The 70688-nt window shown below is 45.5% G+C and overlaps 6 protein-coding genes and 1 pseudogene across 7 annotated transcripts; 4 read left to right on the forward strand and 3 right to left on the reverse strand.

Moving 5' to 3' along the window:
- Positions 1-18792: 18792 nt before the first annotated feature.
- On the forward strand, positions 18793-20792 carry LOC123051080 (7-deoxyloganetin glucosyltransferase). Its single transcript, XM_044473841.1, has 2 exons — positions 18793-19459; positions 19558-20792. The coding sequence occupies exons 1-2, from the start codon at positions 18949-18951 to the stop codon at positions 20553-20555; spliced, it is 1509 nt and encodes a 502-aa protein (XP_044329776.1). The 5' UTR covers positions 18793-18948; the 3' UTR covers positions 20556-20792.
- Positions 20793-21032: 240 nt separating this feature from the next.
- Positions 21033-23766, forward strand: LOC123051081 (glyoxylate/hydroxypyruvate reductase HPR3). The gene is made up of 2 exons (XM_044473844.1): positions 21033-22983; positions 23061-23766. Exons 1-2 carry the CDS (start codon positions 22555-22557, stop codon positions 23580-23582), a joined length of 951 nt encoding a protein of 316 aa, XP_044329779.1. The 5' UTR covers positions 21033-22554; the 3' UTR covers positions 23583-23766.
- A 1025-nt stretch (positions 23767-24791) lies between these two features.
- Positions 24792-26777, forward strand: LOC101290608 (7-deoxyloganetin glucosyltransferase). Its single transcript, XM_044473843.1, has 2 exons — positions 24792-25407; positions 25494-26777. The coding sequence occupies exons 1-2, from the start codon at positions 24891-24893 to the stop codon at positions 26429-26431; spliced, it is 1455 nt and encodes a 484-aa protein (XP_044329778.1). The 5' UTR covers positions 24792-24890; the 3' UTR covers positions 26432-26777.
- Positions 26778-27158: 381 nt separating this feature from the next.
- On the reverse strand, positions 27159-41121 carry LOC123051079 (ABC transporter B family member 25, mitochondrial). The gene is made up of 20 exons (XM_044473840.1): positions 40764-41121; positions 39786-39998; positions 38946-39132; positions 38717-38778; positions 38120-38163; positions 37744-37846; positions 37488-37595; positions 37260-37343; positions 37087-37147; positions 36357-36502; positions 35952-36068; positions 35756-35841; positions 31669-31757; positions 30815-30870; positions 30604-30684; positions 29791-29856; positions 29608-29700; positions 29436-29500; positions 27704-27839; positions 27159-27601 (listed from the first exon to the last, which is right to left on the reverse strand). Exons 1-20 carry the CDS (start codon positions 41013-41015, stop codon positions 27485-27487), a joined length of 2166 nt encoding a protein of 721 aa, XP_044329775.1. The 5' UTR covers positions 41016-41121; the 3' UTR covers positions 27159-27484.
- A 942-nt stretch (positions 41122-42063) lies between these two features.
- On the forward strand, positions 42064-47930 carry LOC123051082 (protein PAIR1-like). Of its 2 annotated transcripts, XM_044473845.1 has the most exons (12): positions 42064-42197; positions 42283-42448; positions 43299-43452; positions 43688-43822; positions 43967-44019; positions 44111-44308; positions 44726-44785; positions 44869-45251; positions 45925-46090; positions 46448-46526; positions 47511-47558; positions 47730-47930. In XM_044473845.1, the coding sequence occupies exons 1-12, from the start codon at positions 42166-42168 to the stop codon at positions 47792-47794; spliced, it is 1539 nt and encodes a 512-aa protein (XP_044329780.1). In that variant the 5' UTR covers positions 42064-42165; the 3' UTR covers positions 47795-47930. The 2 variants fall into 2 exon arrangements, with proteins under 2 accessions (XP_044329780.1, XP_044329781.1); XM_044473846.1 differs by lacking the exons at positions 47511-47558; positions 47730-47930 and adding an exon at positions 46626-47462.
- Positions 47931-47935: 5 nt separating this feature from the next.
- Positions 47936-49868, reverse strand: LOC123051083 (7-deoxyloganetin glucosyltransferase). The gene is made up of 2 exons (XM_044473847.1): positions 49276-49868; positions 47936-49195 (listed from the first exon to the last, which is right to left on the reverse strand). The coding sequence occupies exons 1-2, from the start codon at positions 49787-49789 to the stop codon at positions 48222-48224; spliced, it is 1488 nt and encodes a 495-aa protein (XP_044329782.1). The 5' UTR covers positions 49790-49868; the 3' UTR covers positions 47936-48221.
- A 1347-nt stretch (positions 49869-51215) lies between these two features.
- On the reverse strand, positions 51216-52526 carry LOC123055488 (7-deoxyloganetin glucosyltransferase-like; annotated as a pseudogene).
- Between the last annotated feature and the right edge of the window lie 18162 nt (positions 52527-70688).

Below are 70688 nucleotides of genomic sequence, written 5' to 3' on the forward strand. Positions count from 1 at the left end.
AACCATTGACATGCGACCTTTAGTCTCGATCCACTGAGGCACAACTGTCATCGGGAGTCCCTATTGAAGAACATCGTATAGTAATTAATATACTTAGCAATGAAAGTTTAGCTTTAAAAATAATGTATGCAAAAGATGCACTGAGGACAAATTAAATAGTAAAAATCTTACCATCTTTCCTAAATAGATGTGACCGTAGTTCAATACGATCATTATTGGTCGCACGTTTTGAGTACTAACATTTCTAAGTGCAGGAAGAAAATTTGTCTTGACAGTATGAAGATCCTCAAGCCATGAAACATAATGACTTATCTCCTCGCAGTTTAATTCAGCCCCGGGACAGTAGTAGGTCCTGTCTACCAAGCGATGGACATGTTTGCTTGAACGGAAATAAGCTGACAATAGAAATTAGTTGTCAACTATTTTTGAATAAACAATATCAAAGACATAAATATGGTTGAGAAACTCACATAATGGTAGAACTGGAGGCGTCTGCACATCGACCGAGATGTCTCTATTACCTTCAATATCATCTTCCGGACGAATATCAAAGGTGATAACCATATCAGGCTCAAATGCATAAGCCTTGCATAGTGCTTGCCAAGTTTTGCATTCAAAATAGGTGTATGTGTCTGCATTGTATAATTTGACGTTGAAAGTATAACCATGCTCGGTCTTCAGGTAAACTCTCTTTACCTCCATAGTTTCCATAGCACTGAAATCTATCTTATCCAAAACAAAAATTCTTGCATGACAGGGGATGCGCTAGTAGAATAGTGAAAATTTAAAATTATAAGTTGAAGCAAATGAAGCATATATAAGTCATGCTTAATTACGAAAAAAGACTTGTCGTTGTGACTTACTGTATCCACTTCGAAGGTCTCATCCAGCTTGATGTTGAAGCGCCTATCATCAACAAGGAAATTTCTGTCGCACAGGCCGCGCTGGTCTTCACAGTATTCGCACATAATGAAATCCTTTTCGTCGTCAGACGACATTTCCTATGTTCATATAGGTGAAACATTAAATACTTACTAGTTCTATTAATTCAACTAATTCAACTACTTTTATTAATTCAACTAGTTCTATTAATTCAACTAAGCATTTACTAAAAATAAACTAGTTCTATTAATTTTCTTAATAAAATATATAAAGTAGCTATATATAGTAATATTTTAATTAGATCATCAAATCTCATATACCTAAATTTTCTTACTAAAAATAAACTAGTTCTATTAATTCAACTAGTTCAACTAAGCATTTACTAAAAATGAACTAGTTATATTAATTTTCTTACTAAAAATAAACTAGTTATATTAATTCAACTACTTCAAATCTCATATACCTAATTCATGTAACATTAACATTATAACATTCATATCTACGTAATTCATCTAATTCGATCATCTAATTAACAATTTGACATGCATTAATCTAAACAACAGAAAACAGAAAATAAGTAAAAAAATGTGTGTGTGTGTGTGTGTGTCTGTGTCTGTGTGTGTATGTGTGTGTACGAGCAGGGGCGGCGGCGTACGGGCGGCCACGCGAGACGGCGATGCGACAGGGACGGCGCGAGAGACGGCGGCGATAGACGGCGCGCGACGTACGGCCGGGGCGGCGGCGCGAGACGGCGACAACGGGCGGCGAGGGCGCGCGATGGGCGACGGCGCGGCGGGGGCGGCGGCGATGTCGCGTGAAGCAGTTGAAGTAAGAAGCGGGGAGATGGAAACTGATTTTTTTCGTAAGTGCTATATATATAGGAGGGGCCTTTAGTACCGGTTGGAGCCACCAACCGGTACTAAAGGCCAATTTTGGCCAGCCAAGCGGCGGGAAGCGACCCCCTTTAGTACCGGGTGGTGGCTCCAACCGGTACTAAAGACCCAGCGTTTAGTACCGGTTGGAGACATCACCCGGTACTAAAGGGGGTGCGCTGCCAGGCAACGGGCGCAAAGTTTAGTCCCACCTCGTCGGGCGAAGGGCAGCCGCACTGGTTTATAAACCCAGCCGCGGCTGCTGCTTCGAACTCCTCTATATATCAGGCTTCTGGGCCTAACTATGGCGCGCTTCCCTGTGAGCCTGCTGGCCCTTCTGGGCCTGAATTTGCACACCCGAGGTCTGGCAGACCCACTGGGCAGCGTCCCAACTATTTTTTATATAGTTTTTTCTTTTCTGCATTATTTATTTTCTTCTATTTATTTTTGAGTAATTTTTTATATAGTTTTTTTTCTTTTCTGCTTTGTTTATTTTCTTTTATTTATTTCTGAGTAGTTTTTTTTGCTGTATTTAGTTTCTTTGTGAATATTTTTGCTTTAGGTATAAAAAATTACAAACTTTCTGTTAGTGTTTGTAGTTTTCAAATTGATGATGTCGCTTTGAATGCTGCATACTGAACGCAAAAAAGTCTGGAGTTCAAATAAGTTTGAAAAAATGAAGTGCCCGTGTAACACATGAGTTCTCGTCCGAAACTCTGATACTCCGAAAGAGATTGTCCAGTTTATACACGAAGTGCGTCAAGTTTTTGCCGTAACCCTCTCTACTCTCTTGCACATGCTATGTACGTGAAATGATGATACCATGCCAAGTTTCAACATTTTCAGAGTTCATTTTGTAGTGATTTTCAATTTCACGGTCATTTAGCTCTCTAAACAAATCGGTAAATGAATGAAAAACAGCAAATGATGTCAGAAAGGGTTGAAAATTGATGACGTCGCTTTAAATGCTGCATACTGAACGCAAAAAAGTCTGGAGTTTAAATAAGTTTAAAAAAATGAAGTGCCCGTCTAACACATGAGTTCTCGTCCGAAACCCTGATACTCCGAAAGAGATTGTCCAGTTTGTACACGAAGTGCGTCAAGTTTTTGTCGTAACCCTCTCTACTCTCTTGCACATGCTATATGGGTGAAATGACGATACCATGCCAAGTTTCAACATTTTTAGAGTTCGTTTTGTAGTGATTTTCAATTTCACGGTCATTTAGCTCTCTAAACAAATCGGTAAATGAATGCAAAACAGCAAATGATGTCAGAAAGGGTTTCAAATTGATGACGTCGCTTTAAATGCTGCATACTGAACGCATAAAAAGTCTGGAGTTCAAATAAGTTTAAAAAATGAAGTGCCAGTGTAACAGATGAGTTCTCGTCCGAAACCGGCCCTGATACTTCGAAAGAGATTGTCCAGTTTGTACACGAAGTGCATTCTGTTTTTGCCGTAACCCTCTCTACTCTATTGCACATGCTATATGGGTGAAATGATGATACCATGCCAAGTTTCAACACCTTCATAGTTCATTTTGTAATGATTTTCAATTTCACGGTCATTTAGCTCTCTAAACAAATCGGTAAATGAATGAAAAACAGCAAATGATGTCAGAAAGGGTTGAAAATTGATGACGTCGCTTTGAATGTTGCATACTAAACGCAAAAAAAGTCTGGAGTTCAAATAAGTTTAAAAAAATGAAGTGCCCGTGTAACACATGAGTTCTCGTCCGTAACTCTGATACTCCGAAAGAGATTGTCCAGTTTGTACACGAAATGCGTCAAGTTTTTGCCGTAACCCTCTGTACTCTCTTGCACATGCTATGTGGGTGAAATGATGATACCATGCCAAGTTTCAACATTTTCAGAGTTAATTTTGTAATGATTTTCAATTTCACGGTCATTTAGCTCTCTAAACAAATCGGTAAATGAATGAAAAACAGCAAATGATGTCAGAACGGGTTGAAAATTGATGACATCGCTTTAAATGCTGCATACTGAACGCAAAAAAGTCTGGAGTTTAAATAAGTTTAAAAAAATGAAGTGCCCGTGTAACACATGAGTTCTCGTCCGAAACCCTGATACTCCGAAAGAGATTGTCCAGTTTGTACACGAAGTGCGTCAAGTTTTTGTCGTAACCCTCTCTACTCTCTTGCACATGCTATATGGGTGAAATGATGATACCATGCCAAGTTTCAACATTTTCATAGTTCATTTTGTAGTGATTTTCAATTTCACGGTCATTTAGCTCTCTAAACAAATCGGTAAATGAATGAAAAACAGCTAATGATATCAGAAAGGGTTTCAAATTGATGACGTCGCTTTGAATGCTGCATACTGAACCTAAAAAAGTCTGGAGTTTAAATAAGTTTAAAAAAATGAATTGCCAGTGTAACACATGAGTTCTCGTCTGAAACCCTGATACTCCGAAAGAGATTGTCCAGTTTGTACACGAAGTGCATCGAGTTTTTGCCATAATCCTCTCTACTCTCTTGCACATGCTATGTGAGTGAAATGATGATACCATGCCAAGTTTTAACATTTTTAGAGTTCATTTTGTAGTCATTTTCAATTTCACGGTCATTTAGCTCTCTAAACAAATCGATAAATGAATGAAAAACAGCAAATGACGTCAGAAAGGGTTGAAAATTGATGACATCGCTTTGAATGCTGCATACTGAACGCAAAAAAAGTGTAGAGTTCAAATAAGTTTAAAAAAATAAAGTGCCAGTGTAAAAGATGAGTTCTCGTCCGAAACCGGCCCTGATACTTCGAAAGAGATTGTCCAGTTTGTACACGAAGTGCATCCAGTTTTTGCCGTAACCCTCTCTACTCTCTTGCACATGCTATGTGGGTGAAATGATGATACCATGCCAAGTTTCAACATTTTCAGAGTTCATTTTGTAGTGATTTTCAATTTCACGGTCATTTAGCTCTCTAAACAAATCAGTAAATGAATGAAAAACAGCAAATGATGTCAGAAAGGGTTGAAAATTGATGACGTCACTTTGAATGTTGCATACTAAACGCAAAAAAATTCGGGAGTTCAAATAAGTTTAAAAAATTGAAGTGCCCGTGTAACACATGAGTTCTCGTCCAAAACTCTGATACTCCGAAAGAGATTGTCCAGTTTGTACACGAAGTGCATCCAGTTTTTGTCGTAACCCTCTCTACTCTTTTGCACATGCTATGTGGGTGAAATGATGATACCATGCCAAGTTTCAACATTTCCAGAGTTCATTTTGTAGTGATTTTAAATTTCACGGTCATTTAGCTCTCTAAACAAATCGGTAAATGAATGAAAAACAGCAAATGATGTCAAAAAGGGTTGAAAATTGATGACGTCGCTTTGAATGCTGCATACTGAACACAAAAAAAGTCTGGAGTTCAAATAAGTTTAAAAAATGAAGTGCCCGTGTAACACATGAGTTGTCGTCCGAAATCCCGATACTCCGAAAGAGATTGTCCAGTTTGTACACGAAGTGCGTCCAGTTTGTACACAAAGTGCGTCATATTTGTTGTAATAAGTTATTAAAAATAAAAAAGAGGAATGCTCGTTAATTAGCTTCAAGCCTTTCGGAATAGTATAGACTGCACCGCACATAGCTCCGTGCAGTCTACACTATTCCGAAAGGCTTGAAGCTAAGCAACGTGCAGGTCAGCATTGCGCCTCTTCTTCATCGTCTCTGCACTCACGGCTTATAAACCGCTCCTCTCTCTTCGCGAGGTGGGACTAAAAATCAGCTTACTAAGAAACTCTAGTACCGGTTCATGCCATGAACCGGTACTAAAGGTGCTCGTGGGGCCCCAGCCTGACCACAGCCTGACACAGCATCATTAGTACCGGTGCGTGGCATGAACCGGTACTAAAGGTTGCCCACGAACCGGTACTAATGATCTCCGCCCGCCTAGCCGTTGGAACCGGCACTAATGGTCACATTAGTGTCAGTTCTGTTCCAAACCGGAACTAATGTGCTTCACATAGACCCTTTTTCTACTAGTGCATCTCCAACTCGCACCAAATTGATTTTGTCATAAATGTCACTCAAGTTCATTATGTCATGCCACCAGAAGGAGCCACACACATCAGTGGCGTCTGGCGTCTGGCATTAGGTCTGTCACAGTTAGTCTGGTAGTCCCCATTGGCAGTCTGAGGTATGTGAAGGACATAGTACCAATGCGAGTATGTGACACTGCCAGAGTTGTGCCAATCGCTCCACCATGTCATCATCGATGTTTATGGGTACTAACATGGATTTTGAAAGTTCAGTGATGTCCACTACGCAACTTTATTCTTATAAACTCGTGTTGGGCCTTCAAGCGCAGAATTTTGTAGGACAGTAGCAATTCTCCCTCAAGTGGCTAACCTAAGGTGTATCAATCCGTGTGAGGCGTGTGATGAAGATGGTCTCTCTCAAACAACCCTGCAACCAAATAATAAAATGTTTCTTGTGTCCCCAACACACGGAATGCAATGGTAAATTGTATAGGTGCACTAGTTCGGCGAAGAGATGGTGATACAAGTGTACTGATGATAGTAGATGTTGATTTTTGTAATAGGAGCAATAAAAATAGCAAGGTAGCAAGTAACAAAAGTGAGTACAAATGGTATTGCAAGTCTCAAAAATGAGGCCTAGGGTCCGTAATTTTGCTAGTGTAATCTCTCAACAATGCGAATATAATTGGATCATATAACCATCCCTCAACGTGCGATGAAGAATCACTCCAAAGTTCTTATGTATCGGAGAACATAAGGAGAAATTATTAGTAGGGTACGAAACCACCTCAAAGTTATCCTTTTCGATCGAGCTATCCAAGAGTTCGTACTAAACTAACACCAAGTTATCCCTTATGATCGATCTATCCAAGAGTTCGTACTAAAATAACACCATACGATACACATCAACCAACTCTAATGTCACCTAGATATTCCAATGTAACCGCGAGTATCCTTGAGTTGATTATATGAAATGCATCAAACAATTTCAGAATCATAATATTCAAGCCAACACAAAGAACCTCAAAGAGTGCCCCAAGATTTCTACCGGAGAAGCAAGGACGAAAACATGTATAAACCCCTATGCATAGATTACCCCAATGTCACCTTGAGAATCCACGAGTTGAGTGAAAAACATATATCAAGTGAATCAATATGATACCCCATTGTCACCATGGGCATACATAGCAAGACATACATCAAGTGCTCTCAAATCCATAAAAGTATTCAGTCCGATAATAACGAAATCTTAAAGGGAAAACTCAATTCATCACAACAAGATAGAGGGGGGAAAACAACATATGATCCAACTATATTAGCAAAGCTCGCGATACATCAAGATCATGCAAGCTAAGAAAACGAGAGAGAGATTAAACACTTATCTACTGGGACAAACCCTCAGCCTCGAGTGGACTACTCCCTCCTCATCATGGTGGCTACACGGATAATGAAGATGGCCTCCAATGATGATTTCCCCTTCGGAAGGGTGCCGGAACAAGGTCTAGATTGGTTTTTCGTGCCTACTGAGGGTTGCGGTGGCGGAACTTCTGATCTAGGGGTTATTTCTAGGGGTTTCTGTATATAAAGGATTTTTCAGCATTGGAATCACGCGAAGACGGGCCTCAAGGGGCCCACTACCCACGAGGGCGCGCCAGGGGGTGGCGCGCCCTGGTGCCTTATGGGCAGAAGGTGGCCTCCTCTAGTGGTTATTTTCTCTAGTATTTTTCTTTTCTTCCAAAAAATCGACAAAAAGTTTCGTCCAATTCCGAGAACTTTTATTACTGCACAAAAAACAACACCACGGTAATTCTGCTGAAAATAGCGTCAGTCCGGGTTAGTTCCATTTAAATCTTACCAGAACCATATAGAATTGTTGTAAATATGGAATGAGTACTTCATAAATTATAGATAAGTTGGAGATGTATCATTCAGCATGAGTCCAACGGAGTCAGCAAAGTCAATCAACAGTTGCTTCATAATTTTGAGTTGTTCTGAGCAGGCTGGCATCAGTAGGATTGTGTCGTCTGCGTATTGCACGACTAGGTAGTCCGCGATTCATCTAGCTGGGGTTGGGAGGTGGATTACGTTGTCGGTACACATCCTTGATCGCAGCTTGCAATAGGTCAGCGGCAAGTACGAAGATCAACGAGGAGAGCGGATCTCCCTGTCGTACTCCCCATCGACAGTGGAACTGACGGCCAGGCACCCTATTGAGTGATACATCTCTGTCGTATCTACTTTTCCTAATGCTTTTTCTCTTCTTTTGGACTCTAATTTGCATGATTTGAATGAAACTAACACGGACTGACGATGTTTTCAGCAGAACTACCATGGTGTTGTTTTTATGCAGAAATAAAAGTTCTCGGATTCGAACGAAACTTTGCGAGGAACTTTTATACAATAAAAGGTAATTTCTGGAGCCAAGAACCACCGGAGGGGGGCACCTGGGTGGGCACAACCCACCAGGGCGCCCCCCCCCCCCTCCAGGCGCGCCGAGGTGGGTTGTCCCCACCTGGTGGCCCCACAGGCCTCAACCCTGATACTATAAATTCACATTTTTGAAGAAAAAACAAGGAGGAAGAATTATTGCGTTTCACGAGACGGAGCTGCCGCCACCTCCCGTTCTTCATCGGGAGGCCAGATCTGGAGTCCGTTTGGGGCTCCGGAGAGGGGGATCTTCGATCTTCGTCATCACCGACCCTTCTCCATCGCCAATTCCATGATGCTCCCCACCTGGAGTGAGTAATTCCTTCGTAGGCTCGCTGGTCGGCGAGGAGTTGGATGAGATTCATCATGTAATCGAGTTACTTTTGTTAGGGCTTGATCCCTAGTATCCATTATGTTATGAGATTGATGTTGCTATGACTTTGCCATGCTTAATGCTTGTCATTTTGGGCCCAGGTGCCATGATTTCATATCTGAACCGTTTATGTTATCACCATTATATCTATGTTCTAGATGCGATCTTGCAAGTTATAGTCACCTATTACGTGTTATGGTCCATAAACCCTGGAGTGACAGAAGTCGGGATACTTTCCGGTGATGACGTAATTTGAGGAGTTCATGTATTCACTATGTGTTAATGCTTTGTGCCGGTTCTCTATTAAAAGGAGGCCTTAATATCCCTTAAGTTCCATATGGACCCCGCTGCCACAGGAGGGTAGGACAAAGATGTCATGCAAGTTCTTTCCATAAGCACGTATGACTATTCACGAAATACATGCCTACATTATATTTATGAACTGGAGCTAGTGCCGTATCACCCTAGGTTATGACTGTCATATGATGAATATCATGCAACGAATTCACCGATCCAATGCCTATGAATTTCTCTTATATTGTTCCTGCTAAGTTACTACTGCTACTGTTACTATTGCACTTGCCACAAAATCATTGTTATCACTGTTACCGCTACTATTGTCGTTGCTACTACTATCAAAACTTACTACTTTGCTACTGATCACTTTGCTGCAGATAATTAATCTCCAGGTGTGGTTGAATTGACAACTCAGTTGCTAATACTTGCAAATATTATTTGGCTCCCCTTGTGTCGAATCAATAAATTTGGGTTGAATAATCTACCCTCGAAAACTGTTGTGATCCCCTATACTTGTGGGTTTTCAAGACATTTTTCTGGCACTGTTGGAGGGGAGCATAGCTATATTTGTAGAGTCACTTGGGATTATTATCAAATTGTCACCATGAAGAATCTGAAGGATGCTAAGACTAAGATTTTTCCCTCCAAGACGAGGGGAGGTAAGGAACTTCCATCTAGCTCTGCACTTGATTCACCTTCTGTTAAAAGTAGACTTGCAACACAACCACATGCTATTAATCCTGATATGTCGCAAGTTATTGATGATGCTACTTCTGCTATGAATGATACTCATGATGATGCTAGTACCTTGCTTGATGATAATGTGCCACTAGGTGAATTTCTTGATGAACAACTTGCTAGAACTAAAGCTTTTGAGAATGCAGAAACTGATGAAATTGTTGAACCTGATGAAGAGCTTGAAACTGAAAATCTTGAAACACCTATTAGACCTAGTTCTCTTAGATATGAATTGCCAAAGGTACCGGAAGGTTATGTTATGGATGAGGAGACAACTAGAGACTTTCTTGCTTGCAATGACAGGGATGATCTTAAGAAATTATTATGCAAACTGAAAGAAAAATCTTTGAATGCTAGAATGATATGTGATCCTAAGTTTGCTACTACACCTATCTTTGTGGATGATAAGGATTGTGAGTTCTCTGTCGACCCAGAATTAATTACTTTGGTTGAGTCTGATCCTTTCCATGGTTATGAAACGGAAACTGTTGTGGCACTTCAAGGTGGAGGTGGTTCGTCGACCTCACATGCGCCTTCCTCAGAGCCGGCTATGCCCACCTCCCACGGGGCTCGCCGAGGATGTACTCCATCAACGAGGTTCGTGACCGCGCTGGCATCCTCCTGCTGCTCACGGTCGCCTTCGCCAACCCGTTTGACGCGCGCGAGCTCCTCGTCCAAGTGTTTTGGTGCGGCTGCGAGTCCATCTTCTTCACGGTGTACAACATCTTCACCAACTACGAGTGCATCTTCCCCACTGAAAACCAGATGCACTCCCTTCCCTACGACGAGGAGGAGGAGTGAAGTTGAAGACGGTGTTGAAGGGGCGCGCGGCCAAGGTGGAAGAAAGGTCAAGATGAAGATGTTCAAGAAGGGGTGCGAGCCCGAAGTGAAGTTGTTCGTCAAGCTCGTCATGTTTTGGTTTTATCGTTTTTATTTTGTTGCTTTTCTATGCCGTGCGTGCCGTGTTGTGTCGTGTCCTGTCCCTGAACTTATCTATCTATGTAGGGTACCCATCTATGTAAGGGTACGGTGTGTTGCATCTTATCTATCCAAGTTATTATATGTGTTCAAAAATGTCTGTGCCCAAACATATCATTTCTTCCTTAAACCAAGTCATGAACTAACATGCAAATTTATTCCCTTTAAATCCTAAACCAAGTGTCACTCTAACCAGAATCATGTGGCAGTGCAAACATACGTTTCCAACCCTCCAAAAGTTCACTCCAAAACAAAGGAAAACCATTCTCACGCGTGTGCAAACATTCAGTACAAACATGCGTTTTTAAACCCTAAACCAAGTCACGGTCTCACTATGTATAGCTTCCTTCCCTAGCCATGTCAAAGTCTTCCCATCTGCCCTAGCGGTTACCAGAGCAGCCCTAAATGCCACAAACCCACGCGGTCCTGGGTTCGAGTCTTAGCCGCACCAATTTTTTGTGCATTTTCCACCCTTCGTTTTTTTAGACAAATTATTTTTTTCTCAATGTAATGCCCTTCAAAAATGTTCATTAATTTTGGCACCAGGTGTAAACCTCTACCAGAGCTGAGGCACATTTTCCATGACATTTTGGTCTTTGATTTAAATCACGGTGTATTTAAATTGGAGTAATTAAATTGCTATTAAATATTTAACATCTCCAAAAAAATTCTGAACTTAATTGTTTGGCTCTGGAATAATTTAATTAGCTTCCACAAAAAGTTTCAGCATTAAATAAAATGATTTACTGCCTAAATTAAATCAGAATAGAAAACAAAAAAAACACGCAAGAGATCTCATTTGCCCACCCCCAAATGGGCCTAATTGGATGCAGTTGGCCCATTAGTCTAGCCGGCACTTGGCTCTCCGCTCTGAATTTGGCCCACAGAGGAACCTTTTTTTTACAGAAAGGCAGAACAGAGAGATGCATTTCATTGATCAAAAGTTTCTGAATTCCTCATTTCTTCTCCCTTTTTTCAACATATTTAAATGTTGGTCATTTCTTCTCTTTTTTTCAACATTTAAACAACTTTGAGCAACATTTAAACAAGGAGAATTTCTCATACAATTTCAAGCTTACAAATTCCTCCCTAATTCATGCCTTTCCATACAATTTCAACATTACACCAAGTGCGGTTACCATACCTACAAATGCTCATAAGTAATTGCAAATGGGTATTGGTATTTGTGCTTGATCTTCAAGCTTCCTAACCTTCTTCAACATCCTAAGCTCAACAGCTAGCTCTCTGTCAGTGCATGCTTTGCCCTCCATCTCTTCTTCCGGAGCTCGTGCTGCGGCCATTGCCGTTCGTGGCAGCATGCGCAACCATTCTTCATGCTCTTCTTGCAGTTCATTCATCGGTGTCTTGGCCAGAGCATCGACCCAAAGAAAGAAACATTTCAACTGCATGAACGCCAAACAGATCAACCCATTGCTCAAAGATCCCGACCACGAAAATGGTGCAATTGCCCCGATTCTTACCCCATTCTTGCTGCACACGTAGAACGGACGATTCTGGTTCTTCGGTGTGTGAGAAACGCTAAGATCAACGCCCGCCCGGCACCACAGACAGACGAAGATAGGCATCTCCACGCGCGCCGGGCTCTGCATCCGCGAGCTGGCGCGGGAGCTTGAAGAAGACATGGAGCTCGGAGCCGAAGGGGATCTCAACGCCGCCGCGCCCTCCACAGCTATCTTCCCACCGCCGCTCTCTCTGCCGCCGTGGTCACCGCCGTGCTCTCTGTTGCCCGCTCTCTCTGTCGCCGTGGTCACCGCCGCTCTCTGTCACTCGCTTATATAGCACACCCACAATGGCTCTCTGCTCAACGGCTCTTTGCTGGGTCCCACAAGCCACACGTGCAATGGTCTGATCGTCTAGCGCGTCTCTGTCGCCTGGTCCCACCTGTAAGGGCCGAGTCAAAAGGTTGACCTGACGGAGACGACAGTGTTCACGGAACGAGTAGCTGCGCATGGACTAGGGGCAAAACTGAGCACGTTTCGCATCTGAGGGCAAAACTGAGCACATGGACACCACTAAGGGCAAAAGGATAATTAACCCTTTACTAGAAGCTATCGGTTTTTTGTTTCCCTTGACTCAGTTTTAAATTGTTGGTGCTTGTGTCGCCATAAAGTTTGTGGTTCAAAAAGAAAATGGATGGCGTGGTTAGCAGGGCATCTCTCTCACACACATTCAGGAAGTGGCTATGCTTTGGGAAAGGCTCGCTGACATCACTCTCGCGGACGGGGTTCGCGATTCAATTACTTGGAAGCTCTCTGTTGATGGTGTGTACTCTGCGTCCTCGGCTTACAAGGCGCAATTTGAGGGTCTTACCATCTCGATCATGCTTACAACCGTTTGGAAGGGTTGCCCCCCCCCCCCAAGTGCAAGTTCTTCGCCTGGTTGGTCTTACAAAACAGGATTTGGACAACTGATAGACTAAGCCGCCGTGGATGGCCAAACTGCGGTCTTTGCCCTCTTTGCAAGCAAGCTCCTGAGTCCGCTGTGCACCTTCTCACCCAATGCCGCTTCACAACCCGTATCTAGACCGAGATCGCCAACTGGATTGGCCTCCTGGATTTCCCTACTTTGGCTTGGGCAAATGCCACCTTGATGAGAGGTTGGTGGACTGATACAGTGAACAATACAAGACCGCACTGGAAGGCTCTCACTTCGCTGATGATGTTGGTATCTTGGGAGATTTGGAAGGAACGGAATGCGAGAGTTTTCCGCAACACTGCCGCACCCACCATGTTAATTGTCGGGAGGATCAAGGAAGAGGCCCATCTTTGGGCTCTAGTGGGTGCGAAATACTTGAGTAATGTAATGTTGCGAGAGCAGTTGTTTTCTTCCCTGTGTTGCGGGCATAAGTGTAAACCTTCTTTCTTAATCAATGAAAATGGCAAATCTTTTGCCTTGTTCGAAAAAAAATGAATAGTAATCTTTCGATGACAAACTGGACCGTGTGTGTTCTATGATTTATCGAGGGCGCCATCATGTTCTATGTTCTGTTAGATCTTGGATTTGGGATTGGGAGTCGCTGGTAGGTTTGGAGGGGGAGAATGCATGTGTGGTACTGCAATCTATTCATGGCGCCGCTGCCTTGGTCCTGACGTCCCGTATCCGTATGGCCATCTGCGAGACTGTGACTGCGAGTTCATTGTCCGGTCTTTCACAAAATAGTAGTGGCCCACCTTCGATGCACCCACGTTGCATCCACATAAGAAAACATATTAAAGATATATGAAACTTCGTGGGAACGATCGTCAACAAATGTTATTGGTGCTTGCAAAGTTTGGTTGTCAAATAACTTTCGAGGAGCTCTGTACAAAAAAACAAAATTACAAAATCTGCACAAACAATGCACTTACCTTTTGATTAATTATAATGATTTTGTCTATATATATCCCTGAGTGTTGTCAGTAATGTAAAAGGAGATGCATCACTACAAAATACTTCCTGAAATAATTGCAAATATTTTGAATGAGGCTGCACAGAAGTTCACTCTGGGTGATACTGGACATGGCACTTGGGAAATTTTATGAGCTCGTTGCATCAATGTAGCCGGACAAAATTCAGTAGTGTAACGCGGGAGATAGAAAAATCACCAACGAGGCTTGAAAAGCTCATGAATATGAACATTGACCGGTCTGAGATATAAAGAAAAAGATAAAAAATGGATGTATCGCGAGGAGACGATGTGGCTGCAGAGATCGTGCCTGGTGGGAGATCGTATCGTAATACAAAGCTTTTCCATGCAAAGTCAGTGTGGCGAGCGAGAGAGAAAAGTAGTAAAAAACTGGTGGACTTGCATGGAGTTGAGCACGGCGGAGATGACATGGGGGTTGCGACCAAATCTTACTTTCAGAATACATTCTTTGCTGATTATACTCCTGAACCCTCTCCTATTATTGATCTAGCTAGTACAGTCACACGTTACTGATGAAATGAGTGATTCTTTATGTGTTGCTTTCGCTGATCATCAGGAGATTGCAGATGCACTTCTCTAAACTGCTCTGCTCAAAGATGGTTTTCCAGCATGCTTCTTCGAAAGAAATTGGTCCACGCTTAAATTTGCTGCAGCAGGCAATCAATCAGCCATGGTCTATAGCCAAGCCGCCGTGCCGATACAAAGCCAGACCTCAAGATCTCACACAGAAGTGGCATATGTAGAATTGGCATGGCAATGCAAATCCTAGTTAGATCAGACGACACTAGCTAGGCATGATGATTCTGGGTTTTAACCAGCTGAGCAACTTGGATCTGAGAGTTTTACAACCAGATCTTATAAAATCGAGAGGCAAGAGCATTTCAGGCAATAACATAACACGAGTAAGCCAGTCCTCAAACTGTATATATATGCGCAACTGAAAATATAACAAGCCTGCTCACCATTATGCATTCATTAACATGTAATGCAAGGTCCACCGGTAAAACGTTGAATAAGATTCCATAATGCCAAACCAGAGCGTCGTTACCTCAAAACTGGATCACTACAGCCATGATAGCTTCAAACCTAATTAATATACATACACAGTCTCTAGGAGGGGTCATACGAGGCCATACTAGAGAGACATAAGTAGAAGAACCGTCGTAGGCACCAGAACGATCAGTGCCACGTTGCACGCCTGCTCGATGTTCTTCAGCTTCTTAAGGAACTTCTCATGGTCCTCCGCGCTCCGCCTGCACATAATGGCAATTATATTAGTTAGAAGATGAAAAGGTATCACTTTTTACTTTCAAAGTATTACTCCCTCCGTGTCAAAACATAAGACGTTTTTTGACACAGCCAAAGTATCAAAAAAACGTCTTATATAAAGTTACAGAGGTAGTATATACATTTTGCATCTAGGTTTATCTAAGGCAAGTCACAATTCACACAAAGTTCATAACAGGAGCCCTACTTTGCATCTAAAAACCATCTTCATGCAGCACTGCTGCTGCCCGGAACAGAATCGATGTTCCCAGAACACATAAGGGGAAAATGGATCGCCTATAACAACCTATGATCAGCCCAACCCAATGCACATATGTACCATGAATACACAGAACAAAAATCAAATAAACATATACCAGCAGGCTGATTAGTGACCACCAGCAGAGCAGGAACCATAACAACACTGGCAGCTAATCGAGGAGAAACAGTCCTTGCAGCACTGCTGCTGCCAGGAACAGAATCGCTGTTCCCAGAAACTGCTACCATTGAAGGAGCAGACACGCATGAAAACACGGCCAAAACCACACAACTGAACACACATATAAAAACTAAACAGCATACCACGCCACTTTCTAACAGCCGAAGAAAGAGGCCTAAATACACAAACATCACAGAAAATAAATTACTGCAGATTAAACCATATGGTTAACATCTGAAAGAACACACACCAAGATTGGACACAGAAGGTAGCAACAATAATCAGTCGGATCCGACTGATTATTGTTGCTACCTTCTGTGTCCAATCTTGGTGTGTGTTCGATCCGACTGATTATCGACAGTCTCATCTGTTTAACTTCTTTTTTTTTTGAAAGTTCCAACATTTTTCTGGGAACTTTCGCAACAAAACTTAAGCTTGTAATAATTTTCTCCCGAACCTGCAATGAAAAAAAAATCTAAAGTTTGGACAATCTCATCCGTTTAACTTGCATGTGGGCAGCAATCAGTCACATGTGCTCATTTACCCTTGTACGGTTTCTCTAACGTGTTTGGAAAAAATCAGTCCACACGAGCAGAAAATCTTGTGCCACTGTGTACAATATGGTGTTTTCTGTGAGTTCTCGCAACGATATACTCCCTCAGCAACAAAACGTAGGACTTTTTTTTTATGCCCCATGCAAAACCAAAAAAACGTCTTACAGTCTGGTACAGAGGTTGTATTTTTTGAACAATGGATGCATATATGAAGGAATGAAATTCGATATATATTTATTTTTTAAGGAGTACAAGAACTTGTGTTTACAGCTTCCAATCCAGGGCGACAAACTTGTTCTTTACAGATCTATGATGTACTCCGTACCTTGGCTTCTGTCGTTGCACCCGCCAACGATGACAGTGACCAATTTCATTTCAGTGGAATGAATTATGTTGAGAAACACCGTATGTATACCTACGACTATACACTATCACTTTCATATGAATTTTTTTCGATAAAAGGAATATATTAATATCACGAAGATACCAATTACACCCGGCCTCTGCAACAACATAATACCCTAATGGCATTACAGATGCACACAGTCAAAAAAGATGAAAAAGAAGAAGCTAAAAAGAAAAGCCCCGCTACAGAATTCTAGTCCATGCAGCAACAATACAACTACCACCAAAACAACACCTAAAATACAAGTTCTCCAAAAATGACGCCTCAAAGAAGGAAACAGTGTATAAGCGTCGTCGTCACCCGATCGTAGATCTTGGGTTTCACCCCAAAGATAGTCCCCGCTCTCAAAATAATGCCTTCAACAAGACAATTGTCAGGCACAACCAATTAAGGCCGGACCTTTGATTTTCATCCTGAGAGGTAAGACTTTGAACAACACCTGTGTTGCCGCCCCCACTTACATACCGCTGCTGCAAAATCCGAAACTCCAAGCAAGTTCCTCATCGCCACAAAGGCTCCAATCACCATTACCAGTCCTTCGATCTCGGCTTCCATGACATTCTCCACCTCTGACTTCAACATGGAACTAAACATATCCCGTGATGGCAACAGATAGCAGAGCTTCGCACCGCTTCCCCCTTAACGGAGAACCAGTGGGCACGATCGAATCCCACCCGATCCAGCAATATCCAGGAATAACACACCCATGGGAGTTCGCCGGCGAAGCCTTTCGGAACCCGACACTCCGACCAGATCAAGAAGGACAGGCGTCAGGCAGATCTGCGTCTTGTCACTTGAGGAACCCTAGGACCGCCCCCTTAAATCAGGTCGAGCCTGTAGCCCCCACATCGCCACGGCACCCCGGATCAGATCGGGGTGGTGCGTGGATCTAGTGCCGCAACGGGAGCAGCAAGGGCGCTGGGAAAGGCCGCCTCGTTGGTAGCCAACAGCGCACCGCCGCGCATGGAGGAGCAGGCCACGCAAACGCCATGGCGGACGCAAACGCCATGGTGGACCCAAACGTCATCTGAATTACTTATAAAAGAACTCTGCTTGAATAAACATGACTACCGCACTCGCACAAATAACTTTGAGAATTGTCAAGACACAAAATGTCACTGCAAAAATGAGTAAATCATATGTTAAGCTTAAAACAGAGAGTACCGACTTCATGGTAGTGCCCTTATACAAAAAAAAATGTGTGTGAGAAACAATGCATTGTATGATTGTATCTCATTATATTTTTCAGGTGTTGGCCATCTTAAAATTTTGCTTGCTTATAAATATAGGGACTGGCTAGGGGTAAGTTGACTGAATATTTGATTTGGGTCAGTCGATCTGTTTTCAACCGTCAGATTCGAAATGAACGGCCAGATTGATTTCTTCAACCTCCAGCCCGATCTACTGTTCATCTTCTTCCATGTAATCGCCGCACGTACCACCAGCCTAGCCGCTGTCCTCCGACACTCGCGGCCGGCGGCGCTCCTGCGTCAGCCCGGCCACCCCGCCCTCCCATCAACCACTGCCCACCGCCGTGCTTCCGCCGCCCCGGGCCATCCCTCTAGCCCCCCCCCCCCTCCCCCCGCGACGAGCTTTTCTCCGACGAAGCCACACCGCCGCCCCACCACCGCCGCCGTCTACCACCGCCCCCACCCAAAACCCTAAGATAGATACTGGGGTAGCCTGCCCAACGACCTTCTTCTTCCCCTCCGGCAAGTTTCTTCCTCCCGCACTTGTTTCTTCCTTCAACCAAAATCGACTGACCCAATATTTGAATGTCGGGCGATTAACATGTAGCTATTGTGATAAATATAACATGCACTACTGTTTTCATAGATTATTGTGATATTGGTTTTAAAATATGAGGGATATGGGGATGTGGCTCACAGTGGACCACCTTTTCTCTTTCTTTTCCCTCTCTATTCATCCCATCAATCACATACATTTGACAGGACAATTAGACAGCAAAGTAGGGAACATGGTGAACTAGACCGGATCAAAATTAGACAATCGTGGTGCACTATTTGATACGGCCCCACACTTAAAAAATAAAGCCTCAAACTTGGAATCTCACATGCTAGTCGTCGGTCTTCACGTGCCAAGAACTAGCGCTACAGTACACTGAATGGTGAATGCTAACCACCAAGGAGTTATCCTGTCCCTGTCCACGCTGCCCACGCACTGATTAGTATTCCCACTCACTCTGTACCGTACGTAAGCTTGAATTTCTTTTCTTTCCTGCCAGAAAACCAGAGTCTCGATCTGCATCGCCACCATCCCGGCGACGACATGCGCGCCGACGGCAAGCCCCACGCGGTGTGCGTCCCGTACCCGGCGCAGGGCCACGCCACCCCGATGATGAAGCTGGCCAAGGTCCTCCACTGCAGGGGCTTCCACATCACCTTCGTCTACACCGAGCACAACCACCGGCGCCTCGTCCGCTCCCGCGGCGCCGGCGCCGTCGCGGGCCTCCCGGACTTCCGCTTCGCCACCATCCCCGACGGCCTGCCGCCGTCCGACCCCGACGCCACCCAGGACCAGGCGTCCATCTGCCACTCCACCACGACCACCTGCCTCCCCCACCTGAAGAGCCTGCTTGGCGGCCTCAACAACAGCGCAGCGGGGACGGGGACGCCGCCGGTGACGTGCGTCGTCGCGGACAGCATCATGAGCTTCGCGGTGGACGCCGCAGCGGAGCTCGGCGTGCCGTGCGCGCTGTTCTGGACCGCCAGCGCCTGCGGTTACATGGGCTATTACAACTTTCAGTTCCTGGTAGATCATGGCCTTACTCCTCTCAAAGGTACCTCTATGCTATCACAGCCAAGATTCTAGTATTTTGAGATGTGTAACAAGCTAACAACGAACAAGTAACAAATAATGTTCCTTTTGATGAGCTAGGTGAAGAGCAACTGACGAACGGCTACTTGGACACGCCGGTGACAAATGCTCTCGGCATGACCAAGCACATGCGCCTCCGGGACTTCCCGTCCTTCGTCCGCACCACCGACCGGGACGACATCCTGCTCAACTTCATGATACACGAGCTAGAGCGAGCGAGCCGTGCTGATGCCGTCATCGTCAACACCTTTGACGAGATGGAGCAGCCGGCGCTCGACGCCATGCGCGCCATCCTCGCCCCGCCAGTCTACACCATCGGCCCGCTCAACTTTGTTGTGGAGCAGCTAGTCCCCGACGGCGGCGACGGCAGCGCCTCGCTCGCGGCGATTCGCCCCAGCCTTTGGAGGGAAGACCGGTCCTGCCTAGAGTGGCTCCGCGGCAGGGAGCCCCGGTCCGTGGTGTACGTCAACTTCGGGAGCATCACCACCATGACCAGCCTTGAGCTGGTCGAGTTCGCCTGGGGGCTGGCCAACTGCGGCTACGACTTCCTGTGGATCGTGAGGAACGACCTGGTGAAGGGTGACGCCGCAGTGCTGCCCCCGGACTTCGTAGAGGCGACCAAGGGCCGGTGTTTCTTGGCGAGCTGGTGCGAGCAGGAGGCGGTGCTGCGGAACGAGGCCGTGGGCGCCTTCCTGACGCACTACGGGTGGAACTCGATGATGGAGGGGCTCAGCGCCGGGCTGCCGATGCTGGGCTGGCCCTTCTTCGCCGAGCAGCAGACCAACTGTCGGTACGCGTGCGTGGAGTGGGGCGTCGGGTTGGAGGTCGGCGACGACGTGCGCCGGGAGGTGGTGGAGGAGAGGATAAGGGAGGTGATGGGTGGTGGTGAGGTGGGGAGGGAGATGAGGCGGAAGGCAATGGAGTGGAAGGAGATCGCCGTCCGTGCCACGACCCGACCTGGTGGCAGATCGTTGGCCAACCTTGAGCTTCTACTCAAGAATACCGTTGGATCGTCCTTCTCCCGCCGCGGTGCAAACAGATCTAGTGCCCGGGATTGACCGCAATCCGTAAGTAGTACTAGAGGATATCAATTTGTGGGCATTTAGAGTTCAAAAAAGGTATGATTTGGACCGGCTCTACAAGCTCTAGGTTTGAAAAACATACTTTTCTCTTCCCGGAATCATATGATTGTGGAGACACTACACATGCAGCGTTTTCTCATGTTGTTTCTCCCAATAAATGGTTATGTGCGGTTTGTTCTGAGCAACGATTTATCGACAATCTCTTCCGTTCAACTTTTTCTTTGCAAGTTCCGAATTTTTTTCCGGAAGTTTCAACTTATTTTGCAACAAAGATTAAGCTTGTAATAATTTTCTCCGGAACCTCCAATGAAAAAAATTCTACAGTTTGGATAATTTTACCCTGAACTTTCCTGAATGTTTTTGAACTTTTAACAAAATCCCTATTATCTCTGGCATCTGGCTTTCTTGATTTTTCGAAGGGTTGAAGCGGCTTTGACTAGAGGAATAAACTGGTCCATCTCTTCTCTCCCCGTGACGATGAGCACATCCAGTTTTGTCCCGGGCATGCGCTGCTGCATCTGCATGTGCAGCAGAAAACGCCATGGGAAAAGGCAGCGGTCCGTCCCAGCCATGTGCATGCCCGCACAACATGGGACATCGTGGATTGGTGCTTGTCCCCGCCATTTTGCATGTGGTCTTGTATTACTGTGTTCTTCTATCATTCGATGGAGGCCTAATTTTGAAAATTTCAAAACTCAAACTTTCAATTTTAAATTTTTCTGAATTTTTTTACCACATGTATACAAGGATGTAATGTGTATGTGCGTAAAATTTCAGCATGAAATATCTTGAATTGGGAGCTGCACAAAAAACAATCATGGATTTTGGGGATGAACAGTATTCATGGAGGAAAATTTGCCAAATAAGCTTATCATTTTGCTAATTGTTGCGCTAATCCTTCGATGTCTCTGATCACCCTAGCCTTTTCTATGTAATATACTCTCATTTGCTTTTCCCCCTAATATCTGGTTCACGCTCCGCCACTGCATGCGACAAGAAACAACGGAAGAAACAATTAGCACCATACCTTGTAGCGTAGCCGAGAAAGCCGATACGAAGGAGTACCATCAACATTTGTGAAAAAAAAATCAACAAAATGATGACCAACTCCGAAGAAATTTTAGTGAAAGGAACTGGCACAAATCGTGAAACTAATCATAGGGAGGAAGCGATGCGAGGCAAAGTGAGCGGCGGGCGCAAATGCCCTCGTGATCGTCGCGAGAACCATAGACTGCCGCCTCAGCCTACCCCTTTCCCCGGTCTATAGTGCGCTGACAATGCCACGTATCCCAATGGCGATAAAATGCAGAGGCCAGCCGTACTAGTAAGTAGGCCCAGATAGGAAAAAGCCCTCGACCACCGGCTAAAAATTGCAGTCCCACTCAACCCTTAAAGCCCAAAGTGAAGACATCTCGCCAATTCCTGCACACAATCCAGTGAGACCCGGATAAAATCGTTGGACACAATCCAAAATTGCCATCCTCAATAGATCCGCCTTTGTCAATTTTAATTTCATGTTTGAAAGTCATGCTACAAATGTTGATGCTGATAGGTTAGCCAAGTTTTCATACTTTCTTGATTAGGGTAGACATGTTTGGTTGCTACAACCTCACGATCCCTTCTGTATTCCTCTCCTTCGGGAGTTTGATCAATAAAGCTTGGGTTTCCCCTAAAAGAAAATTTGACTGTGGGCCTTTAAAACTTTAGGCAGCATATTGAGTTAAATGATAGTGCATTTTCTATTGGGTCACATTGAGACATGAGCCTCAAAATATGGCTGAAATTCCAACAGTGTTCACCTCCGAGCCTTAGGTGGTGTCATTTTCTAAGTTCAAAAAACAATTGGCAGCAGGTTCGGGAGATTCAGCAGCAATGGCTTGGCTTCTAGTCACCCTAAAACCACCAACCGCATCCATTGTCCCTCCGAAGCATCACCTGCTGATTCCATCCTCATCCCCATCTTCCAACAGAGAACATGGCCGCGCCGCCGCCCGCCGACGAGAGGCCGCTGGTGATGCTGGCGCAGCCGCTCTTCCCGGAGTTCGCCGCGGCGCTCGCTGGTCGCTACCGGTTCGCGCTGCTGGCGGACGCCGACGCGGCGGCCGCGGACGAGGCGAGGGCGCTGCTGGTAGGGGGGCTCCCGCCGGTCACGGCCCAGCACCTGGGCGCGCTCCCGGCGCTCGAGCTCGTGGCGTGCACCTCCGTGGGCGTGGACCACGTGGACCTTGACGCGTGCCGGAGCCGCGGGCTCAGCGTGACCAACGCCGGCGCCGCGTTCGCGGCCGACTCGGCCGACTACGCCGTCGGGCTTCTCGTCGCCGTGCTCCGAAGGGTGGCCGCCGCCGACGTGTACGTCCGCGGCGGCAGGTGGGCTGCCGACGGCGACTATCCTCTCACCACCAAGGTTAGTACCTACTGCTCACTCTGTTGTTGGCCATCCCAAAGAAGAGGATGATTTGACTAGAGTCTTGGCGATGGCAGGTGAGCGGCAAGCGGTTGGGAATCGTGGGGCTGGGCAACATCGGCTCCCGCGTCGCCCGGCGTCTCGCCGCCTTCGGCTGCGCGGTCTCCTACCACTCGAGGTCGCCCAAGCCGTCGGCGCCGTACCCGTTCGTCCCGGCGCTGCGCGACCTGGCCGCCGGCAGCGACGTGCTGGTGCTCTCCTGCGCGCTGACAGACGAGACCAAGCACATGGTGAACCGGGACGTGATGGAGGCGCTGGGGAAGGGCGGGGTGCTGGTCAACGTCGGCCGGGGCGGCCTCGTGGACGAGCCGGAGCTGGTCAGGTGCCTCCGCCAGGGCGTCATCGGCGGCGCCGGCCTGGACGTGTACGAGAACGAGCCGGCCGTGCCGCCGGAGCTGCTCGCCATGGACAACGTCGTGCTCTCGGACCACAGGGCCGTGCTCACGCCGGAGTCCATCGGCGGCGTGCTTGAGGTCGTCATCGCCAACCTCGACGCCTTCTTCTCGGGGAGGCCGCTGGTCAGCCCCATGGAGCTCTGAAACATGAATGAACATCACTCACTGGTTAGATGAAATTGATTCGATGTCGTGTGAAGAAAATGTATTCTGCAACAGTATATATGGAGTGATTATCACTTCGTGCTCGACAAGATGAAGTTGATTAAATACACTTGGTTACTTTATTGGCGTATATTTACACTTCAATGCAATCCAATTTCTTTGAGTGAGCGCACAAAATCTGGGTGAATAAAATCTGCAAAAATAGACTGCTTAAGTGCTTATGACTTCATTTTCAATATGGTCAAGTTGATTAAAGATTTGTTCCATTATTACATATAAAGTTAATCATTTTTAAATCGGGGTTTCGGGTATTGTTCCTCAAAGGTAGGTGAAACATGAATATTACTAGAAGATAGGTGGAACATGAATATGACTTGGCCACTTCGGAGCGGCCTAGGCCACCGTGACCGCCTTCCCCCACCCAGAAACCAACCGCTGACACAGGCTTAATGGAGGCGGAGGCTATTCTTCCCCTCTCATTTAGCTACAGGGCTTACCGTGGCCCTGTGAGCTTACTGCCGGACATGGCAAGACATGTCATTGGAAATGTAAATATTTTCATCTGGTTTATATGAAAATCATTTAGTTTGCATGAATTCTGTTTGGGTTGTTAAAATCCGCTCTGACATGTTTGTGCACACGGTTGGATGGCCGGCTCCTGCATCAGTGTCCGTGGACTGCTCCCCACCATAGTAATGGAGCTACCAAAAAAATATTCGGTGGGCCTAATAGTAAAACAATGCTACCAAATTAAAAATCAATGCATTGTTGTGGGCTAGACTTCATGTAAAACTTTTTTTTGCTTGAACCCATGGCGGGCCATGGCCTTTTCAGCCTTGCTGAAGCTCAGCCGGTGCCCCACTGGTCAGCGGACGGATACGATGTTCGATTTAGGGATTAACATTGGAGATGCCCTTAATCAGTTATAAAGTGAAGCTTCCCCTTCCCCGCAAAATTAAAGAGAAAAAATGAAGCTTCCTGCCAAAAACAAAGCCCTCAAAAAAGAGTTCAAGTGAAGCTACCAGGAAGCCAGTTTATACGATTAGTCTTCCAAGACGATTAGTCAAAAATGTCCGTTTCAGAAAGTTCAAAACCGCACATGCGTACAAAAGAGTATCGCCATCTGTTGTGACTTTGAACGGTATGAGTCCAAAGCGCACAATTTCAGGCAAACTTGGACACTCACTCTCATCTGCTATATGTACATCTGCACCGTGACATTGCCACTGCAAGCAGGGAGGTTCCTCATTTTCTCCCACTAAACGCAAAATTTCTCTAGGCGACGACATGGCCACGAACAAGAAGCAGCCCCACGCCGTGCTCGTGCCGTTCCCGGCGCAGGGGCACGTCACGCCGATGATGAAGCTGGCCAAGGTCCTGCACCGCAAGGGCTTCCACATCACCTTCGTCAACACCGAGTACAACCAGCGCCGCCTCGTCCGCTCCCGCGTCCCCGGCGCCGTGGCCGGCCTCCCGGGCTTCCGCTTCGCCACCATCCCAGACGGCATACCCACGTCTGATGTCGACGCCGACGCCGATGCCCCGCAGGACCCGGTGTCCCTCTGTTACTACACGATGACCACCTGCCTCCCCCACTTGAAGAACCTGCTCCGCGACCTCAACGGCGCGGTTGGGGCGCCGCGGGTGAGCTGCGTCGTGGGCGATGGCGTCATGAGCTTCTGCATGGATGCCGCCGCGGACCTCGGCGTGCCGTGCGCGCTGTTCTGGACTGCCAGCGCCTGCGGCTTCATGGGCTACCGCAACTTCCGGTTCCTCCTAGACGAGGGCCTCACCCCTCTCAAAGGTATGCATGCCATGCGGGCGCAAGCTTGCAATACGTAGCAACCATGTCCGGGAGGTACTATAACTTGTGTTGATTGATCTGAGCAGATGAGGACCAAGTGAAGAACGGGTACTTGGACACGCCGGTGGCACAGGCACACGGGATGAGCAAGCACATGCGTCTCCGAGACTTCTCATCCTTCGTCCGCACGACGGACCGCAGCGACATCCTGTTCAACTTCCTGCTGCACGAGGTCGAGCAGTCGGACCGCGCGACCGCCATCGTCCTTAACACCATTGACGAGCTCGAGCAGACGGCCCTCGACGCCATGCGCGCCATCCTCCCCCTGCCCGTCTACACCATCGGCCCGCTTAACTCACTCACCGAGCAGCTGGTCTCACAGGAAGGCGATCTCGCCGGGATACGCTCCAGCCTCTGGAGAGAAGACCAGTCATGTCTCAAGTGGCTCCAGGGCAGGGAGCCCCGCTCCGTGGTGTATGTCAACTACGGGAGCGTAACCACCATGTCCAAGCAGGAGCTGGTGGAGTTCGCTTGGGGGCTTGCCAACTGTGGCTACGACTTCCTGTGGATCGTGAGGAACGACCTGGTGAAGGGCGATGCCGCGGTGCTGCCTCCCGAGTTCCTCGAGGCCACCAAGGGCAGGTGCCTCCTAGCGAGCTGGTGCGAGCAGGAGGCGGTGATGCACCACGAGGCGGTGGGCGCCTTCCTGACGCACTGTGGGTGGAACTCGATGATGGAGGGGCTCAGCGCCGGGGTGCCCATGCTATGTTGGCCTTTCTTCGCCGAGCAGCAGACCAACTGCCGATACGCGTGCATGGAGTGGGGCGTCGGGGTGGAGGTCGGCGACGACGTCCGCCGGGAGGCGGTCGAGGCGAGGATAAGGGAGGTGATGGGAGGAGAAGTAGGGAGGGAGATGAGGAGGAGGGCGGCAGAGTGGAAGGAGGTCGCTTCTCGCTCAACCGCGCAACCTGGTGGCAGGTCGTTGGCCAACCTTGAGAGTCTGCTCAAGGATGTACTGAAGTGACCGCCAATAACAAATAATTAAGGTGGGTATATAGTCACTCCTTGCAAAACTATAGTGGATATAATTTTTTACAAAGTCAAACATTGTAAACTTTGACTAGTTTATTGAAAACTTAACTACATTTACCAATTAGCCTTCTACCATTTACCCGCTAAACTTTGGAAGCTGTCTTTCAAGTTAACAAATATACGTATTGAAAAGCTAACAAATATAGGTCGATAAAAGCAGAAATTTGTGTGCGGCGGGTGCAGGCAATATGGTAGTCTATATGGATTTCTTGGCTAGAAAAGCCAACAAATATATGTATTGGTGGAATCTAGAGAAAGCGGACAAGATTATATACTAATTCTTCTGTTTATGTCCATGCACTATGAATGCAATGCACACAACCTGAAGATCAACAGGTGATTCAGTGTTCAGACTATTGTGTGGTGTGGTTTCAGTGTTGAGAGATATCTGGTGGCTGGCTGCACACAGCACCAATATTCATGCAGCTTAAGACACAACATCAGATCATTTAGGAAAACAGGGATGCATAGATTGCTTGCATTTACCTATTGCCATACCGGCGATTGACGAAGGACGACGCTTGTGGGACGGTGCAGATCATTCGATCAACATCACTTTCTTCAGTCCCTGATGTCTGGCCCGAGAGACACACAGGCAGTCAGGATGACACAAAATGTGACAGTAAAAAACTAAGATGAGGCACACAGTAGATCAGACAGGTACGTATGTAACTCGAAATAATTGAATGTTAGTATGTTACTACATTAAGCTGCAAACGGAATATTTACTTATTCCATGTAGTAAAAGGATTATTACATGGACATATGGACATACGCCGGTATTGTTAGATATCTGTACAGGAAAATTTAGCCTCTCGGCTCTCTAAAATGGAGAACTTCCCCCTGTATCTGAAATCTCAAGAAGTGCATTTACAAGGCAGATAAATAAAAACCTGCTTCAGTTGAAATATGGCTATGTATTGTTTTCCCATGCAAAGGGAAAACGTATTGGGTGTATCAAACTTATGTACCAAAAGCAGAAGCATCAACTGCCTTCAGTGGTATTCTGCTGGGACCAAAGTTCGGCATAACGCCCGTGCTTCGACAGAAGAAGATCATGTGGCCCTTGTTCCACTACTGTTCCATTCTCCAAGACGATGATCTGAAAATCAGTTGAAAGATTACTTACATGGGAATTATGGAAGTGACTACCTCGTCAGATATGTATGCTGTACTGTCTATGTATGTGCAGAAATGTGAATACCTCATCACATAGCATTGCAGTTGTGAGTCGATGAGCAATAAATACCGAGGTTCGATCGACGGATAAAGACATTAGAGAATTCAGAATCGACGATTCAGTAGTGCTATCCAGTGCGCTTGTAGCTTCATCACATAACCTGGTACAAATCAGGTTAGAAAGTTAATTCAGTGAGGGGAACTCGCAAGCCCATTATTTGCACACAATAAATTGTTTGATGAGTATCTGAAATCAGTTCAAACATCAAAACCATTTAGCAGGCCTAACTAATGCTTTTTTTTAAACAGAGGCAAAATTGTTTGATAAGCATCTGAGATAGAATGAAAATCTGAAGCTCTCATCTCATACTCTTGTATCCTCATCCCCTTTTCTTTCGATCCACCTAACACAGCCACAGCGCCCTAGTTGTGAGGATTCCTTCTCGAGGCCTCACAAAGAGGTATAAGAGCCGAGATCCGCTCCATCTGCGCTCATCATATCTTGTGATCAACCCGTAACATCCACCACGAAAGGTGCAACTTGATTTCTGTTGAGCAGCACAAAATCCTTAGCCGGGTTGGACTGATTTGGAGTTGAGCTGCGACAGCGCCTTCAAAGCCTTTGGCAGCAACACGGCACATCTTGAGCGCCATGCAAGCAAGTTCTGACCAGATTCATACGAAGTTGGAGCAATTACTCGCGACTGAACCCCATGAATGTGGCCAACCTCAGCAAGCAATTAGTGTCGACCCAGGAGAGCGTCGATGAGGCATGCTTGAAGCAATTGGAGGTGGCGCGATCAGCTCCGGTCCTCCTGTACCGGATTGAGCGTGGCTGTCAAGTTCTTTGGTGCCGTCGCTTCTGTTCATTTGCAAGCTCCCTCCAGTGTCACTAGCGCAGTCACCTTAGCTCACATTCAGGAGGATGAGCTCGACATGCACCGCCCGCCCCTGAGTGCTGCCAGAGGCCAAGTCCAGTGTGCCTGCTTCTTCACCCAGCACTGTCCCTCCTGCATCTTCCAAGTGGCAGAAGCGTTCAGCTGGTGACAATTTCACTCACGGGCATCAGTTGCGAGATTTTAGGTGTGCGAATGGACTGTGCTTTCACTGTGTTGATAAGTACGTCCGAGTCTCCTATGTGGCGTGTATCTGAGAGGGCTGGGGCCCCCTCAAGTGCAAGGTGTTCATGTGGTTAGTGACGGTGAATGGGTGTAGGATGCTGGACAGACTGGACAGAGGACTACAACACCCGCCGGCCTGCCCTCTGCCACCAGACAGCCGAGACCATGTTGCACATCCTCACTGACTACTTCACACGGAAGGTCTGGCACAAGGTGCTGAGAGAGTTCTCTCTACAATTCATATGGTCTGAGCCCGGCGATGAGCTGCTGCCTCGGCTGGACCATGCTGCAGAGCACGCCAGGGCTAATAAGTTAAGAGATTATATTCCCTAATCTCCCTAATGATGTGGCGCATCTGTCAGCTTCGAAATGACTTCTTTGACAGCACAACCAGAGGTGCATACATGACTCTGGATGATTGCAGGTGCAAAGGCGCTGAGGAGGCTGCCACAACATGCTTGCCCACCAGATGGTTCTTGAGAAGTAGTTTAGCTGTACAGATCATTTGCTTCTTTCGTTCTGTTTTTTTCTTCTACTTTTTGGCTGTAAGTTGGATGCCACATTGACGTTTTCTTCTAATACTAAATGATGTGCGCTTAGGTGCGTAATTCGACAGAAAATATATGAGAAACTCACAGAATGGAGGGCTCCTTCAAGAATACACGAGCAATTGAGACTCGTTGTTTCTCACCACCACTTAACTGCAAAAATAGCCAAACCACAGTTCTTGAGATATGCTCAGCTGTTGTCTATAGAACAGAAGGCTATGATATTTCCTGATGTTGCACAAAATGACGCCGTGTCTTACCTTCAATCCACGCTCTCCCACAACCGTGTCATACTTGTCAGGAAAGTTCATAATTGTATCATGGATAGAGGCACGTCGAGCAGCATCGTAAACCTGTATAGAAAATTGGAAAATACATTAGCTTCTCCACAAAAAACATTTGAGCATGCTATAACTGCCATATGGATTGCAAGCACATTTTACCTCTTCATCATTTGCTGATAACCGCCCATATTGTATATTATGCTTAATTGTGTCATTGAAAAGTACCTGTAATGATATTCATGGTGTAAGCTTGGAGGCAAAATAAACTGACCAGATCCCTGCAGAAAGAACACATTCAATCTACTCCCAAGATTTTATGACGCTGAAGAAAGTGTCTTTTCAATTGTCTATTAGAACTTTTAAACTAGCCCAAAAAGGGATGAGCCCCATGGATATCTATTGGAACTTTTAAACTAGTCCAACAAGGGATGAGCCCCGCAGAATTTTAATTTAGGTCCGAATGACCATGAGATAACCAGAATTTGCTCTTCACAGGAGTTGAACCCTGGTAGGCAGGGATACACAAGTCCTTTCCACTGAACTACGGCCCAGTTCTCAATTGTCTATTGGCCCTCTTCATGTGTTAACAGATTCCTTGTCCTATATGTAGTGATACTTCAGTTTGTATTTCAATAAAAAAAGATTCATATTTGGGTTCCGAATAAATAATGAGAAATGTACAACAATGATAGCTAGCACAAGTTCTTAGGCCCTATCTGTGGGTTGTGGCTTCAACAGAAGCAGATGTCGTGGGGAAGCTGATGTGCTGCGGAAACTACTTTTTTGTAGGATGGTTGTACATGGTAAGTTGGTTTTCTAAAGAATAACTTAATAGGTACAGTTTCCCCTTCTCGAAAGTAAATCATATAGGAATGCATTACGATACTACAGCACAATTTAGTAGATTCAGTAAGAGGACAACAAAATATGAAAACTAAGCATTGACAGAGAATATAGTATCAAGGGGCTAACCGTATCCTGTGGCACAACACCAAGCGACTTCCGAAGACTGTCCAGTGTGACTCCCCGGATATCTTGCCCGTCTATTCGTATCTGCCAGGAAGAGAGAAAAAGGATATCACAAGAACAGAAACTTTAAAGTACATAACAAACTTGAGAAGCCTTCAGGGGCATCAATTCATGAGCAGGAAATCAAAAGGGAGATTGATGCGTGCGTTCTTACAGATCCTGAAGTTGAATCAAAAAATCTAAAGAGAAGTTTAAGTATGGTTGACTTTCCTGTAGAAGAAAGGATTAGTTAATTAACAGTCACTCACCCAGAAGTAACAATTCTATTATGGTTCACGTTAAAGCAAAGATTAAACACTATGTGCTGTAAATCCAGTAGACAAAATTTGGACTCATATAAAATGCAGAAGCAAAGATATACAAAATAATCATCTGAAATAAGCCCTATAGGCTATAAATATATTTGGATAAAAAGTTAGTATATCCATTACAGGAAAATTTGGTGTCCTTCATTACTTTTTTTCCCATTAGCCATGACAACACAGCTTGTTACAAAAATCATGGATTGGCCAAATATATATGAAGATCTTACATTATAAGACATTGCTGATGGGTTCCCTACTAAGATTTCTAGTTAGTGTATTTAGAGATCTAAAATAAATCAAAGCTCTTGCTAACCACAACTGAGATATATCATCACATTGCACGCCTAGAGAAGCACGGCAGAAACAGATGATCCAATTAACTCGACACAAAAATTATGTTGATAGTAGCAAGCAACTAACAGTGGGTTGTCAACTCTTTTATAATTGCATAGAGGTGTATAAGGGCACTTCAAGATGAGCTTCTAATTCCAAGAAACCCTCCATACATTCGCGCACTGATCTCTATTTTTCATAAGTGGTCTATATTATTATGATATCCAACAATTCTACTTGGCACCACAAAACCCGTGAGTCAATGAAGCCCATGAATTGAATGTTATATTTTTGGTAACACAAACATAAGATAGCTGATAGCATTGAGCCATTGACATTAACATTAGTTAGTAAATAAGATTAGCTTTACCGCTGCCACTAGTTCCAACAATTGCCACACTTTTTCCTGCTGGTACAGTGAAAGTGGCCCCATTAAGAATCGTCCTTTCTGGGGCATACCTGGAAGAAATCAAATCTCTGAGCTACCCATTAAATAAATATGGCACAGAATAAGATTGTTCTAATTACAGCCTATACTACATCATGTGTCATATTTACATATTGTGTTTAAAGCCTTGCTTGTCTTAATAAAACGTCTTGAATTAATGCTTGTTAGTTAGGGTACACTTTGTTGAAGTGTATATGTGGATTGCCTAGCCCTTTCCACCAGTTCAGACTTTTGGTTGTGTTGGCTACTGCATGAAGCTTAACATGGTATCAGAGTTTAAGGTCTTGAGTTCAAGTCCTGGCTTTCATAATTTATCCAAAAGTTGTTGCAGCCCCCTCTATGTTCATGTATAGGCCTCTTGAGTCTATTCACGTGTTGACTTCATGCTTCACACGTGAGAGGGGGTGTTGAAGTGTATATGTGGATTGCCTAGCCCTTTCCATCAGTTCGGACTTTTGGTTGCATTGGTTAGTGCATGAAGCTTAACAAATTTAATATGTACCATAACTATTTCTCAAAATTTAGCTAATTAAAGGATGCAAAAAATATTTTAGATCCTAGTTTTGTATGTGTAAATCCTTAGTAACCGATGCCCCATAATGGAACTGCTAGTAGTCGCGAATATCTCCTTCCCTAATCCAAGATTGATTTTATTCTTACGAAATATAAGTGTTGTATGACCGAATAATTCAAGGAGGCATGTGAGATGCAAAGGAGGAATAAGCTTTCTTTTTTGAAATTTTGTTAACCGAGAGAAGTTGAAGCTGCATAGATTAATTTCAATTAGTAGCGGTGGACATCAAAAACCAAACTCAAACCTAATTAACCAAATTATCCAAAGGCTTTAGACTTAGTAGAACTAAAACCGAGTACATGAGGTGTAGTTTCAGTACTACTAGGCACGAAGAGGAGGAGGTTAGCCTTGATGGGCAGGTGGTGCCTCGGAAGGTCACCTTTAGATATTTGGGGTCTATGCTGCAGAAGGATGGGGATATCGATGAAGATGTGAATCATCGAATCAAAGCCGGATGGATGAAGTGGCGCCAAGCTTCTGGCATTCTCTGTGACAAGAGTGCCACAAAAGCTAAAAGACAAGTTCTATAGGACGGTGGTTCGACCCGCAGTGTTGTATGGAGCTGAGTGTTGGCCGACTAAAAGGCGACATGTTCAACAGTTAGGTGTGGCGGAGATGCGCATGTTGAGATGGATGTGTGGCCACACAAGGACCGAGTCCGGAATAATGATATACGAGATAGAGTTGGGGTAGCGCCGATTGAATAGAAGCTTGTCCTTTATCGACTGAGATGTTTTCGGCATATTCAGTGCAGGCCTCCAGAAGTGCCAGTGCATAGCGGACGGCTAAAGTGTGCCGATAATGTCAAGAGAGGTCGGGGTAGACAGAACTTGACATGGGAGGAGTCCGTAAAGAGGGATCTGAAGGAGTAGCCATGAACAGGAGTGCGTGAAAGCTTGCTATCCATGTGCCAGAACCATGAGTTGGTTGCGAGATCTTATGGGTTTCACCTCTAGCCTACCCCAACTTGTTTGGGACTAAAGGCTTTGTTGCTGTTGTTGTTGGTGGTGGTGGTGGTTTACTATTTGGCTATTGTTTGCAAGAAACCGAATTTAGTTTGGTGAATTCAGTTGTTGCTTTGTAAAAACTGAATTAACAGATAAAACAAAAGCTCACACAAGCCCATGAAGATTTATAACTCACTCCAGCTTATCCACCCAGCAAGCCAGCACACTAAGCCTAACAAAAGACCACCAAAATGCGCAGGTCACCAGAAGAAGCAGCCACCAAGAGTCCATGCCCAACCTAATCTACCCAATCCAGCACTTTGCATTGTTCACAGGTCCTGCCCAAAAGAAGCTAACGAACAGAACCACTGCTTCATTGATGCAGTGGTGTCTGCTCCACCTGTTTCAATGCACCTCCTACCTCCTCCGTGCTTATCTGTCTCTTTACCGTGCCCCAGCAAAGCTTCCTTTCCTTGACAGGCCACGACTCACAGAAGTTACTTGACCTAAATTTTACTAATAAATTCACTGCTAAAAGAAGTTTCAGGAAAGAAAAAAATCATGAAAATGCAAAAGTGACTTTTGCGTTTCTTTTCATTGATAAGGCAGAGTTCAAGTTACAATGCTCCTAAGAGGTACAGGGAGTGAGAAATGTAGGAAAAATTAATATACATCCCAGGTCTGGGGCAGAGTGTCACGAAGCCCGAAAGCACCAACTCTGGCCCAGAGCGCTGCCTCGTCCTTTATCTTCACAACAAGGTTGCTGACTGAAGGTTTGGCGCCCTCGAAGACACAGTCGTTACGGTGTTTCCAGATCATCCATGGGGTGAGCAAGGCAATGGAAGCGAGGCCTTCGCGCATGGGCTTCGCGCAGTGTGCCACCAGTCCAGAAGGGAAGCATCATAGTCCGGCGGTGTGCAAGACATGCGGAGCCAGGCAAGCATCTCATGCCAAACCTGTCTGGAAAACGGACAGCAGAGCAGCGGTGCATCTTCTCGGGGCTCTGGCAGCAGAGGAGGTATGAGGTGTGGTGCTCTCGCAGCAGGTGGCGTGCGAGGCGGTCGGCGGTCCAACACCGATCCTGATCAGAGAGCCAGTGGAAGATGCGCACACGAAGGGGCGCCCAGTTCTTCCAAATGAACTTCCAGGAGCTGCTGTGGATCGAACCCTGGAAGGTGGCCTGATAGCAGGATTTCGCAGAGTAAGATCTGCTCGAAGTCCACTTCCATAGGAGGCGATCAGGTTCAGTGGTCAGGGTGGTGTGCTCAACGGCGTGCCAGAGCTGGATGTACTGTCCGATCTCGTGAATGCCCAGCATGCCATGGATATCGTGAGCCCAAGCGTTGGCCTGTAGCCCGACAAAAACGGTTTGCAGTTTCCAGCGGCGCTTCGAGATGCAGGCGTAAAGCTGCGGTGCGATCTCGCTGACTGAGCGCCAGCCGCTCCACCGGTCCTCCCAAAATAAGGTGGTACGGCCATCACCCACGGCCATAGAGGTGGAGGTGAAGAACAGAGCAAGCTCCTCAGCAGAGAACTGCAGATCTAAGTTGCTCCATGCCCGGTTGCTGTCTGTGTGGCTGAACCAGAGCCGTCGCAGGCGGAGGTCCAGCCCAGTGTGCTCTAGGTCAGGGATGCCAAGGTCTCCCAGCTCGAGTCGACGGCAAGTTCGGCGCCAATTAACATGGCGCTTGCCGCCATTGGCAGTCTCGCGCCCAGCCCACAGGAACCCCCCTCTCAATCTTCTCGAGCTGCTTGATGATTTTTTTGGATGGTGCAAAGACCAGCAGCTGGCGCATGGGGATTGCACAGAGGACGGATTTGACAGTCGCGAGGAGTTCAGCCTTGTTCATGAGCCCCGCTTTCCATGACAGGAGATTTCTTCGCACCGTGTCCACAAGCGGCTGCAGCTTCGCGGCAGTGGGGCGCCTCACCATGAGGGTAATTCCCAGATACGTGAGGGGGAACTCAACTATTGGACACTCCAGGACCTGGACAACAAGTGCAGCCTCGTAGGGGCGCCGTGGAGGAGGGTGGCGGAGCTCTTGGCGAAGTTGACGCAGAGCCCGGAGGCACAGTCAAACTCGCTCTAAAAGGAGAGACCCAGTACTAGAAGCTCCTGCACCAGGTGGGGTCTGGGGAAGGATTATACGAGGCAAGCCTTATTACCCCTGCACAGTGCAATGCAGAGAGGCTGCGTCAAACACAGGACCTCTTGGCACAAGTGGGGAGTACTTCACCACTGCGCCAGGCATGTCCTTCAAAGAGAAAATCACTCTACAGGGATGATTTGAGAGTCCTTCCACGTTTTCCCAAAGGAAACCAAGGTATACTCGAAAAAAACAGTACCATTGTATTGACTCAATGGTTAAAAGAAAATCAGCTCCTTAGTGTTGAGATGCTTTGAAACTTGCTACTCATGAAGTATTCTTGTTTGGAAATAGCATAAGCACTTAGCGGCACTTAACAAGCTAACAGAGACAAAACTTACCCGAAATGGACATTCTCGAATTCAATGCATCCTCCCTTGAACTGCAAAGGTTGTGCATGAAGCTCATCCTTTATTCCAGGTTTTTCCTAAAAAGACGTAATGAATAAGGTCTTTGAGACCATGGTTTTAAAGATAAATTAAAACTGCATGCCATTAGGCATTATGCAATACGAATCTATGACTACAAAGCTTTTACCTCAAGCAATTGAAACATGGACTTCATGTCAATAAGGCTTTGTCTAGATTCTCGATAAACACTACCAAGGAAGTTCAGAGGCACTGAGAGCTGGAATAGAAGTCCATTAACCATTACCTGTATGGCAAGATTTCAATACATCAATCAAAGGCAACTGCAAGGCTAAGAAAGGCAGAGAACCGGAAAGAACTGAAGCTTCACGTCAAGTCATTTTAAAAGAATTTTATTTTCCAGTTACACTTTTTCACTTCTAACTCTGAGGTAATATTGGGAAAACATTACCTTACCGCAGTTGCATATCTTTCCACTTTGGTGTGCATGGGTTGCTACCTCAATATGTCAAAGCGATCTCAGAAATGAAACTATAGAAGATATAAAAGACAAATGGTTGACATAAAGAATTACCAAATCACCGACAGTCAGAGCACCACTCATTACACCATATGAGCTCAAAACCATTGCTGTGGATAATGACACACTAAATATAACATTTTGCCCAAAGTTCAAGTAGGCAAGGCTACTTTGGGCTTTCAGTGCAGAATCCTCGTATCCTGAGCACATTGTAAAGAAAAAAACACTAGTCAATAGATCAAAAATATCAAACAAAGTAAAATTATGGTGTATGCAATGTTAATTGCAAGTTAAGAATCACCTAATGTTGCAGCATAACTTAATGTTCTATTAACACTTTCTTAAGTATTAATCTCATTTAGTTTTTCTTTTTAAGAGAGACCTGAAGGATTGGAGTATCAACAAAGAACTAGCTATGGACAGGGGTGCGTGGAAGCTTGCTATCCATGTGCCAGAGCCATGAGTTGGTCCCGAGATCTTATGGGTTTCACCTCTAGCCTACCCCAACTTGTTTGGGACTAAAGGCTTTGTTGTTGTTGTTGCTGTTGTTGTAGTTTTTCTTTTTAAATACCAGTTTTCAACATATACAGATGTGAAACATAGAAATCAGAAATTTCATATGTATCAAACTGTAATTTTTCATGTCCTTAGTTTTGTAAGAAAGGTGAATATATATATATATATATATATATATATATAATGCCAGTTGGTCAAATAGGTGAATAGTTGTGCATTTCCACTATAATAACATCTCTCCCGAGAATGAATGGACACACGTACTCACTCTTTAAATATTTGTCATACTTCTGAACTTCAAATTGCTCATTGTTGAAGTATTTGACAGTCTGTAGAATATCAGAGAGCAAAGATTGGTATGAACATGCTTGAATTAAGATATCGACGATTAAAGAAATGGACCAGACACCAGATTAATGGATGGGATAACCATGGGATGACCTCGTAATTCAGAAGGGAGTCAACTGCCACCGCACCAGAAGCATTATCAGCTTTATTCATGGCTGTCCTGAACTTGGTCCGCCACTGCAATAATGAAACAGAAAGCGATGAGAGGAATAAGAGTAAGACATGATACAAAAGTGATCATTAGATATATTAGATTGAGCATTTATGTAACCAAGAATATCATAAGACTACAGCTGTGATGACAGAGTACAGCGTTCGCACCTGTGTCAAAGCCAAAGTGAAAACAATATAAGTAGCAACTGAAACTGAAGTAATCCAAGCAAAAGTGGAGCCGAACTTGTAGGCAAGTATACTTGACACCATACCAATCTGTAAATACGAAACAAAACACAATGCAGACAAAGCTCAAGCAAACGCTCCGAGAATAAGTGGCACCAATTACCAAAAGCAACATCAATATCACAGGCAATATGCACAACTGATGGATGGTAACCGTTGGAGAAGTAATTATGAGTACCTCTAGTATTGTGGGAACAATATTGAACACTGTCACCGTAAGAATGAAATTTATTGCGTTGCTCCCTCTGTCAATTATGCGATTTAGAGCTCCAGTTTGCCGGCTGAAAAACATAAACAGGCAAAGGAACATAAAAATTCAAATAATCCCCAGCTCGTAAACATCAAAACTCAGCAACTACATAATAACTGCGAGTGTTGAATTCTTATAACGTGTTTCCACAATGATTTACACAAGCAGCAGTTAGACCTAGGGCCGATTAATAGCTAGCAGGGAGGCACCTTACTGAACGCACGGAATATGGTGTGGACAATCAATGAATTAAGGATAACATTGAAGCACACATGATGGCATGAATCAGAGCATTCACAGATACCTTAGATGATAACGAAGATCAAGCTCATGCAAGTGAGAAAACACCTGCAATACGAAAAGTTAATAAACTAAAGTAATACTTAAAGTGTCTACAGATAAACATCAAAATAGCTGCGCAGGACTACAGGTCCATCGAAAACTGAAAATGGATACAAATGTACAGATGACACTCGATCCTCACAGAAGTACAGATAAAAATAGTTGGGCTCCAGCGAAGTGCAAGATCTTCAAATGATTCTTTTCCTTTTTCTAGCTTTTCTAGTGTCAGTTAGGCCTTTAGCGTTCTTTTGCTTGCTTTCAGTTTTTTTTTATTGCTAGATAGACCTTGCGCCATTTGGACATTTTTCTGCTAATGAAAATGACATGCACTTAGGTGCGGGTTCGAGCAAAAGAATGTACAGATACCACTCATAGTAACCTTTTATCATCTTCATGAATATAAGGACATATACGAGAAAATGTATAGCAAGAAAATAAGATATACTTCATTCAAGATATATCCATACTGTGTGAAATATCTGAAATTCTGGATAGCTACAGTAATCAAACAACTTCACTAAAAAGTAATACCATGGAAATGAAAAGGTTCAAAATTTACCATCCTGGAGAGTGAACGGATGGCTCTCCAGGTAACTTTCGAAAATAAAGCATTCCGCAGTTCTGGAAACAGAAAATTTACCATAAATATTTGCCATAATGCATAAAACATAGTTGTATATGTTATGACAGGAGAGCAGAAAGAGAGAACCTAAAAAATACTGAGTTTCTTTCGGCGGCTTTTCAGGCATAAGTAAACATTGATAAGCAAGTTCTGTAACAAAATTTACCTGTACAAGCTGATACTCCTGACCGTGCAATACCATATCCAATCAGAACTGCTGCTGGGCTTGCAAAGAGAGCCAACAGGGTTGCATTAGCATCTGTAAATCCTGCCAGTGAGGCTTCAGCGCCGCCAAGTGCTGCAAGCCAATCGATAGCAAGCTTAAACAAGAAAGGCACTTGAACATTTATGACCTGGTGTTCATTGTAAATAGAAATGGTTAGGTGATAAGGTTGAAAGCTTCATGTAACCCTGGATCAATTCTCTTTTGTGAAATTAGATCAATTCAGATGGGGAGCCCTTCCACGCGATGACAGTTTCAAAAAAAAAACTTCATGTAACAGCTTCCATGTTTTAAGTCCATCATGGCATATATCATAACTGCAAGGGAAATATTCTTTTCTTTGATTTAAGAATGATGATAGTTGACTATTTCTATCTGAGACCTTGTTGAGCAATTAAAGAAGAAGAAATTACCTATTTTGTTTTACAAAGAAATAAGCATCCAGCAAATAGGATGCATCTGATTTTACCACATTGCATCAAAATAGGTCAAAAGGATCATTTGTATAAAAGCCAAGAATATCAGTACACTATGAGTAATACAAATGCACTGCATTCCAACGAAGTGGGGTAAGGAGATTATCAATTTTGAGCCTACAGCATGATTGTCAATGGTAGACTCTACAGAAAAGTGTTAGCCCAAATGGGGTTGCTAATACATCGCAGATCACTAGTACTTAATGACTACAACAGAAAACAAAAGCATTTGCTAACAAAAGTGGATTGCATTATTTTAGCTCGAAGAATATTTGTAAAGGGAACAATTTCCACGAGTAACATGTACCTTTGCGCCGACTAAGAGACCCAAGGACAACACAATCCTGATGTTGAAATCGCGGCTATTGTTCAGCCTCAAGTACTTCCAAAGGTTATGAAGGATCTGAATATCTGCTATCTGATCATCGATGTCCTTCTTCGGGGCATCTTTATGCTCGTTGTCATCAGCCGGTTTCCCAGCTGTCACAGCACTGGCAGAAGTGGAGAATGCATTCCCTCTCTAAAAAACAAGTAAGAATCACAAAACCATAATTTGGCAAAGAAATAGTACCTTCTATGAAGAAAAGAAACAGAACAGATGAATCAACTTCTTTCTATCGTTTTGTTAACCATTGATGTCATGAAGCAACCACAAAGCCATACTTGAGTAACCATATTTTCAGTTGGAGCTAAAAAAAGGGCAGGGTAAGTGCAGTTACAGTTCATAGAATCAGAACAAGCAGAGAGAGAAATGCAATACTACCATGTGCTCCACACTTGTCCTTCATTTTGTGCTTTGACAGATTAGGCCAGAGACTGATTTTCACACAGAAACACAGTGGAAAGTTGAGTGCAGGTTGCAGGTTGTCTCAGGTTCTCAACAGAGAAAACTTTGTATACAAAATAAGCCTAAACTTAAGTTAGTGTCTAGATTCATCCCTTGGCAACCACCGGACAAGAAACTGAAGCCCAATCAACAGCTCCCACTAACTCCAGCACTTGTGATTCATTATTATTAGCCCACTACTGTTTTACCAGGAAATTATCACTTGCTTCAGTAAAACATTGATACTTACATATCCATGAATCTGTTATCTATGCACTCAGTGACTCATTGACACTGTATATATCTATGAATCTATTCTCGGCTACTTACTGATTTACTGGGAAATTCTCACTTGTTTCAGTAAAACATTGATACTGTATAGTTATCTATGAATCTAATATCTGCGCATCTCAGCGTTGATGAAAAAAAATTGGGATGAGGAGGACCGCAGGAGGTTACCAGGTCGCAGAGAGGCCACGCGCACCACCGCGGCGGGAAGGCCGAGCCCGGGAGCAGGCAGTGGAGGGGGCCCAAGGGGGCGCGTCCCCCCGTCCCCGGAGAGACCCTGCAGCCTGGTCCGAAGCCCCCGAGGTGAGGCGTCGGCGCGGGCGGGCCGTTGGTCCCGCCGGGCCGCCGGAGCGCCGCGGGGAGCTGGAAGCGGGAGCCCCGCAGGAGGTGCCTCGCGGCGAGCACGCGGGAGCAGGGCCGCATGGCGCGGCGCCGGCGCTCCCCGGCCGGCGACGGACGGGACGAGGGGAGAGGGGGGAGAAGGCCGGTCAACCTTGGGAGGCGGAGCTGGGCATTTCGCGGGCGCGGTGAGCGACTTGTATCCGATCTGGTAGAAGAGCTCGAGATGGGGTCGTGCTAGGATGCGGCGTCGTGGGCCGTTGGATGTGTGATGAGTGGCGCAGATCCGGTTTATGGTGTTCGTAAATTTTAGAGCATTTTCCAATATCAGAATCAGATGATGTAAATTTTGGTGCCGGAAATTTTCCTGCTGTAACAGATGATGTAAAAGCCGGTGCCGTGCAAACGTGGCTTCTTCAACTATCAAAAACATTAAAACATGTTCAACCCAGATAATAATAAACTCATATCAAATTAATCTGATCAGACGAGGGAGTGACGGTATGGGTCTAGCACCCTAGTCTTGATAGATTTATTTATTTGATTTTGCCGGCTATGGCACATGAACATGATATGGTCCGTATCCTACCCCTCCCTTTGTTCCTTGTGAAATCCATCCTGAAAAGCACGAGTTGGTGAAGGTAGGGGCAGCGACCGGCGATGGAGAGGGTAGGCATGGTTTGGATCCCACGCAACGGCGACTGATAAGGACGAGGGTAGGCGACTTGTGCATCCCCATAGCGATGACGTCAAGACGCAAGTCCCCGACGGCAGCGAGCGACCTCCCCAACTCAGTCAGGTACCACAATAAACCCCTTTCGCCCTCCCTATAGCTGCTCAATTTCAGAAGGGGGTTTTGTCTCCACAATAGAGGTTGTGTTTCACAAGGATAAAAATGGGTTTCAGAAAGGAAAACACATTTACCTCTGCAACGGAGGCCGTGTTTCAGAAAGAAAAAGAATGTTTCTGAGTGATTGCAAAAAAGACCCTTTTTGTGTTTAAAAAAAAACAAAACCAAAGACCCTTATTATTACTACACTCTAAAAAAAGGTGCGCTCTTATTACTGCTCACAGATCGGACGGCTATTCGTGGCTCCATCCAACAGTCGGCGGGACGAACCCCACACACACCTCTCTCCCTGTGGTTCAAATTTTAATTTTCCTTCTGGGTGCTCCGCTCCTCCTCGCCGGCCGGCCATCGCCGCCGCCTCGCCGGGGAAGGGAGGAGGAGCTGATGAAGCTCGGGATCTCTCTCCCCCCGCCCCGGTAAGACCATCTCCCCCTCCGTCCCCTCCCCCCTATATCCCCGTCCGCTGCCGCTGAAACGTGCGGGGGTTCGATTTCGGACCAGGAGCGTCGGCGGGAGGGCCAGCGCGCCCCCTGCTTCCTCCGCGTCGTCGGCGGCGCCGTCGCAGCAGCAGGCCTTCTCGCTCCCGCGCCCGAAGCTGCCGCGGCTCTCGGAGTCGGAGGCCTTCGTCGGCCAGGCCCTCCACCGGCCCACGCCCGCGCGCCACCAGGTCTCCTCCGCTCCCCCCTCCTGCCGCCCGTTGCCACTGAACTCGTCCGTGGACCCGGTGTGCCTTTTTTTGTTCGTTCAGTTCAGTTCCTCAACGCCACTGAGACTGAATTGGTTCAGTGGGCAGCTCCAGCAGCGTTTCCGATGAATTGGCTATGGCGATGAGTGGGATCAACAGTTCGATTCCACAAACCGATCGATTGGTTGATTGGTTATCTGCTTGGAAGCTCGGAATAATCGTTCGTGCAACCTATCTATCTAGTATGTATATGCTGCTGCAGAATAGCACCAAACTGAAACTGGTTCAGGATCCAAGAGGTTACCTGCTTGTCCAATCCTCATTCTGCGAACGAACGACCAGTCGAGTGTTCTTCTGTGGCTGTGGTGGCATGGCGCCATCTTGGTATTTTTTCCGTTTGTTGCACGTGTACTGAAGTACGTATGATGTTCAGTGTCTTACCAACTTTATCAGCATTCTGCCTTGCTTCTGCCGGAATGACACCATATATTACAGAAGCGGTCCGCTGTATGCAACTTCTGTTCGTCATGAATAACTTCTGCTTTATCCATAAAAGCATGGTGAATGACTTCAGGTTGTGGTATTTCTGCTTGTTGCACATGGATGTACTGAAACATGAGGTCTGGGTTCATGGTAGTTTATCTGTATTTGTGCCTTGCTTCTGCTGGACTGACCTCCTTATTTCAGATGCAGCTTCTGCTCGTTGTCTTGCTGCTAAACGTTTCACTAATAGCACCTGTGCTTCTACTCACAGCTTACTAGTTACGAAATATGTGTAGCTCTTGTGCCTTCCCCAATTGTGACCTCAATTTGTCATCTCATTGGTGGCCAGGGATTTGGCTTGCATGACGACTCGTCGAAGAGGATGCCTCCATTTCCTCCCAGTTCAGCTTCTCGTGCACACGAAGAACCCCAGCAGCAGCAACCGGTGATCGTACCCAGCAGCACTACCCTGCACTGGAACCCCTCTCCTACAGACACTAGATGTAAGCTCTGAATCCCCAAGCAATGCATCCGATTGATTTAACGTCTCACACCAACTTCAGGAACATTTTTCTTGTTCACCTCTGTTTTATCTCATTGTCTGGGCATGCAAACTGGATTGGCGTGTGCTTTTATGCTAGAAAGAGCATCGGAAGCTGTTCTGTGTCTAGACCTCACCATCACTAAGCTGTGGGTATGTTTTGTTTGGTGTGCCTGATGATGGTAGTATTTCAACAGGTCGGGTTAACGAGGACGCTGAGCGCAGGTTTCAGCACCTGTCAGGTTCAGTACACAAGGTGGGGATGGTATTGGACTCGGTACAAACTGATGTTATTCAGCTAAACCGAACCATGAAGGACGCATCGCTTGAATGTAAGCCTTGCAAACCGGTACTGTTGATCATAATAGGAATTGCAGCAGCTTCTGATTTGCTCATAAACTTTGCACTTTGATTTCTCTTCTTCTTCGACAACTGATGCATCATATAAGTGAGTCGTATTTATCTGTTATGTGCAGCTGGTGTTGTGCAGCAAAAGTTTGATCTCCTAGAGGATACACTTCAGAAAATTGTAAGAGAAGTTGATGTCTCAGTTCTTTCTCCTACCATTTCATTGTTTGCAAAAACAACAAAGTTTGATATATTCAAACATGTTATCGCAGATTAAAGGACAAAATGATCTGAAAGTACTTGCTGAAAGCAGCACGAAAAGCAACCTGGATCAGCTGAATGTAATCAACTCTCGCACCAGCAAATTGAATGAGATGTCTTTGGTCGTTTCAGTCTGCCCAAAACAAGTGCAAGCAGATTTAAGGGAGCTGCATGGTGACATCTTCAGGGTTCTTACAAAGGACATGGAGGTACTTCTTCTGCTGCTAATCTACCGCTAGCTTTGGTACATCTTTTTTCGGTTCATTTTGTCTTCAGGAATTATCCTGATGGTTGGCATGTGCACATAAGTAATTAATGTACCAGTATCCCAAGTTCTCTGTTGTCTCCATATGTGTGGGTTCAGTTCCATATAAACATATAAGTTTTCCTAAATCTCTTTATGTATCCAGATTCTTGAAATAACATCATTTTCTTGTATAATGATCATGTCACATAACATTCAGCATTCTCAGTAGGTGATAGCATTTACTTTCTCTTTGAGATGGCTCAAAAAGCTCACAGTCCTATCTATTAAGTGGCATGTCACTCTTTTTCATACTGAAGAAACCTACGCGGATAGGTTTGCACTACAACTGCCTGATCTTTGTGTCTCTTCATTCATGCAGGGGGTTGTTAGAGATATCAGGTCTCTGAGTACTAAGCCTGCTGTAATGCCAATGCTGCCAGTATGTTTACTCATTACTTGATGAGCTGAATCCATAAGTCTTTTCTTATCCTTGTCTCACTGTCTTTTCTGTCTTGGTTGAAGGACCATGTGGTAGCAAAAGGAAGTCCCCTGATGAACAAGATGTCTGTAGCAAACGAAAGGCCTACAATGAACCAGACACCAGTAGCAAAAGGAAGTCCCCTGATGAACAAGATGTCTGTAGCAAATGAAAGGCCTACAATGAACCAGACACCAGTAGCAAATGGACGGCCCCTGATGAACCAAACACCAGTGGCAAATGGAAGCCCCATGATCATCAACCAGGCTCGAGTAGGAAATGGAAGGTCCCAGCTGAAACAAACACCAGTTACAGATGCAATGCCCCAGAGGGATCTAACACCAGAGATAAATGGAAGGCCCCAGAAGGACCGAATACCATTAGCAGATGGATGTCCCCATATGGAACAAATAACACCAACAAAACCGTAATATTCTAGTCTCAGTTTCTCACATAATTCAGTTATTAGCTAAATATACAGAGATTTTATACAAAGATTCCTAGAAGTATCCTGCTCTGATAGGGATACAAAGCTATGTGGTGTGGCCACAGAGAAAGCTCCTTTTTTTGTGATAGTTTTCTCGCTGTTATTTCAGTTCTATCAGCAAGGTTTTCTTTACCTGGATCACATGATGCCAGATTTAACCTAGGTGTTTTTGCACGTAGAAGGGGCATCAGAGAACAACATGTATGCCCTATAATTTAGAGAATTGAAATCACAGTTTTCATGAAAGGGTGTTAAGAAAAGGTTTCTTAATGTGCTGACTAAGACTAAATTTTGAAATCTTTGAACACAAGTACGAAGATTGTTAAACTTTTTCAAAAATGTTCAAATAAACATTCATATTTGCATAATCCTGTGGTAAGATGCTTATTTTCATGAGAGAGCTGGTTTAAATTTAATACTGGCAATTCAAATCTTGAAATGGTATATGTTGTATTGCTCCAAAACACTCTCTCTTTCTTCAGGAAGACTATATTCATGACTTTTCAGTAGTACTTCAAATATGACTCTGCATATACATTATGTCTTCACTGTTTTGCTCATTACGTCCTTGTTAGATTTCTGGATTCTGACAAAGCTTGCCTATTAATGCCAGCCTTCCTGCATGTTCCACTTATACTACAAGGGCGCCAGTTCTGAAGCCAAAGGTAGAACAGGGTAAGGTAAAAGCAGCTCACATGGTTGGTACAAGCTACAGGCTAGCACCTTCACAGAAAGAGGAGTTGAATGAAAAGGTCAATCCCCAAGAGCCAACTAAGAAGGTAACCTGTGATACCTTGATCTTTCCATCGTAATGAAATGGGTATAGGATACCTCGAGCAAACTAATGTTGTCGGCTAGTTTGGGTACGATTTTCATGCTTTCAACAGTTAAAGGAAACACCTGTTGCAGTACTGCTTACAGTTCAGGGCCAATGTCCTTCTGGAAAAAGCATACCACTGCGTTCTGGTTCTGAAAAAAGCACACCACTGAAAAACGCATACCATTGAGTTACGATTCTGAAAAAGCATACCTATGAATTTACCGGAACATGCTTGAAGCTGCAGTAGACCGAAAACTTGCGCTTGCATTATATTCAGTGTGTGATCGTGGCTCTGTACTTGTGTTTGAAAATGCAGGAAGCAATTATAATAATCATCGATTCAGATAATGGCAGTAAAGGGTGCACTCCCCGGATGATTCTGAACATGGAACCAGGTAGAGCTCATTCCTTTTTGTGCATGCTTTTCTTATGTCGTTTCTAGTTTCCTGCTCAAATAGGAGAGGAAGACCCTGACTGGTAATCATTCATAACAGAGAGATAGTCATCGGCAATTACGATTTGCCACGTACTAGTTTCTATTGCGGCATGCATTTTTATTGCCAAAGAACCAAGAAATTCGCAGCAGAAAAAAGTTTCAAAGGAAAAGAAGCAAATCGCACCCTCTGTTATGTATATATGCTACAGCTGACCTGAGGAAGGAAGTCGGCAGCGAGTCGGGGCCGCAGCTTGTGTGGGGGGCGAGGAAGAGGAGGACGAGAAGCGAGACACTGCCCATTGATGCCGCCACCTTGCTGCCAGGACAAGGGGAGAAGAGGAGGCGGGGACCTGGACCAGAAGCACAGAAGGACGAGACTGTTCACACGGTTGAAGCCGCTCCAGCGAAGCGGGCTCACCGGTTCAACCCCAAGTACGACGCGACCCTGTGGATCACCTGCTGAGGCGGTCCGAGAAGCCATGTCGGCGCCGGGCACACTGGCAGAACAATGGTTGTTCAACTTTGGCAACAACATTGCACGTAGTATCGTTTCACCTATGACCCCCACAACTCAAACACATTACACATGTACATCATAGATGTTCAGGGAGGTAAAGTCCCTTTTTCTTTCAACCATTTCATCTGTTGTTTACGCGAGGTCCACATGAGCAACAGACTGAAGAATTGCAAATGAGGTACCATAACTAGCACTTGCAATATGGTAGGCAGTGATTTATTCTGTGTGCAGTCTATACTTCCAAGTTAGTCCACTAGCACTGGCTGCATTGCCTCAGATTTCTTCCTCAGAACTTCCTATAGCGCCGACGATAGGTACCGCTCTCCCGCGCTCGGATGAACATTCTGAAACAACATGTGCATTTGTTAGTTACTCTTCTGAAACTTCGTCATGTTAACATTTTTTTTTTGGATAATTTTCACACAGATGGGCATGTATGGCGTACCATGATGAGCTTCCCTTCGTTTTCTTTTGGTAAGGGAGCGGTAAATTTATTTTTGCAACTTACCAGTAGACCCTCTTGCAGTGCCAACTTTACGGATAAAAATTTGGACCTATGTCGATAGATAAATATAGATATATGTGCTTTCGATTACGACCACCGATAATCAGACCAGCACGATATTGGTCCTGCTGCTGCTGCAGGGTGGAGAAGGAAGAGACGACGGCGCCGGTGGAGGAGGCTAGTCCGCTGCGGCTGGCTCCCATGAGAAGAGATTTGTGGGATGACCAGAATAGAATCTGCCCTTTTGGTGAGATCGTAGGATAAAATAAATCATTCATATTTAGACAAATCTGAAAAATTCTGCCCCTAGAATGCATTACACGTTTTCCTGAAAGAAGGTACACCCGCCTTGCCTCTCCATCGACTGATACACGTAGCCATATTCTTTTCAAAGTATAAAGTCTCACAAACATAATTGAAAATACATTACATGTACACACGACCATATGATTCGGCGAAACATTGTTTCCCTAGCACAAAGTCTAACTTCTCGCACGGCCACAACCCAACCAAACAATGCTAGCCTCATGGCCAAGTGCACACGCCTTATTGGATCAACAGTCCATGCAGAAACTCAGATTCACACTTCCCAACCTGTCGGTTGGATCCGCATGCATCTCAAATTCCGAATTCTACCCAGCACTCTTAGGGGCGGTCTGTAGTACATCCTTGAACATACTCTCAAGGTTGGCCAACGACCTGCCACCAGGTTGTGTCGTCGCACGAACGGCTATCTCGCTCCACTCCGCCGCCTTCCGCCTCATTTCTCTCCCCACCCCTTCTCCTCCCATCACCTCCCGTATCCTCGCCTCGACCACCTCTCGGCGCAAATCATCACCAACTTCCATCCCAACGCCCCACTCCACACACGCGTAATGGGAGTTGGTTTGCTGCTCGGCGAAGAAGGGCCAACACAACATTGGCACCCCGGCACTAAGGCCCTCCATCATCGAGTTCCACCCACAGTGCGTCAAGAAGGCACCCACTGCCTCATGCTGCAGCACCGCCTCTTGTTCACACCAGCTCGCTAGGAGGCACCTACCCTTGGTCGCCTCCAGGAACTCCGGAGGTACCACAGCGGCATCACCCTTCACTAGGTCATTCCTCACGATCCACAAAAAGTCGTAGCCGCAGTTGGCCAGCCCCCAGGCGAACTCTACCAGCTCTTGGATGGACATGGTGGTTATGCTCCCGAAATTGACATACACGACGGACCCAGGCTCCCTGCCCCGGAGCCACTCAAGACAGGAGTGGTCTTCTCTCCAAAGGCTGGGGCGTATAGCGGCGAGCTGGGCGCTGCCATTGCCGCCGTCAGGAATCACCTGCTTGGCAAGGAAGTTAAGCGGGCCGATGGTGTAGACGGGGAGGGGGAGGATGGCGCACATGGCGTCCAGCGCCACCTGATCGAGCTCGTCAAAAGTGTTGAGGATGATGGCGGCCGCACGGCCCGACTGCTCGACCTCGTGCATCAGGAAGTTGAACATCACGTCGTCACGGTCCGTCGTGCGGACGAAGGAAGGGAAGTCTCGGAGGCGCATGTGCTTGCTCATCCCCTGTGCCGGTGTCACCGGCGTGTCCAAGTAGCCGTTCTTCACTTGCTCTTCGTCTGCTCAGATCAATCAGACCGGCCATCATCACACATATGCAATGCTACTTGCTAAGAATCCGCGCCAATGCAATGCATACCTTTGAGAGGGGCAATGCCCTCGTCTAGGAGGAACCGGAAGTTACGGTAGCCCATGAAACCGCAGGCGCTGGCAGTCCAGAACAGCGTGCAAGGCACACTGAGCTCTGCCGCAGCGTCCAAACAAAAGCTCATGACAGCATCTGCCATGACACACGTCACTTGAGGCACCCCAGCTGCGCTGTTGAGGTCGCGGAGTAGGTTCTTTAGGTGGGGGAGGAGGCAGGTGGTCATGATGGAATGGCAGAGGGATGGTATGTCCTGCGTGGCGTCGGCCTCGGACTGGGGCAGGCCGTCAGGAATGGTGGCGAAGTGGAAGTCCGGAAGGCCGGCCACGGCATCAGGACCGCGGGAACGGACGAGGCGGCGGTGGTTATACTCGGTGTTGACGAAGGTGACGTGGAAGCCCTTGCAGTGGAAGATCTTTGCCAACTTCATCATCGGCGTGATGTGCCCCTGAGCCGGGAACGGCACGAACACAGCGTGGGGCTTCTTGTTCGTGGTAGTAGCACCCATGCCGGCGTCGCCCGGAATGGTAGAAATGCAGCTCAAGATTTGAAACTGAGGGAAATGTGATCTTCTCTGCTTGTACGGGCAATCACACAGTGCATATATATAGTGACTGAGAGTGGCAATTGCTGCGCGTATAGAGTACAATATTGGTCTAAAAAAATGTCAAATAGGGCACGAACGCACGATGGATGGATGAGAATGTGTATGTATTGGATTAAGTGTAAGTGGTCATGTCGTTTGCCTTTACTAATAAAGTAGTAACGAATATTGTCGATTAAATGCTCCATCTAGAAGTTTTGTGCAACAGAACCAGATTCTTCAGCCATGCTCACAAAACGAAAGGTGACTGCTGAGTAGTATTTAAATTGTTTCAAGGTACCAACCTCAGGTGTGAAGAATAATCTATAATTAACTTTGTGTCTGAGGCTGTTATATAATTTATTGGATGTGTGTTTAGAGATAATTGCTATTTGTTTTTGTGAAGAAAAAAAAAATCTAACTCTCCCCCCAATAAGTATTTGTGTTCATTCTTTTGTTTTTACTCACTGCTGTTACCAACATGGTGAGAGTGTCCTCTGTCTTCCATTCTTTTGTCCACCACGCTAAAATGCTGATATACAACCTAAGAAATGGCCCACACAAATAATATGATCTAACGCCATCATTAAGGGCACCCACAACATTACAATAAAACATTCTCTAAGGAACGAAAGATAGATGTTATCGGTCAAGAAACTTTAGCATATGTTCTCTACAAAAATAGAAGGGAAACATACATGATCATGTGAAAAGAGATGGTGAGAGGGACCATGCTAAAATTGCTCCTGAACGTAGGATATATTTTCTATGGAATTTTATCCTTTAGTTCATCACTATAGTAATCAAATTGATTGGTAACTTTATGTATACTTCATCTTCTATTATGGCTGCTAATCCACCCTAGAATTCGCCACGTTAAAGTGGTGCACGAGGGTGATTTTTGTTCCAGTTCTACCCCTGCCCGTTGTCCGGGAGAATGGTAGTTTTTACAGGAAACACCACCGGCTTGTCCACAATACAAAGAAGGATTGAGCCAACTCTGAAATCATTTTACTTTTATTGTTATACAGTTATACTTGCAATCATCCAAACCATCAAACACACCACTAAGCACTTTATTTATTCATGTTATTCATAGCTATCTTCCATGCATCCACGTATCATATTTATTCCGAAGTATCATATCTTACAAAAATAATTAAGAATACATTAATGTAGACACAAAAATATGAGAATAAAACCAGATAGAAGTAGCAAGCTACAATGGAAGCTGATGACATGGCCGCAACCCAAACAAACAGGACAGATATAGCCTTATTGGACAACCGGTCCATGCAGAAACTAATCCGCATTTGACATTCTGTCAGTTGGATCTGCATGCATCTCAATTCTATCCAACATTTTCAACCGCACTCAATGGTACAACCTGGAGCATACTCTCAAGGTTGGCCAACGACCTGCCACCAGGTTGTGCGGTTGCATGAACAGCGATCTCACTCGACTCCACCGCCTTCCGCCTCATCTCCCTCCCTACCTCTCCAACTCCCATCACCTCTTGTATCCTCGCCTTGACCACCTCCCGGCGCACGTCGTCGCCGACCTCCATCCCGACAACCCACTCCAAGCACACGTAGCGTGAATTGGTTTGCTGCTCCGCGACGAAGGGCCAACACAGCATTGGCACCCCTGCACTGAGTTAGGAAGGCGCCGACCGCCTCATGATGTAGCACCGCCTCCTGGTCGCACGTGCTCGCCAGGAGGCACCTTCCCTTGGTCGCCTTTAGGAACTCGGGAGGCAGCACGGCGACATCGCCCTTTACGAGATCATTCCTCACGAACCACAGGAAGTCCTGGCCATAGTTGGCCAGCCCCCATGCGAACTCCACGAGCTCTTGGCTGGACATGGTGGTGATGCTACCAAAGTTGACGTACACCACGGACTGAGGCTCCCTGCCTTGGAGCCACTCGAGGCAGGACCGATCTTCTCTCCAGAGGTTAAGGCATATCACGGCGAGCGTGTCGCTGCCATCGCTGCTCGGCGAGGAAGTTTAGCGGGCCGATAGTGAAGATAGGCAGGGGAAGCATGGCGCACATAGCGTCTAGTGCCGGTTGCTCTAGCTCGTCAAAGGTGTTAACAATAATGGCGGTCGCGCGGACCGACTGCTCTAGCTGGTGTATCATGAAGTTGAGCAGGACGTCGATGCGGTCCGTGGTGCGTATGAAGGACGGGAAGTCTTGGAGGCGCATGTGCTTGCTCATCCCATGAGCATGTGTCACGGGCATGTCCATATATCTGTTCGTCACCTGCTCTTTATCTGCTCAAACCGAATATTACACATGCAATAATGGTTGTTACAGACTTAGTATGTTAGGTCAACTTCAAGAAATTTGCCATCCATGCCTACATACCTTTGAGAGGAGTAAGACCCTCATCTATGATAAACCGAAAGTTGTGGTAGCCCATGTATCCACAGGCGCTGGCAGTCCAGAACAATGTACAGGGAACGCCGATCTCCGCCGCAGCATCAACGCTAAGGCTCATGAGGCCATCCGTCACGACGCACCTTACCAGCGGTGTCCCGGATTTATTGTTGAGGTCGTGAAGCAGGTCTTTTAGGTGGGGGAGGCAGGTGGTCATGGTGGAATAGCAAAGGGCAAAGAAATATTCCACTGAAGACTGGCTCCCACACGATGAAGACATTTAGAGACTACATTTTACAATGCCTGACTTTTCCACAAGTGCTCTTGAGCCTCCAATTAGTTATCCAATGCACACCAAAACCATTTTAGAGGCTCGAGTTATTGGGAGTCTACTAGAGTTGCTCTTAAACTAAGTTCAGACCAGCGAACAAATGATGTTCTACGCTTTAGGGCTTTAACATTGAGATATTTGTGAGGCTAGTTGTTCATTTCAATATTATAATAGTTTTACTGACATGGCTACGAATAGCAATTACATATGAATACTAGCTTCAAATATGCACATCTCTAGAGCACATGGTATGCATCATGGTGCATCGGTGAATGTCTGCACATGTGTGCATATTAACTTGTGTAAAAACTATGAACCACATGTTACCAACACTTGTTAACCTATTTGTTTGAAGAAAAAACACTGAAATGAGCAAGACATATCTCCCTGTAATTTCTCCCTTTCTTACAAAGTCAACACACACTTTATGCTTATAGTATCTCATTTTTTAAACAAAGAAGATACATAATCATACACAACAAAAATCTGTGAAGATATTTGGTAGTTGATGCACACAAACAATTAAGTTACATCTCTCTTCCACAATATGTAAGGATACTCAGTAGAATAAATGTATAAAAATACTCCCTCTGTAAAGAAATATAAGGGCGTATAGATCACTATTTAGATCAAGTGATCTAAACGCCCTTATATTTCTTTATTGAGGGAGTACAGTATAGCACATAGTATTGCACATAATGGTCCATCAAAGACCATGGTCATGTCTATATTATTTCTCTTAGATCTAAAGGGGTCAAACGAAAAATATGTGGAAATATTTATCAGCGGTACCTTAACATTACATATTACAAATTATGTTTCAATCTAGTGCAAGTATACTACAAATTGTAGCATGTCACTAACGCTACACATTTTAATTTGTCATCACTTTATGTGGCTATTTGTTTAGATATAATATAAAATGTATAATCACAAGTAAATTACATAAATAAAAAAGTTTAAAAACTAACCAATTAAGCAGAAAAGAGGTGTCCAGCCGTCTTGAGAGATTAAGCTCAAAAGGATGTGCCTGAGTTGTAAGTCACACCGACCTACATGTTGTGAAAGAGTTTCCGTTTTGCGCAGCCGCACTAACCCGGATGTAATGTGTGAGCTTCGAAATAAGATATCTACGCTGTGAGAGGACATGACAGGATTGAATCAAAAGTAGTTCAAAGACAACTAACTGCCCATCACGCGTGAGCGGGAGCAGAGGCTGGAATCGACTTTGAACTGGCGGCCGTGGCGACGACTCGGGGATTAGAGGAATAGAGGAGTAAACAGGGGATTGGGGATTTTTAGGGTAATTAGATAAAACGGCAGGGGGTATTTGCAAATGTGCAGTGACGACCTGCTCAGCCAACATGGTGTCATTTGTCGCATTATGATTGGTTTTGGACCAAATTGTCGCATAGGCTGCAAGTTTTAGGATGACCGGGCGAGGTTTTTCAAGTTTTGGACTAAAATATCACATTCACTGCAAGTTCTAGGACTTTTGATGCTATTACCTCTTTTTAAAATAATGGTTAAATGACTTCGACCAGCTGGAAAGGCATTCGGGCGACCTAAACTGCTCTTTATGGCAAATCCGAGAACATCAACAAATTAAGGTGAAATGAGTGATGGGTTCGAGTTAAGGGCACAAATGTTATTTAGTTCCTAATGGGTGATAATGCACGTGCATGGTTACTAGTTACAACAAAAACAATTGACTTTACATACGTATGTCCTGATCCTGGCTCACGTACTACAGGGTGCATCTTTGCACATTGTTTTGCGCTCGCAATCACACTAGACACACCTAGATGATCGACTCTTACCATTTTACGTCCCAACAAACCGTCATCCTTTGTCTAATACAAACCATCCTATTTAAAGAAATGTCTTCCAATAGTTCAAAATAAATTCACCATTATTTTGATTTGTGATTTTTTTTAATAATATATTTATTGTATTCATCGCTTACTGTAAAAATGATACTCATATAATAACATATTCATCACGTATAGTAAACATGTCCATCATACTTTTTTTATTTAAAATATTCATTGTGTATTTAAAAAAGTTCATACATAAAACAACACATATAAACTAAATAAGAAGATGAAAAAAATGTACAATAGAAGAGAACAAAAAAATACTCCTGCTTTTCTTTTCTTTGCTTTGATGAACAGAGACAAAAGAAAAAGGATGATCCCATGACTTGGCGTTTGGGTGACGAAACACAGTCGAGGACAGTTTTTTGGCATGTCACTGTTTTTTTTTTAATCGTGCGCCCTTGTAGTATGTCTGAGCGCCAGTACGCAAATACAGTAGCACGGTGGCTGTAGAATCCAGTATCGCCGGCGTAGCATGACATGTGGGGCCGGGGTATGCCCGGCCGGGCCGGCCACACGTGTACTGCACACGGACGCGGTTGCGTCGGAAAGGAGAACACAAAGCGGTATTTGGGCCCGGGAGATTCGCATGACATGTGGGCCACCCCTACCGACGGGTCGCACTCGAAACCTCGCCGCGTTGCAGTTTCGCCTGCTCCTTCCCGCTTCGCCCCCTGCTCCTGCAGGGACGAGACTTGCCTACTCCCTTCCCATGCTTACATCCATGCTCCCGCATATGTGGCTTGATTTGATTGGAAGAAGATAAAGCCCGGCCCCATCCCCTGAAAATCAGGGGGGGAGATGATTAGATTAGAAAAGAAAAAAGGAAAAGAACAACCGTAGGATGAAGTGGGAGCACGGATGGGAGCATGGAGAGGGAGCAGGCAAGCCGGATCCCTCCTGCAGGCGCTGGCCTAGGCGTGGTCTGCATGAACCAGCATGAGAGGGCCCGCACGCCAGCGAGTCAGGGCATGGCAACGTGGCTCCCGGTGCACCCTGGACCGGCACCACCCACCGCGTGACCGAGGAGGCGCGCTAGCTGGGATCCGATGCTTGCTCTGCTCTGCACTGCAGGCCGGCCGCCAACGTCTCTAGCCGATCCGATCACAACAAACCGTGGATACGTTATTTAATTCCTTTTGCAATAGATATATACCTAGTTTTACGTAGGGTGTGTATCATTTATGCCATCAGATGTATCTCACTACTCAATTTTGTCACTAAAACTTTTAACTGCTCAAAAATATCATTAATCCGTGAGATGCTTGCTCAAAAATGCTATTACATATCTTAAAAATTCCATCGTTCCGTTAGATGATTGCTTAAAAATGCCATTAGACATTGTTATTTTCACGTCAAACCCGTTGACCATGTTATATGACAAAAATAAGTCTAGACCCACATGTCAGTTCTCTCTATATCACAATGACAATGTGGCCCAACTTGTCATGAGTAAGCAAGCGAATAATTTTACAGAAAAATAAGAACGCCGTTGGGATCAAGTGGGCCCACACTTGATTGTAGTGAGATAAAGGGGAGCTGGCATGTTGGTTCATAGGTATTTATGTCAGTATAACATGGCAAAAGAGATTTGAGATCACAATAATGGTTTCCAGTGGCATTTTTGAGCATGTGTCTAACGAAGCGATGGCACTTTTGAGCAGTTGAAAATCCTAATGGCAAAACTGAATAGTAGGACGCAACTGGCGGCATAAATGATAAAAAAAACCCTTTCACGTATATTTTTAGATGTTTTTACGCAATTTTCTACCATGGCTAAAGATTGATGGAGCGACACTATACTCGTTCCTTTGTACTGTATTTCTATAAACATTTTGGTACAAAAACATCAAACCACACAATCAACGGCTTTCCGCCATTTTGGTTGTTATTATAACACGTATGCCACTCGCAAAAAAACACGTATGTGAGATATCTAGCATGTTTCATGGCCCAATCTAATAATTTACACTCCTTGCATTTCAGAAGAAAAAGATGTTCGAAAACTTTAAACCACTGATTCAATAGTTTTCCTCCGTTTTTGATTGTTATAGAAGACGTATGTATGTGAGATGTCTGTCAGGTTTGTGGCCCGTTCAATAAAATTAATAATAATGCACTTGCATGGTTACTATTAGCAACAAGATATGACAATAGACCTGGGGTGGTGTTTGGTTCTCTAGTTCTAGGACTTTTTCTAGTCCCTAAGACTTTTTGAAAAAGACTCTCAAGGAGGTGCTTCTAAGGACTTTTAGCAAAAAGTCTCAAAAAAGTCCCACCCTGTTTGGTTTGCTAGGGACCTTTTCTAGTCCCAACACAAAAAAGTCCCTGAAACCAAACACCCCCTTGATGTACGTATGTCCTGATCCCGGCTCACGTACTATGGGACGTATGTTCGTACATCTTTTTGTCCTCGCGGTCACATGAGACACACCTATGAGTATCGACTCTTGCCATTTCATATCCTAGCCAAATTGTCACTCGTTGTCCAGTTACGCCGGCACGTCTCGAAGATCCACGTTTCTAGCATTATCCCGTCAACTGGTAGAGCTGTAATAAAGACCGTGTTAACGCGAGAATTCGATGCTTTCTGTACCTCGCGAGCCCCCTATTAGCCGTCCTCCGACAGCCTCATTTATTATTCCACCTAACGTAGCAACGGTAATATTTCGACTTTTGCCTTTCAACGCCCTTCAACGGTAAAATCGTCCGAACGCACGCGAGAAACGCACATCTCCAACTCACTTGCTATTATTGCCGATACGCAAGATAACATGGATAACCTCGAGAACAAATGTTTACCAAAAACATCACCCAAAAACCCTCTATAAAGCCCAAGAAAGACCATAGGAACAAGAGAGAGAAAGAGGAGGAGAGAGAAACAAGGCCAGTTGTTGAGTTGGTTTTCCCTCTCTTCTTCCCTCCCACCTCCCTCCTCCTTCCCGTGGGAGAGGACGCGGGCACGGGAGTGTTGGGAATCGTAGCATAATTTAAAATTTTCCTACGCTCACCAAGATGCATCTATGGAGTCTACTAGCAACGAGGGGAAAGGAGTGGATCTACATACCCTTGTAGATCGCGAGCGGAAGCGTTCCAATGAACGTGGATGACGGAGTCGTACTCGCCGTGATCCAAATCACCGATGACCGAGTGCCGAACGGACGGCACCTCCGCGTTCAACACACGTACGGTGCAGCGACGTCTCCTCCTTTCTTGATCCAGCAAGGGGGAGGAGAGGTTGATGGAGATCCAACAGCACGACGGCGTGGTGGTGGATGTAGCGGCTCTCCGGCAAGGCTTCGCCGAGCTTCTGCGCGCGCGAGAGAGGTGTTGCAGGGGAGGAGGGAGGCGCCAAAGGCTGTAGTGTCCTGCCCTCCCCCCTTTATATAGGCCCCAAAGGGGGGTGCGCAGCCCTTGGAGATGGGATCTCCAAGGGGGGGGGGCGGCCAAGGGGGAAGGGGTTGCCTTGCCCCCCAAGGCAAGGGGAAACTCCCCCCTAGGGTTCCCAACCCTAGGCGCATGGGGGGGAGGCCCAAAGTGGCGCCCCAGCCCATTAGGGGCTGGTTCCCCTCCACTTTCAGCCCACGGGGCCCTCCGGGACAGGTGGCCCCACCCGGTGGACCCCCGGGACCCTTCCGGTGGTCCCGGTACAATACCGATAACCCCCGAAACTTTCCCGGTGGCCAAAACTGGACTTCCTATATATAATTCTTCACCTCCGGACCATTCCGGAACCTCTCGTGACGTCCGGGATCTCATCCGGGACTCCGAACAACTTTCGGGTTTCCGCATACATATATCTCTACAACCCTAGCGTCACCGGACCTTAAGTGTGTAGACCCTACGGGTTCGGGAGACATGCAGACATGACCGAGACGCCTCTCCGGTACCAACAGCGGGATCTGGATACCCATGTTGGCTCCCACATGTTCCACGATGATATCATCGGGTGAACCACGGTGTCGAGGATTCAATCAATCCGTATGCAATTCCCTTTGTCAATCGGTATGTTACTTGCCCGAGATTCGATCGTCGGTATCCCAATACCTTGTTCAATCTCGTTACCGGAAAGTCTCTTTACTCGTACCGCAATGCATGATCCCGTGACTAACGCCTTAGTCACATTGAGCTCATTATGATGATGCATTACCGAGTGGGCCCAGAGATATCTCTCCGTTTACACGGAGTGACAAATCCCAGTCTCGATCCGTGCCAACCCAACAGACACTTTCGGAGATACCCGTAATGCACCTTTATAGTCACCCAGTTACGTTGTGACGTTTGGCACACCCAAAGCACTCCTACGGTATCCGGGAGTTGCACGATCTCATGGTCTAAGGAAAAGATACTTGACATTGGAAAAGCTCTAGCAAACGAAACTACACGATCTTTTATGCTATGCTTAAGTTGGGTCTTGTCCATCACATCATTCTCCTAATGATGTGATCCCGTTATCAATGACATCCTATGTCCATAGTCAGGAAACCATGACTATCTGTTGATCAACGAGCTAGTCAACTAGAGGCTTACTAGGGACAGGTTGTGGTCTATGTATTCACACATGTATTACGATTTCCGGACAATACAATTATAGCATGAATAAAAGACTATTATCATGGACACAGAAATATAATAATAACCATTTATTATTGCCTCTAGGGCATATTTCCAACAGTCTCCCACTTGCACTAGAGTCAATAATCTAGTTACATTGTGATGAATCGAACACCCATTGCGTCCTGGTGTTGATCATGTTTTGCCCTAGGGAGAGGTTTAGTCAACGGATCTGCTACATTCAGGTCCGTGTGTACTTTACAAATATCTATGTCTCCATTTTGAACACTTTCACGAATGGAGTTGAAGCGACGCTTGATATGCCTGGTCTTCCTGTGAAACCTGGGCTCCTTCGCAAGGGCAATAGCTCCAGTGTTGTCACATAAGAGAGTCATTGGGCCCGACGCATTGGGAATCACCCCTAGGTCGGTAATGAACTCCTTCATCCAGACTGCTTCCTGTGCTGCCTCCGAGGCTGCCATGTATTCCGCTTCACATGTAGATCCCGCCACGACGCTTTGCTTGCAACTGCACCAGCTTACTGCTCCTCTATTCAAAATATCCACGTATCCGGTCTGTGACTTTGAGTCATCCGGATCTGTGTCGAAGCTAGCGTCGACGTAACCCTTTACGACGAGCTCTTCGTCACCTCCATAGACGAGAAACATATCCTTAGTCCTCTTCAGGTACTTCAGGATATTCTTGACCGCTGTCCAGTGTTCCTTGCCGGGATTACTTTGGTACCTTCCTACCAAACTTACGGCAAGGTTTACATCAGGTCTGGTACACAGCATGGCATACATAATAGACCCTATGGCCGAGGCATAGGGGATGACACTCATCTCTTCTATATCTTCTGCCGTGGTCGGGCATTGAGCCGTGCTCAATTGCACACCTTGCAATACAGGCAAGAACCCCTTCTTGGACTGATCCATACTGAACTTCTTCAATATCTTGTCAAGGTATGTACTCTGTGAAAGACCAATGAGGCGTCTTGATCTATCTCTATAGATCTTGATGCCTAATATGTAAGCAGCTTCTCCAAGGTCCTTCATTGAAAAACACTTATTCAAATAGGCCTTTATACTTTCCAAGAATTCTATATCATTTCCCATCAACAATATGTCATCCACATATAATATGAGAAATGCTACAGAGCTCCCACTCACTTTCTTGTAAACACAGGCTTCTCCATAAGTCTGTGTAAACCCAAACGCTTTGATCATCTCATCAAAGCGAATGTTCCAACTCCGAGATGCTTGCACCAGCCCATAGATTGAGCGCTGGAGCTTGCATACTTTGTTAGCATTCTTAGGATCGACAAAACCTTCCGGCTGCATCATATACAACTCTTCCTTAAGGAAGCCGTTAAGGAATGCCGTTTTGACGTCCATCTGCCATATCTCATAATCATAGTATGCGGCAATTGCTAACATGATTCGGACGGACTTCAGCTTTGCTACGGGTGAGAAAGTCTCATCGTAGTCAACCCCTTGAACTTGTCGATAACCCTTAGCGACAAGTCGAGCTTTGTAGATGGTCACATTACCATCTGCGTCCGTCTTCTTCTTAAAGATCCATTTGTTTTCTATGGCTCGCCTCTCATCGGGCAAGTCTGTCAAAGTCCATACTTTGTTTTCATACATGGATTCTATCTCGGATTTCATGGCTTCTAGCCATTTGTCGGAATCCGGGCCCGCCATCGCTTCTTCATAGTTCGAAGGTTCACCGTTGTCTAACAACATGATTTCCAGGACAGGGTTGCCGTACCACTCTGGTGCGGAACGTGTCCTTGTGGACCTACGAAGTTCAGTAACTTGATCTGAAGCTTCATGATCATCATCATTAACTTCCTCCCCAGTCGGTGTAGGCACCACAGGAACATTTTCCCGCGCTGTGCTACTTTCCGGTTCGGAAGGGGTGACTATCACCTCATCAAGTTCCACTTTCCTCCCACTCAATTCTTTCGAGAGAAACTCCTTCTCTAGAAAGGACCCGTTCTTGGCAACGAAGATCTTGCCTTCGGATCTGAGGTAGAAGGTATACCCAATAGTTTCCTTAGGGTATCCTATGAAGACGCATTTTTCCGATTGGGTTCGAGCTTTTCAGGTTGAAGTTTCTTGACATAAGCATCGCATCCCCAAACTTTTAGAAACGACAGCTTAGGTTTCTTCCCAAACCATAATTCATACGGTGTCGTCTCAACGGATTTAGACGGTGCCCTATTTAAAGTGAATGCGGCAGTCTCTAAAGCATAACCCCAAAATGAGAGCGGTAAATCGGTAAGAGACATCATAGATCGCACCATATCCAATAGAGTGCGATTACGACGTTCGGACACACCATTTCTCTGAGGTGTTCCAGGCGGCGTGAGTTGTGAAACTATTCCACATTTCCTTAAGTGTGTACCAAATTCGTGACTTAAATATTCTCCACCACGATCTGATCGTAAGAATTTTATTTTCCTGTCACGTTGATTCTCGACTTCACTCTGAAATTCCTTGAACTTTTCAAAGGTTTCAGACTTGTGTTTCATTAGGTAGACATACCCATATCTACTTAAATCATCAGTGAGAGTGAGAATATAACGATATCCTCCGCGAGCCTCAACACTCATTGGACCGCACACATCGGTATGTATGATTTCCAATAAGTTGGTTGCTCGCTCCATTGTTCCGGAGAACGGAGTCTTGGTCATCTTACCCATGAGGCATGGTTCGCACGTGTCAAATGATTCGTAATCAAGAGACTCCAAAAGTCCATCTGCATGGAGCTTCTTCATGCGCTTGACACCAATGTGACCAAGGCGGCAGTGCCACAAGTATGTGGGACTATCGTTATCAACTTTACATCTTTTGGTATTCACACTATGAACATGTGTAGCATCACGTTCGAGATTCATCAAGAATAAACCATTGACCAGCGGGGCATGACCATAAAACATATCTCTCAAATAAATAGAACAACCATTATTCTCAGATTTAAATGAGTAGCCATCTCGAATTAAACGAGATCCAGATACAATGTTCATGCTCAAAGCTGGCACTAAATAACTATTATTGAGGTTTATAACTAATCCCGTGGGTAGATGCAGAGGTAGCGTGCCGACGGCGATCACATCGACCTTGGAACCATTCCCGACGCGCATCGTCACCTCGTCTTTTGCCAGTCTCCGTTTATTCCGTAGTTCCTGATTTGAGTTACAAATATGAGCAACCGCACCGGTATCAAATACCCAGGAGCTACTACGAGTACTGGTAAGGTACACATCAATTACTTGTATATCACATATACCTTGGGTGTTGCCGGCCTTCTTCTTGTCCGCTAAATATTTGGGGCAGTTCCGCTTCCAGTGACCACTTCCCTTGCAATAAAAGCACTCAGTCTCGGGCTTGGGTCCATTCTTTGACTTCTTCCCGGTAACTGGCTTACCGGGCGCGGCAACTCCCTTGCCGTCTTTCTTGAAGTTCTTCTTACCCTTGCCCTTCTTGAACTTAGTGGTTTTATTCACCATCAACACTTGATGTTCTTTTCTGATCTCCCCTTCCGCTGATTTTAGCATTGAATATACCTCGGGAATGGTCTTTTCCATCCCCTGCATATTGTAGTTCATCACAAAGCTCTTGTAGCTTGGTGGAAGCGACTGGAGGATTCTGTCAATGACCGCGTCATCCGGGAGATTAACTCCCAGCTGAGACAAGCGGTTGTGCAACCCAGACATTCTGAGTATGTGCTCACTAACAGAACTGTTCTCCTCCATTTTACAGCTGAAGAACTTGTCGGAGACATCATATCTCTCGACCCGGGCATGAGCTTGAAAAACCAGTTTCAGCTCCTCGAACATCTCGTATGCTCCATGTTTCTCAAAACGCTTTTGGAGACCCGGTTCTAAGCTGTAAAGCATGCCGCACTGAACGAGGGAGTAATCATCAGCACGATGCTGCCAAGCGTTCATAACGTCTTGGTTCTCAGGGATTGGTGCTTCACCTAGCGGTGCTTCTAAGACATAATCTTTCTTGGCAACTATGAGGATGAGCCTCAGGTTCCGGACCCAGTCCGTATAGTTGCTGCCATCATCTTTCAGCTTGGTTTTCTCTAGGAACGCGTTGAAATTGAGGACAACGTGGGCCATTTGATCTACAATACATAATGTAAAGATTTTAGACTAAGTTCATGATAATTAAGTTCATATAATCAAATTATTTAATGAACTCCCACTCAGACAGACATCCCTCTAGTCATCTAAGTGAAACATGATCCGAGCTCAACTAGGCCGTGTCCGATCATCACGTGAGACGGACTAGTCAAGATCGGTGAACATCTCCATGTTGATCGTATCTTCTATACGACTCATGCTCGACCTTTCGGTCCTCCGTGTTCCGAGGCCATGTCTGTACATGCTAGGCTCATCAAGTCAACCTAAGTGTATTGCGTGTGTTCCGAGGCCATGTCTGTACATGCTAGGCTCGTCAACACCCGTTGTATTCGAACGTAAGAATCTATCACACCCGATCATCACGTGGTGCTTCGAAACGACGAACCTTCGCAACGGTGCACAGTTAGGGTGAACACTTTCTTGAAATTATTATAAGGGATCATCCTATTTGCTACCGTCGTTCTAAGCAAATAAGATGCAAAAACATGATAAACATCACATGCAATCAAATAGTGACATGATATGGCCAATATCATCATGCTCCTTTGATCTCCATCTTCGGGGCACCATGATCATCTTCGTCACCGGCACGACACCATGATCTCCATCATCATGATCTCCATCATTGTGTCTTCATGAAGTTGTCACGCCAACGATTACTTCTACTTCTATGGCTAACCGTTTAGCAACAAAGTAAAGTAAATTACATGGCGTTATTCAATGACACGCAGGTCATGCAAAATAATAAAGACAACTCCTATGGCTCCTGCCGGTTGTCATACTCATCGACATGCAAGTCGTGATTCCTATTACAAGAATATGATCAATCTCATACATCACATATATCATTCATCACATCTTCTGGCCATATTATATCACATATATCACTTGCTGCAAAAACAAGTTAGACGTCCTCTAATTGTTGTTGCAAGTTTTTACGTGGTTTGTAGGTTTCTAGCAAGAACGATTTCTTACCTACGTATGACCACAACGTGATTTGCCAATTTCTATTTACCCTTCATAAGGACCCTTTTCATCGAATCCGTTCCGACTAAAGTAGGAGAGACAGACACCCGCTAGCCACCTTATGCAACTAGTGCATGTCAGTCGGTGGAACCTGTCTCACGTAAGCGTACGTGTAAGGTCGGTCCGGGCCGCTTCATCCTACAATGCCGCCGAAACAAGAAACGACTAGTAGCGGCAAGAAGAATTGGCAACATCAATGCCCACAACTTCTTTGTGTTCTACTCGTGCATAGTAACTACGCATAGGCCTGGCTCATGATGCCACTGTTGGGAATCGTAGCATAATTTAAAATTTTCCTACGCTCACCAAGATGCATCTATGGAGTCTACTAGCAACGAGGGGAAAGGAGTGGATCTACATACCCTTGTAGATCGCGAGCGGAAGCGTTCCAATGAACGTGGATGACGGAGTCGTACTCGCCGTGATCCAAATCACCGATGACCGAGTGCCGAACGGACGGCACCTCCGCGTTCAACACACGTACGGTGCAGCGACGTCTCCTCCTTTCTTGATCCAGCAAGGGGGAGGAGAGGTTGATGGAGATCCAACAGCACGACGGCGTGGTGGTGGATGTAGCGGCTCTCCGGCAAGGCTTCGCCGAGCTTCTGCGCGCGAGAGAGAGGTGTTGCAGGGGAGGAGGGAGGCGCCAAAGGCTGTAGTGTCCTGCCCTCCCTCCCCCCCTTTATATAGGCCCCAAAGGGGGGTGCGCAGGCCTTGGAGATGGGATCTCCAAGGGGGGGGGCGGCGGCCAAGGGGGAAGGGGTTGCCTTCCCCCCCAAGGCAAGGGGAAACTCCCCCCCTAGGGTTCCCAACCCTAGGCGCATGGGGGGGAGGCCCAAAGTGGCGCCCCAGCCCATTAGGGGCTGGTTCCCCTCCACTTTCAGCCCACGGGGCCCTCCGGGACAGGTGGCCCCACCCGGTGGACCCCCGGGACCCTTCCGGTGGTCCCGGTACAATACCGATAACCCCCGAAACTTTCCCGGTGGCCAAAACTGGACTTCCTATATATAATTCTTCACCTCCGGACCATTCCGGAACCTCTCGTGACGTCCGGGATCTCATCCGGGACTCCGAACAACTTTCGGGTTTCCGCATACATATATCTCTACAACCCTAGCGTCACCGGACCTTAAGTGTGTAGACCCTACGGGTTCGGGAGACATGCAGACATGACCGAGACGCCTCTCCGGTCAATAACCAACAGCGGGATCTGGATACCCATGTTGGCTCCCACATGTTCCACGATGATATCATCGGGTGAACCACGGTGTCGAGGATTCAATCAATCCGTATGCAATTCCCTTTGTCAATCGGTATGTTACTTGCCCGAGATTCAATCGTCGGTATCCCAATACCTAGTTCAATCTCGTTACCGGCAAGTCTCTTTACTCGTACCGCAATGCATGATCCCGTGACTAACGCCTTAGTCACATTGAGCTCATTATGATGATGCATTACCGAGTGGGCCCAGAGATACCTCTCCGTTTACACGGAGTGACAAATCCCAGTCTCGATCCGTGCCAACCCAACAGACACTTTCGGAGATACCCGTAATGCACCTTTATAGTCACCCAGTTACGTTGTGACGTTTGGCACACCCAAAGCACTCCTACGGTATCCGGGAGTTGCACGATCTCATGGTCCAAGGAAAAGATACTTGACATTGGAAAAGCTCTAGCAAACGAAACTACACGATCTTTTATGCTATGCTTAGGATTGGGTCTTGTCCATCACATCATTCTCCTAATGATGTGATCCCGTTATCAATGACATCCTATGTCCATAGTCAGGAAACCATGACTATCTGTTGATCAACGAGCTAGTCAACTAGAGGCTTACTAGGGACAGGTTGTGGTCTATGTATTCACACATGTATTACGATTTCCGGACAATACAATTATAGCATGAATAAAAGACTATTATCATGAACACAGAAATATAATAATAACCATTTATTATTGCCTCTAGGGCATATTTCCAACAGGGAGATGGTTTTGGGTGGGTCAGGGATGTTGGACAGGCGCATGGAAGTGGTCCGGACGCCCGCAAAGCCCCCCTTCCTCGGTTTGCTTCCATTTTGCGGGAAAGGTAAAACACGTCCGAACGACCGCCCCGTCCGGACAGATGTGGCCAGTTTTTTGAGGGAAATGCCATCATGGCGGTTTATATTTCATGAGCAAAAATGCCTACATCTTCTGACAAAATGTCTAACAAAAACCCGGGAGGCTCGGACTGCCATACAATGGTTCGTGAGTCCTCCGACATAGTAGCCAACATATTAGCCGCCATATTGGCTTCCCTAGGGCAATGTTGAAAACTAACTGAAACAAAATTACGACAAATGAAAGCGCACTCCTCATAAATAGCTGTTGCCGGTCCAAGCGAGTTGCCACCAGATTGCATCACTTGGATCACTTCCATACAATCAGCTTCAATCACCAGTTTGTTGCAGCCCATGTCGTATGCCAGAATGAGGCCGTCTCGGAGCCCTCGGGCTTCCCCCGTCGCCACGTCCTCAACGAACCGAATGTCGCTACATGATGCTGCAATGGGTGCATGGCGGTCTTGTTATTTAGAAACATGTCTCAAGTGAGTTACTAGGTTCATTCAATAAAACATTGTACCAAGTTCTGTAGATATTTAGATATACTATGGATACAAACACGTATAAATGTGACCTAATATATTAAGGTCATAATTGTTTTGTGATCAACCTGGTACTTTTTGCGTGCTTAGGTTTAGCGTGAAATTTAATTGCAAACTTTTCACCTTTAACGTTGATTTACTGAACAATTTTGACATAAATTTTGGAGGACCTTAGTCCACAGTTTTTTTTCCTCTTGTAGAGACAATTTGGATCAAAGAAATCAGATCAATAAAAACAAGTATTATACTTTTTCTATACCTTAGTTCCATACAATTGCTAACTAGAGGATACTCGTGAAAACTTTCTAGAGGGAGATTAGATCTCCCCTCTCCCAAGTTTGTACAAAATTGCTATTAAGAAACATGTTGTATTCATAGCCCCTTTTTTAGATTCTCCTGGGATTTAGGATGTCAATGCATTCAAAACCAGTGTTTTTTTCCTATTACTACGTGGAATTATGTGCTTCAAAGTGGCATTTAAAAAAATAAGTTGCGTGAAATATACAAAATTAGTATAAATAAGGGTTTCCGACAACCCACCACGTGTGATGTTGCAGGCCAAATCAAATAGTAGACAAAATCCATGCTTAGCTTTTGTAAGTTGAAGCAAACCCACGTCTGTTGCCACGGTGATCATGGTACAGACTCTCAACAACGCATTTCCAACCTGAATGGTAACTTGATACGGCTCTCCCTTGCAGCCTTCTGGTTTTTGGTGACCCTAATTTATTATATCACATTTATATGTTTCTTTGGAACCCCTATAAATGAGAAGAAACCCTGCCGGAAGTCTTCTAATTTTGGTGATTTTTTAATACTTTATTTATAGATTTTAAAAAATGTTAGCTTGATTAAATAATGGAAAAATATGTATTACGAAAAATAAATAAATAAAACGTTAACATTCATGTGCGTAAATATGTTCGCCAAATATTAAAAAAATCTTCCAATATTTAAAAATAAATCCACTATGTATTGTAATTATTATAGTTGTTGCATATTGTAAAATGATATTCATATACTTATAACATATTCATCACGTACGGTAAACATGTTCGGCTTATATTTGTAAAAAATATTCACGTGCATTTAAAAAAAGTTCATGCATAAAAACAACACAGAAAAAATAAATAGAAAATCTGAAAATTTGCAATAGAAAAGAAGAAAATTGGTAGAAATCTAGGAGGAAAGAGAAAATAAAGCAATGAAAAAACAAAAAAAGCAACTGAATCTGAAATAATAAAAAAGACGGACAAAATCGTTCATGGACTGGCCCAGCAACCAACACGGGGTTGCACGCGCGGTCATATATTGTGTTTTTTGTTACAATATTAACATCGGGATAGAGTTGCATTTCATTTGTTACACCATCTATTGAAGTGTGTTTGCTCTAGTTCATTATTTCTGAAAATTTTGCCGTTTCTACGCACGCTTCCAATGCAATTTTTGGCCTATGTGTTCTTGTTATGACAACCATTGATAACACCTATATAAGAGCTATTTTTTAAAAAAAGATGCAAGTAAGAGCAAATGAACTCCCCGCAAAAACAAAAAAACTATAATAATCCAAAGAAAACTTTGGGGACATCCGATAAAACAAAAAACTCTGGGTTTTTTTTTTCGTCGAAGGGCCATAGGCCGAATTTTATTAGAAGGAAGAAGAAGCAGTACAACAAGGGTTAGCACTTAGCAGTCTAGGCGAACTAGAAGCTGGGAACCCACGGAACTGAGACGTTCCGAAAATACAGGGAGGACGGCAAGAGCCGTCAATCAAACTAAAATGAAGCAAAACAGGGACTCAAGAAACTGCTTTGATCAGATCAGATGTCTGTAACACAGCCAGCCGCCCTCCATATCCCAATATCTTCTCTGATGAGATCGAAAACTCTGAAGGGACTGCTCGCTTGCTGCTCAAAAATTCTGGAATTGCTTCCCTTCCAAATTCCTCCAGTGAATCAAGATGGAGATTTGTGTCAAAGTTACGACGCAAAGGCTTGGGAACAGCCTTACATACTTGTAGCCACCAGTCTTCTGTACCGATGAAACGATCCTGAAAATCCGCCCGTGTCCAATCTCTGAACAAGAGCCAAACCTGCTGCGTGAACCTGCAGTGCACGAACAGGTGTGTGCAGTCCTCCGGTGTCACGAGACACAGCGGCCAGTTGCCGTTTGAGGGCCAGCCTCTACGCTCCAAGTTGGCCGTTGTCAGGCACCGGCGATGCACCACCGGGCCACATGAAAAACTTGCATCTCGGAGGAGCTTTGGACATCCAAATTGGTTTGTAGCAGGCGAAGCGCACAGAGGCAACAAAGAACATGTTGTAAGCACTCTTAACAGAGAAGAGGTGATCCTTGGTCAGCTTCCATAGTAGACAATCCGGCACACCAGGCGTCAATGAGATATTCTGAGTAATGTCCCAAACAGTGAGATATTGTGCAATGGCTATGACTGAAACTCCACCAGAGATGTCTCGGACCCAGCTGTGATTCTGAAGGGCATCCCGGACAGTGCGGCCCGGCTTCTTGACAAAAGAAAAGAGGGCCGGGGCCATGGTCGCAATGGAGCCACCCTCCGGTAGCCAATTGTCCGTCCAGAACTTGGCCCGCTCTCCATCCCCCAAGCACACGGACGTGGCCGCACTGAAAATGGCTGCTACCTCTCCCTCCTGTCCGTCCGGCAACATCCACCATGGTTGCTCCTCAGGGTCCCAGCGCAGCCATGGCCATCGGCAACGCAGAGCCGCACCGAACAACTTCAAATTCAAAATTCCCAGATCGCCATGCTCCTTCGGCATACACACTCTAGCTAGCCCAAGGCAGAAGGCAATGAACACCACTGATCTCATTTTCCCCTTTCCAAATGAATCCCCTACACCTCCTGTTGATAATTTCCAAAGCCCATGCTGGCAGTGGTAGTACTGAAAGAAAATGTAGGGGTAGTGCCATCAATACAGATTGTGTAAGTGCCACCCGTCCCGCTCCCGCCGGTGCAAGCATCCTTGGCTTCCACCCTTTCATCCTGCTGAAGTATTTGTGTATGAGCGGTAGGATATGTTGGCGCTATAATCTGAAAATTGACAGAGGGAGCCCCAAATATTGAATGGGAAATGGCTTTTGTGCCACCCCCTCGGCGATGGTGTCACTTGTCCTTATGCAAGTAATGGTGCTCTTTTGTAGGTTGATACGAAGTCCAGTGGCTTCACCAAACAGCTTTAGAGTGGCAGAAATCACCTGCATGTCACTCGGGATAGGTCGGAAGAAAAGAGTCGCGTCGTCCGCGAAGAACGAAGCCCTTGGCACATTGCTCCCAAGCCCCAATTCTGAGAGTAGGTTGTGTCTGGTAGCCCAATGTAGCATAGCCTGAAGCGTGTCCATAGCTAGGATGAAGAGCGCCGGTGATAGTGGATCACCTTGTCTTACACCACAAGCCAACGCAAAGGGGTCACAAGTCTCACCATTGACCAGAACCGAGGATGAGGCAGTGCACATGAGGCCACAAATCCATGAGCACCATATCTGTCCAAAACCTCTCCGAATCAACAAAGGATAATCCAAGGACTTGGACCAGGGCATTTGGGTGAGAAAAAGATATAAGGTCAACCAAACCTAATTAATCGTGTTTGAGCCACTATGCGGAAGGCACGATAACCATAGAGTCCAATTTATAGCTGGCATAGTGAACCAACATTGTGATTAGATGGTTAGGAGGACAGTGGTATCCCTAGCCCACTAGTGCTTGTATTTTTTCTGAATTTATTGCAGGCCTTCCGACGATTCGCATTTAGTGGGAGAAGACGTCCCCGTTGACTACAATGTCGTCTATGGTGACTTCGTCAATTATCAAGATGATGT

This window comes from Triticum aestivum, chromosome 2D, assembly GCF_018294505.1.
Source record: "Triticum aestivum cultivar Chinese Spring chromosome 2D, IWGSC CS RefSeq v2.1, whole genome shotgun sequence".
Taxonomy (NCBI): Eukaryota; Viridiplantae; Streptophyta; class Magnoliopsida; order Poales; family Poaceae; genus Triticum; species Triticum aestivum.

Coding starts and splice junctions, on each gene's coding strand:
- LOC123051080 (XM_044473841.1), top strand. CDS start 18,949: ATGCGCGCCGACGGCAAGCCCCACGCGGTGTGCGTCCCGTACCCGGCG. Junction 19,460..19,557: donor TGGCCTTACTCCTCTCAAAG/GTACCTCTATGC, acceptor TTGATGAGCTAG/GTGAAGAGCAACTGACGAAC.
- LOC123051083 (XM_044473847.1), bottom strand. CDS start 49,789: ATGGGTGCTACTACCACGAACAAGAAGCCCCACGCTGTGTTCGTGCCG. Junction 49,196..49,275: donor GGGCATTGCCCCTCTCAAAG/GTATGCATTGCA, acceptor TGATCTGAGCAG/ACGAAGAGCAAGTGAAGAAC.
- LOC123051081 (XM_044473844.1), top strand. CDS start 22,555: ATGGCCGCGCCGCCGCCCGCCGACGAGAGGCCGCTGGTGATGCTGGCG. Junction 22,984..23,060: donor ACTATCCTCTCACCACCAAG/GTTAGTACCTAC, acceptor TGGCGATGGCAG/GTGAGCGGCAAGCGGTTGGG.
- LOC123051082 (XM_044473845.1), top strand. CDS start 42,166: ATGAAGCTCGGGATCTCTCTCCCCCCGCCCCG. Junction 42,198..42,282: donor ATCTCTCTCCCCCCGCCCCG/GTAAGACCATCT, acceptor ATTTCGGACCAG/GAGCGTCGGCGGGAGGGCCA. Junction 43,453..43,687: donor CTCTCCTACAGACACTAGAT/GTAAGCTCTGAA, acceptor GTATTTCAACAG/GTCGGGTTAACGAGGACGCT.
- LOC101290608 (XM_044473843.1), top strand. CDS start 24,891: ATGGCCACGAACAAGAAGCAGCCCCACGCCGTGCTCGTGCCGTTCCCG. Junction 25,408..25,493: donor GGGCCTCACCCCTCTCAAAG/GTATGCATGCCA, acceptor TGATCTGAGCAG/ATGAGGACCAAGTGAAGAAC.
- LOC123051079 (XM_044473840.1), bottom strand. CDS start 41,015: ATGCGGCCCTGCTCCCGCGTGCTCGCCGCGAGGCACCTCCTGCGGGGC. Junction 37,596..37,743: donor TTGTTCCCACAATACTAGAG/GTACTCATAATT, acceptor TCGTATTTACAG/ATTGGTATGGTGTCAAGTAT. Junction 37,148..37,259: donor ACTCCCTTCTGAATTACGAG/GTCATCCCATGG, acceptor GATATTCTACAG/ACTGTCAAATACTTCAACAA.